This window comes from Eulemur rufifrons, chromosome 18, assembly GCF_041146395.1.
Source record: "Eulemur rufifrons isolate Redbay chromosome 18, OSU_ERuf_1, whole genome shotgun sequence".
Taxonomy (NCBI): Eukaryota; Metazoa; Chordata; class Mammalia; order Primates; family Lemuridae; genus Eulemur; species Eulemur rufifrons.
In genome coordinates, this window is record NC_091000.1 from 58295158 (window position 1) to 58367246 (window position 72089).

A 72089-nucleotide genomic window follows, 5' to 3' on the forward strand; every position below is an offset into this window, starting at 1 on the left:
TGCTTGAGGCTGACACTTCAACCCTGCAGTGCGCTATGATCACATAAAATCACTGGATATGCTATAATACTGTACTGCTGATCACAAGCTCCTCTTATTTGTTTCTAAGATTTCTGTTCATTTCTTCTGAAACTAAAAACACTGTTCACCTACTAAAGGAGGCTCTTGAAAGAACAAGTCGAAAAGTGCATACAGTTGTATCCGAAGCATAGGAAGAGTTATACACTGCTCCAAGACAGATGGCTGTGACCATTAAGGACCACTAGGACCTCTAAGTTATTTCGAGGGTAATGGGGGTTTATCATATAGACAGATAGATAGGTAGATACAGATAGATATAGACACAGATAGATGGTTAAAAGTGTTGTGATCCAAGCCACCAAGTATTCTAATTAAATCACAGATTACCAACTTCTGAACAAATATAATACCAGAAAAGCACTTCACATGAAAACTATGTCACATGGAACACATAGTATTTGACAACCCAGAAGACACCTAATATCTTGGCAGCCCATCAGCAGTGACACTGTCATTGTGGTACAGATATAAAGACGTTTGCCATTAGAATCTAAGAGAATACCAGATACACTTTAGGACAAGTAGCCAACTGTCTTCAAAGGAAATAATAAACATTTGTAAGACATACATATGTTAGTAGTATATTCTCATACTGGTTTTTCATTAGAGATGAAATTAAAAAGAAAGCAGCAAAAGCAGAGATATCAGAAGAAGGCAAATGGAAAGAGAACTGCACTAATGAAGAGATTCAGGTACTGACTTTCCTACTGAAGTCACCAGAATTCCCCAAGTACTGAGAACCAGTATATTCAGCATATCCCCTTACAGTTTTCTCCATATATTCTTTCAGTTTTCTACAGTAAAGTATTTAAAAGATGTCAGTTTCTCCAAATTGAAGGTCTGTAATCCATTGCTGAGCAAAATTTGAAACCCAGTCAAAAATGGCTGTGTTGATTCCACGTCAGAGGGAGGGTATGTGTGTCCCACGGTGGCTTCCAGTGTTGCTGCCAGGTTTTGTTTCAGAATGCGTGCACAAGACCTCATCAAGGACTTGAGTATAAAGCAAGTATTTCCACAATAAGCAGATAAGAAAGACAACACTTCCCCTTACAGGTGATCTTCAGGTTTTAACAATTTTGGAGTAATATTGGCACATTGGACTCACCAGTCTAGACAATTTTCCTGATCCTGTGTGGATACCTGCTGCAGTTACAAAACTTTTAGGTAGCCTCTTAAAGATGTGTCCTTCCATATCTGGACACCACAAGTACGAGTCACATACAAAGTAGACCTTACAATTTTAAAATTGTTGTTTTGAAAAGGGAACCACCACAAATGAGAAAGTTCAATCCAACTCACTTTTTAGCAGTCTTACTTGTGAGAATTTATAGTCTCCTACTTGAAATTCTCATGTTTTAAAAAATCTTTACAACATAACTTGCTCTGATTCCTCTCCGACATTTCTCTACCCACTGCTCAGTCTTCTTTGCTGACTCCTTTTCCTTTGGGAAACGTGGATGTGCCAAGGGTTTTGGCACTGGCCTTCTTCTCATTCTACATCTTCCCTATCAAGGAGAAGCTCATTCAGATCTGACTTTGGTAATTACAGTAACAGTATTCCAAGTCTGCGACACCAACCTCAGGGTTCCACCTCCTGGTAGAAATGCCTGTCATCCAATTACCAACCGAAAATATCCCACATGAATATCCCATTAAACTCAACATGGATAGAAAGAAGTTAGTCTTCCCTGTTGACCTGCTGCTCTTCTCTATACACCTGACAATTTGCTACTCTTTCCTCATGTCCAATTTAAACGCGACTGCATAACCTGGAAACCTGTGAGTCAGATAGCTGAGATTTCTCTCTGCCCTTAAATTTGAACATTCAATAACCATGAAGTCATATGAACTGTCTTTCTCTTCTAACTCCTCTTTACATTTCTACCACCAAGGTTTTACTTCAAGATTCAGCATGGACTCTTAACTTCTGGCTCTCACAGGGGGAAAAACCCACCAACTATTATTGTTACTTCTTAAATTTAAAAAAATAAATAAGTAAAAAAAAAAAAAAGGCAAGAAAAAGAACAACGTCCTAAAATGAATAAACTAACCTTCCTATTTCCTTCACTGTGGATGGGTGACCACTAGATTGCTACTAATCCAAGCTTTGTGTGACAAGGAAACTATAGCTTTGACTATTGTAAAAGCTTCCTTCACTTGTCCTCCAGTCTCATTAGATGGTAACCTTCCATCTACCTTCTACATGGTGGGGGGGGGTCAGCAAACTACAGGCCACAGGCCACATCTAGCCTGCCACATGGTTATTTAAACCAAGTTTTACTGGAGCACAGTCATGCCTATTTGCTTACCTCTTATCTATGACTGCTTTCATACTACAATGGCAGGGTTGAGTAGATATGACTGAGACCACCTGGCCTAAAAGGTGTACTACCTCACCCCTTACAGAAAAAGCCTGACCATCCCTGCTTTACACCATAACCACAATGCCCTCATACTCAATTCTAATCTTGTGACTCCCAGGAAAATGGAACTGCTCAAAAACTCTGCAAATCTGACCCATGAGTCTCAGCTTTTGCACTTGCTGTTCTTGGACCTAGCATGTAATCCTGCTAGGTGTTCCTTCTGCCAAGCACCATCTTTCTGCCTCTTTACCTGGCAAACTTCTACTCACCCTGCCTTGCTTACCTTAAATCCTAGTCATTGTTTTAAAGATTAATTCTGCACGATAGATTTAAAGTGTCTGGTACATATTTAACGCGATAAGTACAAGGTAAATGATGATTATATTAATAAGCTCCCAGAGGGCATCTGGCACACAGTAACCACTGAATAAAGTAGTAAATAATATAAGTAACAATAAAAATAAGCTCCTGACTGTATTTGTAAAATGTACGTGTTCAGTTATATCGGAACAATACTTATCACCCAAAAGACATTTGATAGCTATTTGTGAGGTGGGCAAGTGAATAATATGAATAAAAATGGTTTGACAATTCCATTGAAAAAACACAGAAGTTAAATAGGAACAGGTCTATCTTATCACAAGCACCTCAAAGACAAAAACTATGCCTATTCGACCTTTGTCTCCTGCAACTTACAATACCTAAATTATGGAATTTCTTTGATGAGTATATACTACATTAAAGGTGCCCTCATAGACTTCAGACTGTACAAGGATGTAGGTGTCCCATCTAGGTAGCACAGTAGCATTTTTGTTATTGTGAAATACTCTTCTACTTTTATTATTATTGGTTTAGCCCACAGTTAGGCTACTGGAATATTTCTTATGAAAATCATTTGTCTAAGGGACACAAAGTCACTGTTATCAGAACAATTATCCAGCAGATACAAGAACACATCTTGTTCTAGAGAAGTAAATATATATCATTTGGTTTTAACTTATGGGGAATGAATTCAATAATAGTGAGACCTTGTTGGTATACAGATTTCTAACATAATCTGTACTTCTCAACAAAGAATTGCTTTCCTGACTTCTTCACTCAATAGGCATTTTTATAGAATAATCCACTGGCTGGGTATGGTGGCCCATGATGCTTGTAATCCTAGCACTATAGGAGGCTGAGGCAGGAAGATCCTTGAGGGCAAGAGTTCTAGACCAGTCTGAGCAAGAATCAGACCCCATCTCCACTAAAAATAGAAAAAATTAGCCAGCAAACTAAAAATAGAATGAAAAAACTAGTTGTGCGCCGTGGCAAGTACCTGTAGTCCCAGCTACTTCAGAGGCTGAGGCAGGAAGATTGCTTGAGCCCAGGAGTTTGAGGTTGCTGTGAGGTTGCTGTGCCCGGGCTGATGCCACGGCACTCTAGCCTGGGAAACAGAGTGAGTCCCTCTCTCAAAAAAAAAGAAAGAAACCATCTCTGCAAAAAAAATTTAAAAATAAGCTGGGCTTGGTGGCATGCACCTGTAGTTCCAGCTACTCGGGAGGCTGAGGCAGGAGGATCATTTGAGCCCTGGAGTCTGAGATTACAGTGAGCTATGATGATCCTACTACACTCACTGCACTCTAGTCCCTACACTCTAGCCTAGGCAACAGAGTGAGTGAGACCTTGTCTCCAAAAATAAATAAATAAAATAATATTCTCCTAATAGTATTGGTGCACACTGGCCACAATTTGCAGTTAATATTGTCATTTGTTTACGCTATCAGAAAGGTATTTTTGAGTTCTCGGTTTTAAAAATAGTTACTTTTCTGGGACACAAATCACTATGTAATACAAATACATAGTCTCCCTTTGACAACAGGTGTTTGAACTGCAGGGGTCCACTTAGATGCAGATTTTCTTCTGCTCTGTCACCCAGACACAGCTGGACCAACCTCTCCTATTCCTCCTCCTCTTTATCAGCCTAGTCAATGTGAAGATGAGGAGGATAAAGACCTTTATGATGATCCAGTTCCAGTTCATGAATAGGAAATGTATTTTTTCTTCCTTATGATTTTCTTCATAACAGTTGCTTTTCACTAGCTTACCTAATTGTGAGAATACAATATATAATAGATATGACATACAGTCTATGTGTTAACTGACTATTTATGTTATCACAAGGCTTCCAGTCCACAGCAGGCTGTAAGTAAAGTTTTGGAAAGTAAAACGTTATACACAGATTTTCGAATGAAAGGGGATTGACGTCCCTAACCCTCCCATGGTTCAAGGTCAACTGTAACTACTATTCACTAAATGCAAACCATTTATTATAAAAATTAAATAGAAGATGCATTTTTATACCAAGTGCAATTCATTATAATGTAACTGGAAAATGGAACATACTAACTTAAAAATCTTCTTTCTTATTTAGCCAAAAATATCAAACAGGATTTTAGGGACCATAATTAAATAAACGATTTTTTTTCAGACAATACTGTTTGAGATAATAAATGACATATGCCTAACTTAAAGTAACTCTGCATTCTAGACTACTAAAAAACATTCAAGAAGAAATATGCACGCAGTTTACACATTGACCTTTTAAACTCCTCTTTTATACTCAAAACTTCACTATTCTTACTTATGTATCTATTGTACGCCCACCAAAGAGGCATTCACTGTCAGAAGGCTTACCTGGATTGATAATTTGAGAAGGATTTTCCAGAATCTTTTCTTCTTTATCTTCTGAAATTTGTTGGGGAATTCTATTTATAAAAATGTAATCAATAAAATTACTATTTTAATACTGGCATGAAAATCATTTACCAAATAAATTAAATTCTTAAGAGTATTTCAGACAATATCAGAGCTATTAAAATAACACAACTTTAATTATCCCATATTCTGCAAATTTGTAAGCTCAACAAACTTCTTAGTAAGCTTCCAGTTAAAGAAGAAAAGTAAGGTGAAGTACTCATGAAGGGAGTATAGATCAGTGAATTAACTAGAGGTCCCTGGACATGATGCAAAGTGTCCTGAACTCAGAAGAAGTCCTAGCTCTCTGTAAGCAACAGCTATTTGTTCTTGCACAAGTTGCTTCTCTCAGGCTCATTGTCTTCTAAAAATAAGGATTTTACTGCCTTAGTTCACGGGGTTCTTAAACAACATTTAATGAGATAACATTTTTACAAGGCTCAGAAAGATAGGGAATCAATGGAATAATTTGTCCTTGAACTTTATGGCTGAAATGATTCTGGAATCCCAAACAAAACACAATTGTATTTTTCCATAGGTACTAATACTCAAATGATCCAGTTTTCAGAAAATATTACTAAGCCCTTCCCTTGTTTATTACTTGTTCTACTGTTTGTGGCTTGTAATTCAGGGAATCTCGCCTGTTTCATAATTTCAACAAAATTTCTTATAAATATTACCTCATTAAATGGGATAACATAATTATCCACTGTTACTGAGCTACTCAATCACAGCAAGGGCAGAAAATTAATGGATGTCAAAACCTAACTTGGACTACTGTTCCTCCTCTACCTGCTCAAACTCTGAATCAGCAGATCTTTGTTAGAATGATGCTTAATCTCCATGCTCATCTCCAACTGACGTGGAAGGCAAAACCCTACTTTTATTTAAGTTGAACAAAGGCAATGCAAGTTGACATTTTCTCATTTCTAAGTACGAAGAACATATTGGCACACAACATTCCACATTACTGAACTCCATTGTCATTTCATAGATCACATTATGGGACTATTTCTGTACTGAAAGTCCCAACACAATTTTAATATTGGGTGTCACCTGTTTTTGCCTTGACACACACTGTTACCTTGGAGCTAGTCAGCAAATGGGCACATGATGTTTCAGGGACTGCATAAAACACGGAATGCTTCACCGATGTTCACGTCTACCTTGGGCCGGGACCATGCTAACCTTCTCTGCAGGGTTCCAATTTTAGTGTATGTGCTGCCGGAGCAAACACAAAGCCCTGCTTTTCTATGTGGATACTGATGAGTCATGGATGAGGCTTGGCTCTGTTAAATTCAACTATTCTACTTTAGATTCAGAGGATTCTGTTGAATGGCTTTCTTGCTAGGAAGAATTTGAAAATAATTTTAAAACGTGACATAGACACGCAAGGGGCTTGGGAGGTTTTCATTATTACGGCAAACAGGTCACTTGCCAGGCCAGCTGTGAGTTGGTGCCCACTACTCTGGGGAAGGACAATATGGGAACTTCTACTACCTAAGAAAAGGTGCCACAAGGGATAGAAAGGGGCCTCAGGGTACAGATGTGGTAGCAAAGAAGTAAGGAAATTCTCATCTCTTCCTGTAACATTATTTGAACCTCTCTGACACTTTAGAACAATCCCAACTACTACTTGCTGTAGAAAAGACAGACAAAGGCCTCAAAGGGTAACTTCCCATTACCTTTGAGACCTTGTGCAAAGGTCTAGGCTGAGTCTAGGCTAACATGAGGGATCCACAGACGATTCTGAGTGTGAGGGAAGGTCAACTTGCTCACTATGTGTATGGCTAAAGCTACGAGGCCTGGCTGCCAGAGCAGAGTACTGGTGCTTTGGGAATGATAGCTGAGCAATTAAGCATTCGAATGTGAACTAAGAAAAGTAACTTTGAAGTCTAAGTACGTATCACCATGAAGACTGAGGGATCTGGGTGAGTGAGGGCATCCTGGTAGCAAAGGTCAATCCTTCCCAGACTGCAGGACCAGTCTCAATAGCAGCAAGGCAGCACCAGAACCAACAGAATGATTGAAATGTCCTTTAATTCCCTTCCCGTTTTTAGATTTTACAAAAATTTTTAGAGACATGGTCTCACTCTGTCACCCAAGCTGGGAGGCAGTGGCACAATCATAGCTTACTGGAGCTTCAAACCCCTGGGATTAAGTGATCTTCCTGCCTCAGCCCCTTGACTACCTAGGAATATAGGCAGGCACCACCACCCAATGCCTATTTTTTTTTTTTAAGAGATGGGGTCTACCTATGCCACCCAGGCTGTTCTTCAACACCTAGCCTCAAGTAATCATCCTGCCTCACCCTCCCAAAGTGCTGGGATTATAGGCATGAGCCTTCACACCTAGTTTTCCCCTCCTTCTAACCTGTAATTAGAACTGTCTTCCTTGTACTTAGGGAACCCCTTTGTTTCTTGAAAAATTCAAGCAGGAGGGTAGAGGACATAGTGCCCAAAGGATAGTAGAAGATTTTCTTCTAAATTGGCCATTTCAAGACCCAAATAACAAATTAGCGATATCAACATGTGCAATGATTTTTCTCCCCAGGAATACAGGTTACACATGGAGTGGAAAGTACAACATTGGGATCCCTAAGGATAAAGGTCTTAAAAGTCACGGGAAAAAGAATCCTGTACTCATGGGTCCTTCTAACTAGTTAGTCTTTTCTTTGAATTCTGGCTGATGAAGTGGACTAACTCTCTGCCATTCCAAAACTACCTGAACCAAATTATGAAATCTCACTCACCTTATGTATGAGATATAATACTTCTAATTATGTTAAACCTCCATTTAGTGTTAACTGGTCTTTTCATGTAAACACTTACCTATTAAAACCACTAGCAAGAATGTCATCGTCCACATTCCATGCTAGGATCATCCTATCAAGATAGTCCTGAAGAAGACTGAGTATATTTGATGACTGAGACTCTGTCGCAAGCGTGACAGCGTTTCTAAAATAACAGAGAGATAACTTCAACCTTCGGAGCTTTAGTAAAGTTACATCAAAGGCTAGGTTGTTAGGCTTTACCCATTTAATACCTTGCCTGTTAGTACAGAATTAACCATTTACATGTACTAACAGACTTAAGCGTCTTGGGTACTCAAGCGTTCATCTTTGTAAATTAGCACCAAGGCTAAAAGGAAGGGACAAGAAGGAAGCCTGTTGTCTGCTGCACAGGGATATGACCGTAGAAGTTGCTAATTCTTTGCGGAGATCACTTCTCTAAAGTAGGCATAAAATTAAATGAGGAATTCTCTATGTCTTCTCAGTCTGATATAATATATTGTATTATGCACAACCACCCTACAAGGATATATTATTATTCTTCTTTTCATATCAGAAACCATATATGGTGATAAGTCATGTTCCCAAGATCATAAGCCTAGCGAGTGAGGAAGCCAGGAATTAAACCGTCTGTATGACTCTAAAGCCTCTCTCTTTTCTCTGTCACCCACATATGGTTTGCCTTCATTAAAAGAAAAGTTTGTCCAATTTAAGCTTTCTTCCCTCTGCCCATAACAATTAAAAAGAAAAGCATCAAAGTACCACTAGAAATGAAAAAGAAAAACACTTGATGAACCCATACTATCTGGTAATAGCAGGCAAGTCTTTTAGGGATTCACCTAACATCAATATTCTTCAAAGAAAGCAACTTAAAGCGGAGTCATCCAAATGACAAAAATGATTTTCAACTCCAATTTATGTTTCCTATAGAGCATTTTAAAAGAGCTATATAAGAAGCAAGGTTTAAAAAATGCTATAAAAGCATTAAGAAATTCAGTATTAAAGCAGAAAATGAACTAAAAGTTAAACTCCGCTCTTCAGAAGACTATAAAAACTAACAGGAAACTCCTTTGGCTAATATGTCACACCACTAAAAACATCAGATTATAAATAATAAACATCACTCACTATTATAGAAGCAAAGGAATCCTACTATATAGTGTTCTTTATGTTGCGTGGTCCAAATAATTCCTTTTCTACCTAACGGATCATTTGTATTTATGCTTCTCACTATATCCCTATAATTATAAGTTAATCTTCTCCTTAAGGTAATACTTCTGACATCAGTGACTGTTAAACACTCTAGAATAACACTCAGGTTTATTGGAAAAAAAAAAAAAAGAACTGACCACTGTACCTTTTCCACTTATCAACTGCATTTATGTTTGCTCCAGCCTTTAGTAAAAACTTCACCATTTCCTCTCCTTTTTGACTTACAGCAAGTAAAAGTGGTGTGAGGTGACTCTGTAACATACCAAAAACACTTCATCATTCACAAAATTACATTTTTCTCAACTGAATTAAAAACCTTATATAAGATCCTATGAACCTAAACATATAGTAGAGAAAGGAAACCCAAGGTGTTCCTTTCCTGCTCACCCCTTTGTGCCTTCCCATGTGCTGCTCCCTCCCTTGGAAACACCCCTTCTCTGCCTCCCCACATTAACTCCGCCATCTGCACAGTCACTGCAGACATTCATGGCTGCAAGGGTCTTTGCTTCTATCACAGCATTTATCACAGTACGCTGGCATTATTTCATTGTTTCCCATCTACACCAAAAGCTTCTTCAGGGCAGGGGCTGTATCTTTTACCGCCACATCCCCAAACCCTAAGACACAGTAGTAAATGCTTTAAGTATTTTTATTGAATTAAGGATCTAAATTGTTATCTCCACAACAGTGTTTCTTAAATAACATTCCAAAGAATATCTACTTTACCAGAAGTTAAGGACTGTACCCCAACAGAAAGATTCCATGGCCATCTACTTTAGAGAAATATTAACAAAACCATGCATTATATGACCAGTACCAAAGAAATCTCTTGAACTTTGCCTAATCCCTATTTGTCAATAATTTTCTGTGGAACATTAACACGTGAGGAATTAGACCTTCAGGGATACACTTTTGACAGCTTCCCAATAAAGGTGGAGGTTTCCTCCAGGTGACACAAACTCGCTTGATTCTCCTCCCTCAATGGGGTGAGGAACCCAGGTGTCAACAGCAGGCACTCCTGCTCCAAATGGATCACTAAAGAAATAGGCTCTGAATTAAAAGAGATAGGCTTCAAAGCAGCTTGGATTCCTTACTATTAAATAGTCCATGTGGCTTCTCCTATGACAAAATGATTCCTTTTTAATAATATCTTAGTTCAGTCTGAACTTTTGTGCTCAACTATGATGACAATCTGAGACCGTAATGCATATCTACTTTATTTTAATCTATTTTTATTGTGGTTTCCATTTTAATTGCTACATACAATGTTTTATCTTAGGAAAAATATAAGTCACAAATAAAAATACAATGGCTTATCAATAAAAGTTCTAATGCTGATCTATATGGATTATTTCTATCATAATGAAAACCCCTAAATCACTTGCATTGTCAAGGGACAATGCTCAGGAGAAAGATGTAACTGGGTCTGCAACATGATAACCTATCCAGCTATGACTATGATTAACCTCAAAAGTCTTAGAGGCATCCTAATGGGAGGCTGAATATTTATGATATTTATAAAGAGTTTTTTAAGAAAACTTCTAAATTATAATATTCAACCCCATTACTAAAGGATTAATACATAATATTAATACCATACACTATATGGTATGAACAAGTATAAACTCTCATGAAAACCTTCACATCTTTATCAAAATGTATATAAAACAGGAGTTCTACCCTCAAATACTTATGGAGGCAAAGTAGGTGACGTGGAAAACACAAGTCCCTGGGGGCACAGGAGCAAACTGGAGAACATACACCTCCTGTACAGGGGCAACCTCTGTACAGTTACCAAATGGGAATATGGGCTCCAGGGACACCAGATTTGATTCGTTAAGAATAGCCTGAAATCCAGGTTTCTGCAAGTCCCCTAACTTTCACATGTTGACTCAATTTATGGAGGCAAACTCAACCTACCTACAGGCCGCATTTAGACTACAGCCCTTGTGTTTTGAACATTTGCTATGGACATTTCCAAATGGTGGTGCATAAAGCAAGTACTTGGAAGTAAAGGCTTTCCTTTCTTTACCATCACAGGTTTTGCCAAAACATCAGGTCCAACATGTAATAAAAATTGCTACTATGACTCATAATACTCACTTCAAGAATTTTTCAAACACCTATTCATTTACAATCTATTGATACTTGATTTTCCCAGATTGTTAACCAAATGGTTACTCAGTTCATAGGACTGCTGAAACCAAATTGTTAAAAGAATTCCTATCTGTATTCTTATGAACTTCACGGTTTTCAGTCTTTAAAACTGCCATCCTGATTATACCCAAGCTCTATGAACACAACATACTGAGATAATCCATAATACAACCTAACCATCTGAACACTAGCAAAGAGACACGAACACCGGAAAGAGTCTACCTCTACTTACTGAAAGGCTCCCCAGAAGCAAATTTCTAACGACCCTCTGAATGGCAGTGAATGATTGGCGGTTGGAAGGAAAAGGCTGTTATTCTGGATGCTGATAGATATTACCAATAATATTCCTTTTAATTTTACAACCACAGAGGTGGAGACAGACAAATGTCAGGCTAACGTTATTGGAAAGGAGAGATTTGAAGGACACAGCACTTACCAAACTCCAAATCTTCCAGAGATAATTCTTAAGTTTTGAAATGAGGAAATTTGTACTTTATATTTATCTATCCAGTGTTTCAAACCAAAAGTGTGTCAGAATCTTCAGGTAAAAAAAATTCTTTTTCTTAGAGAGAGGGTCTCACTATGTTGCCTGTGCTGAACTCCAACTCCTGCACTCATGTGATCCTCCCACCTCAGCCTCCCATGTGGCTGGGAGTGCAGACACATGCCACTGTGCCCAGCCGTGAGGAAATAGTTTTAAAAACACATCTCCAGGCCTTATTAGATTTACTAAAGCAAAATCTTCAGGGGAGACCCTATAGATTTTTTTAAAATTTCCACACGTCACTGTGATGTACAATTCTAGCTGAGAACTAGTGCAGCAGGTAATCACTTTGGTCTCATTTCTCAGTCAAATGGCCAATTCCAGTTATCACTGGGGACTTGGCCAAAAACAGGAAAGAGCAGGAGACTGCATTTAATTTTCCTGCATACGGGTAGAGTAGGGACTAAAAAACTCAAAATGCAACTGGATTGTGCTAGTTATAAGCTCCGTATCTCCCACCTCCCCATCAAGGCATTCCAGTAGACTCTTGTCTGAGTGGCTGTTTCTGCAAGAGTAGGATAATGACTCAGTTAATTATTCATTCTTCCCTCTTCTGAAGGCTTCCCCCCTGCATCAACACCTATTTATTGCCAATCTGGCTTCCCCAGTGACCTCCTGAAACTCATCTCTAGGCAAGTTTACAACTCATTAATTCTCTTTCCCAAAAAGAGAATTCTTAGTCTCAAAACTGAACATCACTCGCTCTAAACATATAAACTGGAAACAAACGCACGCGCGCGCGCACACACACACACACACACACACCTCTTCTTGGTATTTCCCCTGAATCACCTAATTTCCAGACTAGCTTATACATGACTGGTCTCCTTTTCTCTTTCCATTTGTCCCTCTTAAACCTTGCCACTGAGAGATAAATCGCTTTTTTAAGGAACTTGTCATAGCAGCAAGACTTCCGTTTATTGTAAAATGTGTTAGTTTTGTTTGAGTTTTAAGATAAAGCCTATTGCCAGGGCAAATTTCACTTTCCTGCGTTGTTTTACACTAATCAGAAAAAAACCCTTGGGTTCGAAAAAATTCTTGAATAAACAAGTTTCACCTTTAACAAATTCAGTGTTGTCACAAACACTGACTATAAGTGCATAAAGGAAAGTTGTACCGGCTAATGCTTCTTTAAAAGAATCAATATTTAAAGCAAAATCTTACACAATTAAGTTATTTTAAAATATATTCATTCAGAGAATGCTTGAGATCTCAAATATGGAAAACTGACAGTTACATATGTCAATGTTAAAACAAATGCATTTCAAATATTTTGAAAATAAAGTTGATTGATCTATACCTTGTTTCGGGGATCAATAAATGCACCGCGTGAGAGCAGTTTTTTTGCTATTGATACATTCTGGTGAGAAACAGCATAGTGAAGGGCAGTGTTGCCATAGGCATCCTGAAGATCTACATCGGCCAGAGCCTCCAGCAGTGCGGTTACACACTCCTCCTCCTGGCACTGGACGGCCTGTCAGTATTAGAACAAGAAAGAGAGAGAAAATTCTAGGAATTCAACATGAACTCTCCACAGATCACTGATTCATATGTAAGGGAGATACATTCAGTTTTATTCTATGTATTTAAGTCAAATCCATTACATGCTGAAATAGCCGGCTGCTCTATACCTTCATCAGAGCTGTCCTCCCTTTGCTGTCAAACAAGTCAAGTTGGCACTTTCTGTCGGTGAGGAGTCTCACCACTTCTTCCCGGCCCATGGCACAGGCCAAATGTAGAGTGGTCCTATGAAAGTGAGAGGACGTTTTAGGAAATTGTAGTGCATTATCTTAAAACATACATGATTCACATAATTGTAAACAATAAATAGCATATGATTCCTTGGCCTTCAAAACAAATATCTGATGTTCTTGTAAAGAAAGTATAATACTTTTTAGCTCCTATTACTCACTACATTAATGAAAGAACAGCCTATTGGAACAGAACGGACTTGGCCTTTGGATTCAGTTCAACTTGGGTTTGAATCCTACTTTAAGGTTGTCACTTACTGGCCGTCACTTAGCTTTTCTGTGCTTCAATTTCCCTATCAATAAAATGGGGACCAAAAGAGCAGCTATCTCACAAGACACCAGCGTGATGCTAAAATGAGAATCTATACAAAGTATTTACAACTTTTCCTAGTGCAAATAGCAACTCAATGATTGTTAGATATTATCATTATTACTATTACTGCTACTTAACAAAGACAACACTTGAATTAAGTAAAATGATACAATTGTACCAACTTTGTGGTTTATTTTAAGAATCCGAGATAACACTGTAGTTCAAAGATTCTAAGATGCTCATTTTCTCACATTTCAACATCTCTGATGTTGGAATGCTACTTGTCATTCATGATTTATTTAAAACACATTGGGCAGCATTTTGAACATTCTCTTATTGGTAAAAAAAATAATGCGGCATCACACGATCCATGGTGTCTCACTTCAAGGGAAATATGGTATATACAACAGGTCTACGGCAGTTCTAATCATATGATAGGCATTTAAATAAATTTTACTTCTTAACAATACTATGGAAAAAGAAGGCTGAAAGAAAACAAAACTTTTTTAAAACAAAGGAGTTCTTTTTGTCTTTGATAAAGTCACTTCTTTCAACTGCTGAATACTTAAGAGCGTATGGAAGTGTTTGACCTTGGAAATTCATATGTGCAGGACTGTTCTTCCTTTGGGCTTCTATTTGCTGCGGACAGTTGTAGCTTAGGTGTAATCACTTGTCATCCTTTTTATTTATTTATTTTTATTTCAGGATATTATGAGGGTACAAACATTTTGGTTACATTTTATGACTTTGCCTCACCCAAGCGAGGATTAGAGACACGCCCTTCCCCTCTACAACGCTCACCACGTCCATCAGTTGTGAGTTTAACCCCCCAACCCCCTAATCCCTGGAGAAGTAGTTCTTACTTTGATTTTCAAAAACTCTTAACACAAAGTCAGGATTCAAACGAATGGGCATAGCTCATTTTTTTCAATATTTAGATTTACAGAATATATGCAAATCAAATATGTCCAGTGTTAACATTAGCATTTAATATTGTTACAAATTTTAAAAGGGCAATTAAATGTGATCTTTTATAATTTTCTGCCTTCAAAATTCTTTTGTTTGAAGGGAGGGAGGAAAAGCTTTGATTGAGATTAAGTCCTAATCCTCCAATTTTAAATCTCTCAACTTGCTCAGGATGGGCCGATGAACAGGAAGTTTTTAAGGGTGGCCGGGTCCTGAGAGACAGTAGAATATGCCTGCTACATAACAGGTACTCAGGTTATGTTTGATGATAGGTGGGATTGAAAGAATGGATAAATTGAGTTGAAGAGTTCAACAGTTTGAAATAAAACTCTTAGAAAGTAAAGCAATGCTTTTGCAACAAGAATGACCATTTTTATATGCTACTTTTTTCATGTTCTTAAGGGTACAACTAAAATAAAATGATTCATCTACAATTGTTTGCACATATGTAATAAAAACATATGTATATGATCACATGTATACACAATAAAAATTTACAAGCAGAGATGAAAAGATTCCCTTTACATCTGAAGAGGCTAAGTTGGCAGAAGATTCCAATCCACAAAAAAATAAAAAATAAATAGAAAGTAAGGAATTATTTCTATCTGCACAAGATTCATATTTCTGCACTTCCCAGGGATTTTTCATTAATAAACTTTTACTAGAACTTTTATACATGCTCATGGCAGAAATCACAGAGGAGAAACAAGGGAAAAAATTTCCCTGATAATACACACGCCCAGAAGTAACAAATTTTATCACATTTTTAAATATTTTTGGCTAAGGCAACATCATAGTATGTTTGTGTGTATGTTTAATCAAAATGATTTTTTTCTCACTTGACATACCAAATACTTCTCACATGTCAACATACATCTGCATCTATGCCCACCTTCAATGGTCACATATTATTCCATCCTATTGATGTACTGGAATTTATTTATAAAATCCATTATATGGGTGCTGCCGGTAGCTGGGCACAGTCCAAAGGGGACAGGGCGTCTTTAAGAAAGCGAGCCGGAACCTGTTGGGCCATACTGAGCCTGGGAAGAAGCTTAGGCTACTGTCTATGTCCGGCCTCCCCTTGATGTCGGCCCTGGAAAAGAGCATGCACCTGGGCCGCCTGCCCTCTCGCCCTCCTCTGCCCGGCAGCGGGGGCAGTCAGAGTAGAGCCAAGATGTGCATGGGGTAGGTGACCCTACCCCTTCTCTCTAGAGGCCAGGCCCCGGCCATTGGAGAATGGTGTCTCTGGGCGTTTAGAGCGGCATGGGAAGGGAGGCTACGGATAGAATAGGAGAAAACGTTGACGGTGGCCTGGAGACGTTTAGATGTAGTAGAGGCAGATTTGGGGATGGGGAGGCGCCAAGTCAATGGAAACTGAAGGACAAATAACATTGTTAAAGCGAGAAGGGAATGAGGCAAATACTGGAGAAGCTTGGACTAATGTAAGGGATGTGGGAGTGACCTGCAAAGGGATGGAGGGAGTTTGAGGAAAGGGAGTAGAATGGTGACAAAGGTGGGGGTGAAATCTGCCAGGGGGTTGAGGGACATGGGGAATGACTGAGAGAAAAGTTGAGGGGAATTGGGGGAACAACTAAGGAAAGGTTTGGGAGAAACGAGAAGACTGTGAGAACTAGATATTAAAAAAGTTGAGGGGGGAGTAGAGAATAGCTGAGGCAGGGTTGGTAGGAGAGAGCACTAGGGAGCAGAAGGTTCTAGAGAGTTCCCGGAGGTGAAAGATTCAAGGAGTGAAGGGAGAACTGAGAAAGCTTGGGGAGTAGGCCCAAAGAAAGGTGGGAGAACATAGGGTAACAGGAATGTGGTGAGAAGCTGGGGGGAATAAGGGAAAGAGTGATGAGGGAGAGGGCTTGAGAGTTTAGAGAGTGACCCATTGGCTCTAGAGACTGAGCAATGACTAGAAATAGGGGTTGGTGAATGGAAGTGCGGCAGAGGTAAGGTCTGGGAAGCTTAAAAGGAAAGATTTGGTCGCTGATTTCTGCTGGGCAAATAGGTCTGAGGGAAGCTATGTACTGATCTAAGACTAAAAATTAGTGAAGCATTGGGAGTAGACATTTAAAATGTTTTGGGGGAAGCAATTTGCTGGAAAGAGAGAGCTGTGTTGAAGAGGTAGTCTTTGGAATTTTAGGTCATTGAATGACCTCTGGAAATAATTTGTGTTGTGTATCTTATTTATTCCTTTGCAATACTCTGGAATTCAGTCTTTCTTTTTCCTCAGTGAATCCTGTTTTTTCAAGTCTCAATTCCACCAATTTCAAGGCATCCTTTCTTTCTCTTTTTGTCACTTGCTTTGTTCTTACCTTCTTTCCTTCTTCCACTCTATCTCTTACTCTCAAGTTGGGACTGTTTCCTTGCCAGTCTCTTGTGTGACTTGCTCTTTCAACTATTTTTCATGATCTCTTGACCTTAGTTTCACTAAACCTTATTAAGTATGTTTGCCTATTCAGAGTTTGTGATTTTTCTTGAGTTTCCGTAATACGGTTTTTCAAATTGGACTTAGTAATTCCAAAGTATTGCTGGATAATGTAATAACAGCAATTACTTTTTTTAAAGTAAGCACTATGAGGCCAGGCACAATAGCTCACGCCTGTAATCCCAGCACTTTGGGAAGCTGAGACAGGTGGATGGCTTGAGACCAGGAGTTCAAGACCTGCCTGACCAACATAGCCAGACTCCATGTCTTCAAAAATATAAAAAAAATTAGTCGGCCTGTAGTCTTGCTACTTGGGATGCTGAGGCTGGAGGATTGCTTGAGCCTAGGAATTTGAGGCTGCAGTGAGCCATGATCATAAGTTTTCTTCTGGACACAGCCTAGATTAAAAAAAAAAAAAGTTAAAAAAAAAAAAGTCCTATGTGCCAGGCAGTAACTTTACATACGTTATTTTATTTAATGTGCCCACAAACCTGCAAGGTAGATATTTCCCTGCATATATAGGTAAAGAAATTCATACTCAGAGATTCAAGGTCACCCAACTAGTATGTGACAGTACAAGGATTCAATCTACGTTTAGTCTCTAGAATCCATTCCCTTTTCCGTAGACCAGTACTTTCTCTTGGGTAAGGCCTGAAATCTGATGTCTTTGTTCCTTTTAATACATGGCCAGTAGATGATGCCAAAAACATAGTGGTTTTGAACTTTTTAATTAATGCTTTTGGAGGTATTCTGATTAAAGTGGATTTAGGATCCCTACTTGCTTTGCATCCCTGGTGTGCTTGACAGGGGCATCATTTGAAAAATCACTGCTTTAGTACATACCATTACCATTAGAGAGTCTGAAAATGTTTTTGGTTTTTATTAATTGTACTTTTATTTTTATTTTTAAGAGATGGAGTCTTGCTATCTTGCCCAGGCTGGAGTGTGGTGGCTACTCACAGGTGCGATCATCACACACTACTGCCTGGAACTCCTGGGCTCAAGTGATCCTCCTGCTTTAGCCTCCCAAGTACCTCTGACTAAAGGTGCACGCCACCGTGCCCTGCACTACAGTGCTTTAACTGACACGTATATGTTAGTGCCTTTTTGTATTCCATGAGGTAAACTAGGGCCAGAGTTAATATTTTCTGTTAATAACTGAGAAAACTCAAATGTTCATTGACTTGCCTAAGATCACAGAATGATTAAGTGACAGAAACATCATTCAGACCTAGAGTTTTATATTTTTAGTCCGTTCTCATTCTTATTATACTTTGGATCAAAGAGTTTGTTGCTTGAAGTGACATAGATCGGAGTTTCCAGCCTAGCTTGAGTATTTACATTGGTTAGGTCATTTAACCTCTCGTCGTCTATTTCCTTATCTCTAAAATGAGGATACCTCTGCTTACCTTAGAGTGCTGTGAGAATAAGATAATACATGAAAAGCACTTAGGGTTTCTGACACATAAGCTTTTTAAGGTATAATAGCTAATAGATTATCGTATATTGAGAACTGTGAGAATGGTTCATACTTTACAAAGTAGAAGCTCTTCTTTCAATTTCTTATAATGTCAGCTTTTTTTCCTCTCAAGCTGTATGTTTATTCATATCTGATTGGATAGTCTTTCATCCGTCTTAAATTTATTATGGATATCATGCCTCTTACGAAGGCTTTATTGAGCTATTCACACAGATGGAGAAATAAAGGGCAAAGTGAAGTGATTTGCTCAAGGTCACAGATTTAGTTACTAAAAGAATCAAATCCCAGTATTTCAGTATCTGGGTTTTTGTTTAATTTTTTAAAAATTAAGTTGTAATTCGTATACCATAGAAATCATCCTTTTAAAATGTACAAGTCAGTGGTATTTAGTATATTGACCAGGTTGTACAGTTATCACCACTAATTCCAGAAGATTTTTTATCATGCCATAAAGAAATCCCTTACCCATTAGCAATCACTATCTGTTACACCTAGCATATATTGCTTCTGGGTTTTGAGACACCCACCTTTTTTCAGGTTATAAAGGAATTCACGTTTGTTTTTCTAGTACCTGTATTTTTTTACATCTGTTTGAAGTTTATCTTGATATGCAAAGTGAGGAAGACATCAAATTTTATCTTTATCCACAGGCTATCCAGTGCTGTAACACCATTTACTAAAAGTCCTTTTCCCATTATGTGAATTTCACTTCAGTAAAAGAATAGTCCTTTTTCTCCCTGATTAAAATGACATCTTTGTCATACACTGAATTTCCAAGTAGATTTTGGTCTATTTATGGAATTTCTTTTTCCATTGGCCTTTTTATTCATGTGCTACTCTACACTTGGTAAAGGTAGCTTCTCCATCACTCTTTTTTAGGATTTTCCTGGCTCCTCTTATTTGTTTATTCTCACAAATAAACTTTCTAATTGACTAGTACTGTGAAAAAACCCCGATAGTATTTTTGAGATTACATTAAGTATATAAATTAATTTAGAAATAAATATTTTTTTATGATGTTGAGTGTTCCTTGAAGAAATGTGGTACCTTTTAACTTGTATGAATCCCTTTTGAAGGAAAAATATTTCAGACCACCAGTATTGGCATAAATTATATTTTCTAAGCACCTGTAATACTTTTGTCATTTCCACTCACTTGTCAATTTTTGTGCATTACTACTTGGCATTGCATTTTTCATAGTTATGTCAAAGTTGTCTCTGGTAATTTTATGAAAATTTTTTTGTGTTTCCCCAATAAAATATTACAGCTCCTGGAGTGCAAGGGCCTTTGTTTATATTTCTTTGTGCCTTCTATAGTAGCACAGTTAAATAAATGTCTTTATGAAATTAAATTTAATGGACATGTGGCATACAACATTCATTGAAAATGAGATCTTGAAGTTTTTCCGGTTAAGTCCAGCCTGCACTGATCTTCTATTTCTGTCCTTTTGTGGCACCCATCATTTATACCAGGGATCAGCAAACTATTTCTATAAAAGGCCAGATAGTATTTTAGGCTTTGTGTTCCATTGTAGTCTCTGTTGCAGCTACTTAACTCTGTTGTGGTAGGGTGAAAACAGCCACAGACAATATGTAAATGAATGTGACTGCAGTCCAAGAACACTTTGTCGATACTGAAATTTGAATTTCATGTAATTTTCATGTCATTAAATAGTCTCCCCCCCTTTTCAAAAATGTAAAAATCATTATCAGCTCATGGGCTATAAAAAAAAAAGATGATGGGCTGGATTTGCCCATAGGCCACAGTTTGCCAACTCAGTATTAGTTCTGTACTTCTACTGTCTTGTAGAAGAAAGAATACAGATTTGAAAATCAGCAAACTAGGATTCTCTTCCTGGCTTCACTACTTACCACTTAACTGGTATGAGCTTGACTTTATTCTCTTAAAATGTGGGTAATCCTAGCTTCACAGAGTTTTTGTGAAACTGAGATGGTGTATCTGTGGAATTATTTAAATTGTAAATGGGAACATACTTACTATATTTCATTAATTCTAAGATACTTTTTCATTTTTAAAATGATAGCGTCTTGATGCTGTTACCTGGTCAGATAACAAATCCTAATTTGGTCTTCATTGCCTGTACATGAGTAAACACCAAAACCAGAATCAAAATTTGCAAAATGTGTAGGTGCTGACAACTTGGAAGAAAATCTTGGTGACAAAAATGGACCACTCTTGTAACTGCTAAGAACTGAATGGTGGTGAGGAGGCCTGGGTGTTCAATCAGATGAGATAAGCAAGCTCCCTAAAGTCACAGTCAAAAGTAAGATAGCGCTACATAATTGCAAAGCCAGCATATGAGCTGATGTTTAGTTTTAAGAAATGCTCTATCACCAGTGTTCTTATGAGGCACAGAGAACTATATTGGTCAGAATGATTCAGAAAAGAGTAGGACTCTAAATCTGAAGAAATTGGTTAGAAATTCCTTAAGTATTTTATTCTGCTTTCATTTTCCTTTTTATATATACCCATAAGTGATATATAATAAACATATGGAAGTATAAAAGAGCTCTTTTATATAAAAATTAATTCATTTTTTATATAAAAATGTGTAATAAATTCTAAGTGATAAAGTTAAAAAAAATCCATTATATGGGTTCTTCTTAATACACTGCCATTTTTAACAATGTGGAGAAAAACAAATTGCACGTATACGTAATTATTTCCTAAGAATATTTTTGTACAGTGGAATGACACACTTTGTGGGTAGGAAACAATATCTTGTTCCTCTCTTAAATCAAAAGCCTTCTCTTAGAAGGGACACTAAATATTTTCTCCTATGCGGACAAGTCACTTGTAGGTCTGTAATAAAGTACTGTGCCCAATTTTAAATTAGAGTTCAGGTTTTCTCTTGCTGATTTGAAAGAATTCACTGTAAAATAAACATACATTTTTTTCATCTGATATACACATATGTGTGTGTATGTTTGTGGCAAATACTGTGCAAGTATGTTGTCTTTTAAGTTGTTAACTTTCTTTCTGATATACAGGGGGTTTAGATTTTTTTTCCACTAAGTCAACCTTGAGAATGCTTGCTTGTGAGTTCCTTTTTAGGAAAGTCTCCACCAACATGGAAATGTATCAAAATGAATAGGCATTTGTGTTCTCTTCTAATACATTTCTCATTTCCTCGTTTTAAAATTCGTGATCTTTATTCCATCAGGAACTTATTTTTGTGACATAAAAATCTATCTAGGGTTCTCCAAACAGGTAACAGATATTTCATTTATCAATGATTTATCTTTGTCTTCTAATACAAAATGTCACCATTACCAAGTTCTAAATACTTGTATATATTTTTGGGGTGTTTCTGGATTTTCTAGTCTGTTCCGTTCATTTATCTATCTCTTCAGCTGTTAGTAAATCATTAACCTATGGAAATTCCTGGCATCTTTTCACATCCAGAGGGGCAGGTTTTCTTACTCCATTCCAAAATTTCCTTCATATTATTACAATAGTAAAAGATAGACACCATGTGTCACTCAAAAATTTTAAAACCTTCATATATTTATTTGCTTTATGTAGAACTGATATAAAAAGAGTTCACACTTTCAGAAATATGAGTTTTCTTCTTTAAGAACACAGAATCATCTCCTCACATCAAAGTTTCTTCCAAGTTCCCTTAGTAAAGAACACATATACACAGGTGTACCTCCATATGAAATGGATATTGGATTTTTCTATGAAAATTTTTTGCCCAGAAGTCAATATAGTATGGGAATTATTTCTCTCCTTAAGCACCTTTTAATAATGCATATAACATGTTCTAAAACGTGTACATTAAAAATAAAATGCTATATATACTTAATTTTGTTTGTTAAATCACTTTAAAATTGTTAATAAAGACCTCTAGAAGGGGAATGATGAGTGTATTAGAAAGCAGCTAAAGTTTTGTTTTTCTGTTGCTGCTCATAAAGATGGCCTGGTGGGGGGGAGCCCTCCAAGGAATCCACCTCCCAGGCGGTGCGGTGCAGAGCCTGTGGAGGGAGGAAAGCCCAGCCCCCTGGGGGACAGGAGGGCCGGGGAGGCCAAGTCCAGGAAAGAGCGTTTCCCCCACACCCTCCCGGCCCCCGGCCCCCATCCCACAGTCCCCTGTCCCGGCTGGCGATTCCCATTACCTGCCCTTCCGATCTCTGCTGTTCAACAGCGATGGATGTTTCAACAGGATGTTCGAAACTTTATATGCATCCTTAAAGCAGGCAGCCCGGTGGATCTTGCTTAGCTTTTTCGCAACAACGTCATAGCAGGTCTCCATGTAGGCCGTCTCAGGAATCTCGTCCCTGTCGGCCACCACAGCCTTCCGCAGGCTGCCCTTGGAGGGCGACTCGCCCTCGCCCTCCTTCCTCCAGAAGGTAAAGAACTTCTTCATGGTGCCGGTTGTGGACTTCCAGACACCTCACCTACTCCTCTCCTCCCCTCCCCACCCCAGCCCAATCCAACTCAGATAACACGGTCTGGCCACAAGCTCCAAGAAAGCTTGTCCCCAACACAAAGTGAAGTGACAGGCAGAGGAGAGCCAAGCCAAGCCAAGCGGAGTCAACCTGAGCCGTTAGGCACAAGTGCACGTGCGCACCTCGGAACAGTGTCCCTGCGCATGCGCGCCAATGCTGGCGGACAAAACCATTTACCCACGCGAAGCGGGATGCGGTTGTCCAGCTCCGCGGCCCTCGCGGTGTGGGTCTGGGTGGCTCGCCACCGGCTGCCTCAGGGTCCCTACAGATGTTTTGCAAGTAGTACCAGTATGCCATTAAGGCTCCCTGTGCAGGGTATGGAGGGGGTTTCAAACCTGCAAATGGAGATCTACTATAGGTAGATTTCAAACCTCCATCTGGAAGCCTGTAACCCAGATCGTAAGTTTTTTTCTGGACACAGCCTACATTAAAAAAAATTTTTTTTAAAGTACTATGTGCCAGGCATTGTAGTAGTAACTTTACATAAGTAAGATAATACCTTTAAAAAAAAACTCTATCCAAGGTTCCTTAACATGGTCTATGACAAATACAATACAAACTAGCACAAGCAGCAAACATGATTTGAATAAATGATCATACAAAATAAACAAATGTAAACTCTGTAATGATGTCTATAAAACAGAAAGAAAGAAAAACTTTGAATAAGCCATTTCAAAATGAGAGCTTATAAAATAAAGCTAAATAGAAAGAGTTTTGGAGGCAAAACACTACCTGACTTTAAAATATACTACAAAGCTATAGTAACCAAAATAGCACGGTACTGGCATAGAAAGACACACAGACCAATGGAACACAACAGAGACCCCGGAAATAAATCCACATGTTTACAGCCAACTGATTTTCAACAAAGGTACCTCGAATATTCAGTGGGGAAAGCATGGTCTCTTCAACAAATGGTGCTGGGAAAACTGGATATCCATGTGCATAAGAATGAAACCAGCACCCTACCCTATCTCTCACTATATACAAAAATCAACTCAAATTAGGCTAAAGACTTAAATGTAAGACCCTGAACTAAAAAACCACTTCAAAAAAAAAAAAAAACCATAGAGGAAATGCTTCAAGATATTGGTATGTAGCAGGCTTCTGAGCAGAGATTTTACGGAGAAGACCTCATAAGCACAGGCAATAAAAGCAAAAATATACAAATGGAATTATATCACACTAAAAAGCTTTGCCACAGCACAGGAAACAGTGAACAGAGTAAAGAGACAACTGGATGGGCCCAGTGGCTCATGCCTGTAGTCCCAGGTACTCAGAAGGCTGAGGCAGGAGGATCACCAGAGCCCAGGAGTTGGAGACCAGCCTGAGCAACATAGCAAAACCCTGACATCTCTAAAATATGAAAAAAAAAAAATTGTTTAAAGTTTGAGGTGATGGATACACTAATTACTCTAATTTGATCATTACACATTGGATACATATATTGATATCACTGTGTATCCCATAAATATATGCAATTATTTTGTGCCAATTAAAAATAATAAAAGCAAAAAAGAAGTTAAAAAAAACCATTGCATTAGTGGATTATTGAGGGTAGAGGTAAAAGGGAGGCAAGGAGGAGCAGCTAAAGCTAAATTAAAATTGGGTGTTAACTCACAGCACAGACTGACATCACATAAATACTATGCTATGGATCTAAAAAGAATTTCTAAATTTTGCCAACAAATTCTGAACTAGTGGGGAAATACTTTCTATCCTTGCCTCAGAAAATATTCTCAGCAGCCCTCATGTTAACCGTCTTTCCCTCTTTTCTCTAGAGACACTGCCCCCTCTCCTCTTGGCTCAATTCCTATGCAGAGATGCTCTGCTTAATTTCTACCTCTGCCCAGCCTTCTCCGGCCTTGGCAGTCAGGACTCTGCAAATTCCACAGACGTGCTTCTGGGAGTTCTGGGGCCACTCTAGTGCATAAAAGGGCACAAAAGGCCACAGCTTTTGTGACTAGGGCCTCAACAAGAAAATCAGAAAGCTGGATGGTTTGTGCAGAAAAGATCATTAGACTGTCTAAGACTCAGTCTCCTCATTTTAAAAATGTTATTATAACACCTACAGGGAAGGACTGGAGTGAGGGTTGACTGAGATAATGTTTGTAATGTCCTTAGCATCATGCTTGGCACATTTGCTCAGTAAAGGGCAGTTATCAATATTAAGAGGGATGGTGAGGAAGACATGCTTAGGGCTCTGTATTTACCTTGATGTTAGAGTGGTGTGTGCCCAAATCTGCCGCCCCATGACTGGCCAGTCAGAACTAGCCATGGCCTGAGAAGGGAAAATGGAGCCAGACGACTGATGAATTTTAGAGAGAACAAGAGAGTTCCCAGCCTGGCTGAGTATTAGAATCATCTGGCCCTAACTGACAAACTAGGGCCCCAGCCCAGACCAATTAAATCAGAATTTCTCCCAGTAGGGACCCAAGCAGTAGAAAGTTTTAAACAAGCTCCAGGTGTTTTTTTGTTTGTTTGTTTGGGGTGGGTTTTTTTTTTTTTTTTGCATCCTTGGGTGGACTCAAATCCCACATGTTTTTAATGTACAGCTGGTTTGAGAAACACTGATCTAGGCACTCAAATTAAAGGAGTAGGTTCACAGATATTTTAAATACTGTGCACTAAATTAAACAAAAAAAACCTCCAGGAGGTAACACTAGAAAGAAGTCAGATAAGTATGTAGGGATGAATCAGAGTGAAAAACTGAATTTTTAGAAAACCGTACATTTCCAAAAGAAATTATTTAAGGATACTTATTCTTTCAAAAAATCTTTAGAATTATGAGCTGGAAGCAAGGAAGCAACCCTTTTTCTTAGTGATGGATTTTTGGATAGGAATTTATAAGCATCTATCAGTATTTAGGACATTTTCAGAGAAACAAAAAAACGGTCAGAATGAATATTTGCCCCAGGCATGTAGTTGTGCAATGTTAAGTGGAAAAACAGTAGAAATCTGAATATACACTTATCATAAATATGTTAAAGAAACATGGAAAACATAATTTTTATAAATTTAAAAACCCTCACGATACTAAATTTTATGTTCATAAAGATGATTCATATTTTGAAAATTCAATTGTGATTATAGAAAAACCCTAAAGGAAAATTTTAAAAGGTAGTTATCTCTTCGGGATTGGAAATAGGATGATTTTTAAAAATCTCATATCTATGTTTTTAAAAATGATGCGTTACTTTTGAATTGTAAAAAAAAATATTAAACACAGGAAAAAACACGAGAAGGAATACAGCAAAATATAATCAGAGGTTGATTTGGGGAAATGAGACTGCTTTCCTCCTCTTTCAATTATTTTTCCTGTTGAACGTTTTTTGCTATAATAAGAATATATTTTTATAATTGAAATCAAATAAGCTTTATTTTTTTAAGTGTCTTAAGCAGAGCCATGAATTTGAGCTTTATATTTGTGACATACAAATTTTAGATGTTACCCTGGGACTTCTACATTAAAATTTCAAGGATCAAACATCAACAACCACAGGAGAAGTGTCCAAAGCATTTAGTAGTGGATTGTTACACTGGAGACGCCCCTGGTCCACCATACCGGTTTTACAACACATTATGCTGTATTAAGTAACATCTCTTCACTTCATCCCCAAAATTTAATTAAAAAGTATAATACACACAAAATATTTTTTAAAATCTAGTTTGGGCTAACGGTCTTACTTCTATGTGAACTTGACCAAAAGCCTTAAATGTCGGCGCACTTTACAGTATTATCGTCATTATTTATAAATATGAAAAATAGGGTGAACCCAAAGACCCAAATCCAGACTTATTTTTTTCACCAGCAGGGTATTCAATGAATGCTAGTTAAATACTGAAATGTGAGAGCTCTGGCGGGTCCCAGGCCCCAGCTGTCTCAGGGGTTGTTTCTTGCTGCACGGTTAACTAAAGTCCCAGCGCTTGGGACTGCTTAAGGTCCCTGCACATTCTACCAGCAAGGGGGAAAAGAAGGCTCAAAACCCCGCTGGCAAAACATCCCAAGCAACTTGAATACAACTAGCTCATTACTTTCTGAACGTGAATTCTAGGTTCTCCCTTCTCTGAGCCCTTTAAGGAGAAACCACAGGGTTTCTATACTTTCTTCTCAGTGAAAGCTGCCAGTGAACTCCGAGCAAACCTAAGGAAGTCGAAGCACTCAAAGGTCCCCAAAGGGCTTGTGCCCCGATGCCCTGGGACTATGCCCCGCGCCGGTCTCTGGGCGAACACGCAGACTCTGCGTCCGCCAAAGCCTGAGCCCGAGGGACCGGCGCCCTGGCAAGCCCGATGGCCGTGAAGAGGGGGCCCAGCTCGACCGGTGCTCCGGCCCGCCGGGGTCACTCACCGCCTGCATCCCGGGGCTCCCGGCCCGAGGCTGCGCCCCCGACTCCGACTCCGACTCCGACTCCGACTCCCGGGGCGCGCCGCGCCGCTGCACCTCGCTCGTCCCTCCGCGGTTCTGCAGCCTGAGACCCGGGCCAGCCGCAGGCATTGCAGAGAGCCCAGGACGCGAAGGGCTCTTTGATTTGAATCTTCTCGAGGAACTCTTTTTTTATTTTTCCCGGCTCATTATGGGAGTACAAAAGTTCAGGTTATATATATTGCCCATGCCTCCCCATCCCCCCGAGTCTGAGCTTCAAGTGTGTGCATTCCCTAGACAGTGCACATCGCACTCATCATGTAGGTATGCACCCATCCCCTCCCCCCACCCCCATCCCCCCCAGTCAGAACATCGAGCGTGTCCAGTCCCCAGGCAGTGCGCATCGCACTCACCGAGCAACTCTTAATTGAGGAACCCGCCCCTGAAATCTACTAGAACCCTCTGTTTGAGACTCAAGACAGGCAGGTAACTAGCATACCCCTCTGGCCACGTGGGCGCACGCTCACACAGCTCAGGAGAAAGCCAATACACAAAGGGTGTGGCCAACGTCGTTTAAGCACTCTTTACACAGGAAATACTAAGCTGATAGCTATCCTCTTTGCCCAAGCGGTTTTCGGTTTTCGCTCTGCCTTAAATAGCCCGAGGAGCTGTTTCTGGCCCTTTGCAGCTGAACTCTTTCGCCTGGTAACCAGATTTGGACCGATACTGTGAATACATTCCTGATATCACAAAAGAAAATGTTTTGTTTGTTTGTTGTTTTTTAAGTACCTTGGGAGGGGGAGGTTAAACAAAAAAATAAGCAAAACAAACAAGCAGTAATTTCCTTGTGTTGCGCTGACTTCTTTAACCCGACAAGTCTGTGTACCAATGGCTAGGCTGAGTCCGGTAGGTGGCCAGTTATGAGAACGTAAACAAGGGGGCAAAAATAAATTGGACTGATGTTTCTTGAAAAACAAACAAAATGGCTGCTTCAATCCAAACATTCCTTCCGTAAAAATCGAATTGCATGACAACTAGACCTATGCGTATTTTATGTTGCGATGTGTACAGAAGATATTTGTCTACATCAAAGCAAAACATACTATAACCAGAATCCCTATTGGTAAGCCCAGGACTTGCACGGACCTCCAGTCCATTCAGAACAGTATCTATGTTCTGAGACATACATCATGGAGAAAAACAAAATATGTATGTCAAAGCTCATCATATGCATTTTCTGGCAAATATCTAAACCTATCAATTCAGAGGCTTGTTCCTTTCCTTATGAATTGATGAACTATTACAATATTAAATTAGTAATCAAGGCAGGGACAGCTGTGAATATAAAGTATTGTGACTCAATGCAAATACTGGGGTAGGAAAAAAAATCAAAGGATAATAAAAGCAATAACCAAAATACTACACTTTAAATGCATTTATTTAGAAGAATATTTAAAAAATAAAGTTTTCTTAATATTAGAAAACTTCATAATCAATTTTCAGACTTTTGGAGAAAAATATATCCTTCCAAACTTTGTAGTGACAATGCATTCAAATCTTCAGGAGAAATTAAAAATAATATAATAGACAACAACATCATTTATTGGCTTGTTTATTTGATTTTCACTTTGATTACCTTCTTTTACTAACCGGTTTTACCCAGACATAATTTTAGGGCAACTTGAAATATATATTCTAATTCTTCTCAAACTAAATATGGTGGAGGCTCTATAGCATTTCTTTGGATGCCAGAATCCATTTAGGAATTGACTTGCCTTTAGCTTTAAAAAATTATATTTATTTATATTTTTGAATGGTCAGGTCTCTCTAAGGACATTCCAAAAGCACAGAGACAAGAACTACTCTAACTATGTTTGCAGTAAGACCAGAAATTAGTTTCTATGCATTCTCAGAGGTAACTTTAAATGACTATTTTGAAGTTATTTTTAGAACATTTGAAAAGATGAATTAATCACTTTGAATGAAATATCGATTTGTTTAAAAATAAATGGTCAATCGATTTTCATTTAATTTTGGAAGACAAGACCGCACGAAAAGAAACTGAATGACAGGAGCTGCCGGGGTCTTTGGCAGTCAGTCAATTCAATGAAAATCTGTGACTGAAACTAATGGGTGAAGAGCAGGCACATCCCTTCCTTCCCACTTAGATCTGAGTGGCGACCACCTGAGAGTGATTTTAATCAGAAACCCTGAGCAACAGGACCCTTCAGGAGAACAGAGCTTCAGGCGAGAGAAGCTGGGAATGAAGGAATAACTTTCTTTTGCTAGGACGCCTTTGCTTGGGAGAAGGCCCGCAGCTTAAAGCTAGAGGAGGAAGAAAATGCGAGCAGCTGCCCGTAGCCTGCATTTCCCCCGAGTTCTCCGGTCCGCAGCCATAGGCGGGCTGCTGGGACGCGTACGCCGCTGCTCGATCGCTTTCCCGAGCAAGCCCGACCGTGCCTTTAACTGGGGAGGTAAAGACCAGGAGCGTGGAGCGTCCTTGGCTTCCTGACGTTGTTTTGCACAGGTCGGCTGAAAACGTACCTGTTTTCTCCACCTTTTGCCAAAGGAAGGGACTAATCCTGCAAGAGGCGCTGGCATGGACACTCCCTGCCGGCTCGCGGGGGGCACCGGTCGGAGCACTGCGCTCGCGCTCCGCGGTGCCAAAGTCTAGGGCCGCTGGTGTCCGGGTTTGGAGGGGCTTGAGTTCGGATCCTCCTTCTCCTGTGACAGTGATCCGCCTCGAGGAGGGGGTTCCTCTTCCCTGGCCAGGGCTGCGAATGGAGGCGTGCCTGCTGCAAAACAAGGGCGCAGGGAATAAATTCCGGAAGCCCATCTTCCCTGGCCCACCAGCATTCGGCCCGGGGGTGGTCAAAGAGCGGCTTAAATCATTTCAATCGATTTCTTTTGTTGGGTGTCTCCAGGTGCCAGAGTAACCCTGGGCGAGGCGAACGCACAAGTGAAGTAGGCTTCGTCCCCTCCCCTGGGGAGCCCACGTGGTGCAGCGCCCCCTTGCCGGGTTCTCTGGTCCCCCAAAGCCTCCCAAGACTCTAATGGGGTAAACACGAAAATGTCGTGATAGTTCCACAATATCAATAAAGATTTTTTTTAAAGAGTTGCGTTCAGGTGGGTGGCAACTGAGCGCTCAGGAAGCTGAGGGAGGCGGCAGAGAGAGGTGTGGGTTCTTCTTTGCCGGCCACAGAGCTCGCTTCTCTCCCTCCCTCTTCTACCCCAGGATTCCACCTCCTCCGGGCTCATTTCCCCCCTTCCTCCGAGTTCACTCTCTAGGGCTCTTGTCCCGCGGGCCAGGCACTCTGCAGCCCGGGGGACAGTGGTGCGCCTCGGGCCGCGAGCATGCGGGGACACGGGCGCCCTGTGGGACATCCCCAACAGCCGATCACAGACTCCCGGCCACGCACAACCGCCACAGCAAGAGCCGCGAGCCCCTGGGGCGCGAAGGGGGCGGCCCCTGGCCAGCGGCGCGATTGTGCAGACTGGGGTGGCGCCCATGAACAGCCGAGGGTCCCACGTACAGTTCCCACGCTGTCCAGGAATTGAATGTTGGCTCTCAGGGGACTTTGCTGAAAAGCCCCTCCTTCAAAAGTTGCGATCTAATAAGCCCTCTTTGAAGCCACAGGGGCCAGGTGTAATTAGGGGAAAAACGTGGTTTTCAGCTTAAGTGAGACATCCTAGGCCCCACCCCCTTAACATCTGGGCTTCAGTCTCCTTTGCTTCAAGAGCTCAGCTGACCTCCACCTGCAGGCCTGGCTCTGTCGGCGCGAGGGGGACGGGTCCCCAGGACGTGGGCGTGGGCGCTAGCGAGGGAGGAGAAGACGGGCGGAGCTGTGGCAGGTGTATCTTTATAAACTAGCTGGCAGCCACCAGATGCCATGCTGCGGTCTGGGTGGAGACCTTCCAGCACCTCAGCCGAGGACAGGGCTCTGCCCCAGTCCAAAAACACCGTCCCCTGCTTCAAGATCTCTCTTGTCCTCTCCTCTTTTCCCCTTTCCTCCTCTCCCTTCCTCATTCCTCCCCTCTCCTCTCCTCTCTCCCTCTTCATGTGCACACCCCACTTTTTCCTTTTCTTTTTTTTTAAAGTCTCCTGGAGCACCTCTCCTTTTTTTTCTTCTTCTATCTTTCAGGATCTGGGAGGAAAGCAAGAGCAGTGGGCAGATGCCGGCGGACGCCCTGCAGCAAGCAGACCCTGTGTGCTCCTATGGGATGCAGCCCAACTGGGACATCAAGGATCCGCAGATGCCCCAGGTGAGTGAAACCCATTGTGTGCGGCGGGGGTGACCCTGTCCATCCAAAGAAGGGAGAAGGGCATTCAAGTTATTGCAGACTCTGCGGACAGACCACACACACGTTCTGAGTTTCTGAGGCCCCTCCAACGTAGATAGGTAGGGAGAACTTCTCTGGACTCTACAAAAGGCAGAGTTGGGTTTAGAAATGTATCTTCTCTCAGCAATTTCCTTGCGCTTGTCTGAAAACCCATGGAAAGCAGCGGAAATGTCCATCAGGCTCCACATTCCCAGAATTTGGACAAGAAGAGCAGGACGCCTTGTCCCTTCAGTTGCCTTCAAAGTAGAAATCAGGTGCCTCTCTACTTATCCATTACTTGAAACTCATGAAAAAGTTAGAAGAAAAATCTCAGCAGATGTAAAACGCACTGCTTCTCATGCAGCAAAACTGCGAGATAGCACTATGAATTGAACCTAATGATCAGAATCTAAAACAAATATCCGGACTTGAGCAATTTATTCAGATATCTTTGACTGCTCCATGGTAATGCTAATAAGGTGATTCATGCCCAAAGCTTACTTCTTCTGTAATGACAGGGAAATTGTCATTCTTTTAGGGTGAATTTCTGTGTTTTGCTTTATTTTAACGGAGCAAAATGGTTTGGAGCCAAGCCCAGGGAATGAACTGGGCAGTTACACTTGGTCATGACTAGTTTGGGCTAAAACTGAGGAGTGACTTTAAAGTCCTAGGTGTAGGTAGGGGGGAGAATGGCAGCTGATTGCCAAGCATTTACAATGTGGACTTCTGGCAATGTCATGGCACAGGGATGAGATGTGGCATTTATTCAGCATCTGTTATGTGCCAGATAAGTGTTCAAATAAATAGCAGTTCATTAGCAAGATTGTGCAGCACTTTTCGGATGTGTACATTTGTAGTAGATGTATTTTGTGTTTCTTTTAATGTCTGCCTACCTAAGAGTCACACAGTACCATTTTTGTGAAAGTGGACCACAGTTCAGCAAGTGTATCTCATCCTTGTTCACTTCTGTTTGCATAAATCTTCATAGGAAAAAATATAATCTTACATTTTAGAAAGGAGTTACACCCAAGTCGTGGCTCATCTCTCAAGCATTTTCTAGACTTTCTATGTAAATATGAATTTTGGGGGAGTCTGATTCTCAGGCAGGGAGTATGTGTGAAACACCTCAAGAGGGACAGGCACGCTGGGACATAGAGAAGTGGAGAAACTTAGCATAGCCCTGCTCTGGCTAACTGAGCTATATGACCTTGAGAGAGTCCTTGAATTTGCCTTAGACTCAGGCTCTTCACCTGTCATCAGGTGCTAGAAGGAGATAACTATTTCAAATTGTCTTTCAGGTCTACTGTTGGGTTCAGTGTGTGTGTGTGTGTGTGTGTGTGTGTGTGTATGTGTGTACATGACATTAGAACAAATGAAACCCAATCCTGGACATCCTCTGCTCTTGTTTTGATTTAAAAATACAGTCTCTGTGGACTCATTCACCTCAGGGTTCCTATCTCAGCAGCTGTTGTGAGGGATGGGGGCCTAGTCCACACCCACACAGAAGAGTGTTAAAGAAATACTCTCTTCTGGAAAATTGTCAGTTTGATACTAAGATCCTTAAGTGGAAATGTTCACTTTTAAAACAAAGATATTTGCATTTGTTATAAGCTTAGAGTTGATAGTACATCATTTTATATTTTATTTGTGACTTAAGTCAATGTATTAATTTATGTCAATTATAATATTTCAGAGAAAAGCTAAGTAGTGCCTAATAGTAATAATAATGATATTGATCAACAATATCCCTGTGGTTTGGGGGGAAAAATCACCCATTTACCTATTACTGTTAGAATATGCAATATTAATGATGTATGCAAGTCTGAATTGTCCAACTGAGAATGCTGTGACTTTGCAAATGTTTGATCTAACTTTCCTGGGCGGCAGGAGTGGGGAGGAGGTACAAATGGCTTATTATTGTGATAAAACTCTTCTGGGCAGGCACCTGGCTCTAGAGATCTTCTGTTTATATCCCAGTCAGGCTAATGTGGAAAGCTATCTATTTAACTTCTCCTTCTTTATCTATTAAATAAGAGTAAGGATGCCCATCTTGCAAGGTGGTTGTGAGGATTACAGATACTGTGTAATGTGGTTTTGCAGGCCCTACTGTCTCGATCACAAATACTCAGTTCATCGCAGTATGAAAGCAACCCTAGACAACACATAGAGGAATGCACATGGCTGCGTTCCAACCAGACTTTCTTTATGGACACGAAAATTTTAATTCCATATAAGTTTCATGTGTCACAACATATAATTCTTCTTTTGATTTCCTCCCTACCATTTAAAAATATAAAAACTACTCTTAGCTTAAGACCACACAGAAACAAACAGCAGGACCGATGTGTCCAAATGGTCCCTACATAACAGACCACTGCCCTAAAGAGTACCTGGTAGATAGTAAATGCTCATTTAAGGGCAATTTTCTATTAAACTTATATACAGAAGAGACATTTATTGCAGTATAATATATAAAGTGGGCAAAGACCACTGAATATGAATACTAAGGCAATGCTCAGTGTTTTAGATATAACTTATTATTTCAGCCATGTGGCTCTTTGGGGAGGAGAATGACAATCCCATGTTGCTCTGGGGAACAATGCGGTGCCAGGCAGGCTCACCAACAGCCCAGAGCTCACAGTGTACTATCCTGGTTAGGTCTTTCATCACAGTGCCCCTTTAAACTTGGAGAGCTCAGTTGGGAGTAGGGAGGGAAGCTGTTCTTTCCTCTCTGACATTGTTCTGGGTGTCACGCTGATATGAGAGCCAAGAGCTTTAGAGGAAAGTGCACTGGCTTAAAGTTAAGATATTTGCAAATTAAATTGCATTTTGGTGACAGAACATTCCTACCACTTTTTTGTCCTGGCATGTTGATACTTTATTTGAAAATGTTTTCAACATTTAAACACACCAAGAAGTGGTATAACCTAGCGGTAAGAAGCACAGCCTCTGGAATTAGACTGCCAAGGTGCCAGGTCTTGCTAGCTATGCGACCTTTGGCAAGTCAGTTAAGATCTCTGACCTCCATGTCCTGTTCTGTAAAATGGGCATAATTGTCTGCATTTGTTGTAGAGGCTAGATGAATTAATACATGTACAGCATTTAGAAGGTGATCACTGTATAAACATTAATCATTAGTTGGTTATCAAAAGGTATATATCGACAGCATGAGTGGCTTTTTGGGATAGCATAGTTTTGGGGTTTGATAACATTGCTGGATTTAAAAATAACTTGTTTTTATTCTAATGTGCTTGGAAAAAATTAAAAGCATGATGCATGTGGTTTGGGGCTTGATAAAACTGACCGCCCTTCCTTCTGCCCGCCTTCCTAGGAGCCAGCCTTCTTTGACCACTTCCAAGAGTGGCCGGATGGCTATGTGCGCTTCATCTATAGCAGTGATGAGAAGAAGGCACAGCGCCACCTGAGCGGCTGGGCCATGCGCAACACCAACAACCACAATGGCCACATCCTAAAGAAGTCGTGCCTGGGCATGGTGGTGTGTGCAGGGGCCTGCGCCCTGCCCGATGGCTCCTGCCTGCAACTGCGGCCAGCCATCTGTGACAAGGCGCAGCTGAAAACAGCAGAGTGAGAGCACAGTGGCAGGGAGAGGGTGACCTTGGAGTCATGGGTTCTTTATTCCCAACTAATATTCCCTTTCTTCCTTCAGAAGGGTTTGGGGTCGGGGATGTTATTAATGTTTCTCCCCTCTGGGCTTTGCAGAGAAATCGTGCCCCAGCTGTCATTCTGCGTTGGAATTGATTCCTTGTCGAGGGCACAGTGGATACCCTGTAACCAACTTTTGGCGGCTTGATGGCAACGCGATATTTTTTCAGGTAGGTTGGGTGAGAACACACTTTGTGATTGGACACTTTCATCAGACCACTAAGACCCAACTACCTGTCATGTGCCTTGGGAACTCTGGACCAAACACAGTACAGCTCCAGTGGCCAGACACAGGTGCGGGAGCTCCCCAGGGACCTACTGGGGGTCTAGAAGTTCGCTCATCTACTGTACACTCTTTCAGGTCCAGAGACAGTGAACCAAGCTGTAGTTCATTTAATAGGGTGAAGGGTTTGCAGGTAACATTGTAAGGTATCTATTGTTGATGCTGTTTTATTTGTTCAAGAATTTTCTTTTCTCTATCATTTTGAAAAAACAAAACAAAATCCTTGGGATCTTGGGAAAGACGTGCTCAATTTTTGGCCAACATTGCCAGCTTCCTTTAGAGGAACAAATTTATGATTCACCTCCTTAACGCAGGCCAAGGGAGTTCATGATCACCCAAGACCAGAGAGCAAATCAGAGACAGAAGCTAGAAGAAGCGCCATCAAGAGACAAATGGCCTCCTTTTACCAACCCCAGAAAAAGAGAATTTGAGAACCTGAGGTAATGGGGAGCTGATGTTGCACCAGGGTCTGTTCATTTTTCCACCGAAAGATACACAAATAGTTATATGAAGTATGAATGTCACATATTAATTACAAAGGTTTCATTTTATGTAAAAATTATATAACTCCAACAAAAGATCATTCAAACAACATTTGTGTAGGGTTTCTAATCCCTTCTTCTTCTTAAAACAAACAATTCTACAGTCAGTGATACAGCCAGGACACGTGCTGACATCCTGATACAAGGGTGACTGGCCAACAGCAATAAGGAAGGAAATATGTGCTCACCAACAGTGAGCACGTGCGTCCTCGAGAGGGTCCTCTACGTTGTCTACACAGAAACAGATAAAATTTTTTTGTGCAACTTGATCCAGTTTGGCTTTTCTACTAAAGCATGCTAAACAGATGGAGAGTTACTGTGAGGAGAACAGAAACTGATGTTTTTCAAGCACTTTCTATGGGCCAGGCACTGATCTAAGAGTTTCACACATTTAATGGTTACAGAAACCCTATGACAAGGTTGCAATAGTCAAAGGTTACGATGAACAAGATATTAAGCCCCAGTTTTAAAATGAGGAATCCGAGGCTCAGAGAGGTTAAGCAACTTGTTCAATTAGTGAGGTGCAGTCAGGATTCGAACTCAGGTGTGTGTGGCTCCTGAGTCTCTACTATTATGAACCCAGTATGGGTGAGAACAGGTCCGTCTGCCACTCAGAACCATCCTGCCTGGCTATCGTGGACCTTCCTCACTCAGTAGTGTGGCAGTCACGCCTGGGCAGGCCCAAGCTTGGCAACTCCTGGGCCAGGAGTTCAAATCACCTACCTGAGCCATGTCCACAACACAGAGCTCTCCAACTGCAAGTTTGTTTTCACTGACTTGGTTGGCTGTTGTTAGAGGTGAAGGTTTGTGTGCAATTTACATATCATGTATCTGTATTTGTATCATTGTTTAGGCAGAAGAAGATCAAGACAGCAGTGGACATTTCAGCCACATACCTCCCCTGGAAAACCCCCGAAGAGTTTGATATAATTACTGACACCGGCTTCCTGGTTCCAGGACAGCCTTGCCCTTCCTTCCCAAACTCTGGGGAAGCTACCTGTGACCTGGCCACTTTTCAAGGAAACAAAATGCCCCCTTTCACAAGTCTCCAAATCCAAGAATCTGTTTGCCTAGGCCACCTTGCGGCTATGAATTGGCAGGCCCTGGTTATACAAATTTGAGCCCATATTCTACTCTTTATAAAGATGCCACCAGTATCCCTACTGACACAGACTGGGTCCATCTGAATGCATTACAATATAATGTCAATTCACACAGCAGCTATGAGAAAACCTTTGATTTCACCAGTAGACAACATGCTGGACACCAGCTCCTGGAATATCTGGCCTTGGGGAGAGGACTGACCATGGACAGTTCCAGGCCGTGGCCAATCTCCCTTATTACAATCCAGAGCTTCCCTGCAGGTACCTCACGACTGCCCCACCAGGTGCCCCTGCCCTGCAGACGGTGATTACCACCACCACCCAAGTGTCCTACCAGGCCTACCAGCCCCCTGCTCTGAAACACAGTGACAATGTGCGAGAGGTCAAGAGGCTTTCAGGCTGTAACTGTGCTCCTGGGCACACCCAGATGTCTGTCTGTCCAGAAGCCTTGAGCCCTCCAGCTACAGTCACCAGGGCAGCCTCTCCCTTGGGGCCACTTCCTTTGAAAATTCCAGGAGATTGCCGGGCCATCAGACCCACTTGGGCTTTTCCTCAAGAGTCAGCTTCCTCTAGGACGGACGGAGCAGAGACCTGGGATGTGTGTCTGTCTGGGCTGGGCCCTGCCATCAGTTACTCAGATAGAGTGGGTCCAATCTTTAGCTATGACAGTGAGGACTTTTGAAAGACAACGCAGGGGACAACATAATACTGGCATGCATGCAGGCAGCGAAACGCAAAATGGCAACTATCTCTGGTTGAGTTGGGAGATTGATTTTGTATGCAAAGAAATACAGACAAGGAAATATTATAATTAGTTGGAAATGTTTAGATAGTGTAGGGAAATTTCGCACGGCATTTGAAAACCCACTGTAGTGCATACAAGAAGGTTGGGAAGGTGTGAATCTCTCAAGAGAATAAATAAACAAACTGCAAAAGGTTAAATAAATACTGACTTTGGTTCATTAGCTTATTAGCTGGAGTAGAAGTCAAGGATCCTGGTTCACTCTGAGCCTTTTCCCATCAGGCCATATTAGGGAATGCCACACATCCTTATTTGGCCCTTAGAGGCTGTCAAAGTAGCTTTAGGAAGAAATCTTTACAAGCATATCTCCTGAGTCATTTCATGAAATTTTCGTTTAGCATTTAGAACCTGTTAAAATAGCTTCAGGAAGTAATCTTGATTATTTTATTTCCAAAGTGTATATCTACAGCTTTTCAAAAAATCTCTGGCAATGGTAAAGTTCAATTGTTTTTAAAGGAATTTGGTTTTCAGTATTAGCTAAATGCCTTTCCTTAACATAGTGGTTTATGTAACAAGACAGCAAAATCTTGTATATTTAATGTATTGTTGTACTAAATATATTTTTTCTGACTAGGTTTCAAAATTAGAATTGAAACGTTTTGTTGAAATATAGCTTTATTGTTCCTTTGTTGTTCTTCATAAAGATAATTTAATAAAGGTAAAGATAATATTGTTCAATTACATGTAATAACACTTTAAAGTAATGTGGCTGATGCTTGAGTTATTTCAAAAAAGAAATAGGAAAAAATATTGTTCATATTATATCCTGGGGAACAGCTGTTACAAAACACTAAAACTTATTAAATAGTTTGACAGTTTTATGGTTTATTTTAGAGATACCTGTTGTACTCATTCATAATGGAAAGCCTCTTCAAAACATTTGGAGGGTGCACACACACACTTTGCATGACTCCTGATAGTGAAAATACTCAGTTTTCAAATGAACTACATGAACAATAAATATTTGCAAATTGGGAAAGAAGTATCATCCTCAAATTTGCATAAAATGACCAATTTGCATAATTAAATTGCAGTAAGTCAGATGCCATTTTAAATCGTTGAATGTTCTATATTATGCACCTGATTCCTAAAACCCTAACACCCTGACATAATAGATGCACACAGTACTTACCGCAGGATTAAATGAATACATGCCTAGGATTTTCTACCCAACTTTTCTTCAAAGGGAAGTTTGTCTAGTACATTCATAGACTACTTTTTCTTTGAGACTTCCATTGCCAAAACTCACAACCAATAATCACATCTAACATTGATTTAGCACTTACTATTTGCCAGACACGGTTCTAAGCCTTGAAAATATATTAACTCATTTAATCCTCACAGCTGTGTCCTGAGCTACCTGAGAGAGGGAAATGACTTACACAGTAAGCGGGAGCTGGGATTTGAGTCCAGGTCATCTCCAGAGCCCCTGCTCTTAACCAACACATTATATTAGCTTTGATTATAATCTTTTATCAGTGAAATTGCATTTCCAAATTCCATTCAGAGGGTTGTTCTTGGCACAGAGTAGTGAGTTTTATTACTTCTGAGTTTTATTACTTCTAAGTGTTTGTGTCTCAACACGGGACCTGAGGAACCCGGGCAGAACAGGTGGGAAAGGCCAGGGACGAAAGTGAGCCAATGTGGGTTGGTGGCACAGAGGCAAGCATTTCCCAAAGTGTGGTACAAGGGTGCCCTGCAGTACAGGGTGAGTCTAGACAGCCCATGCAAATTTTAATAGTTACAAACTTAATGTATAATAGGGAAAGATAAATAATGCTTCAAACCCTGTGATTTCAGGTGGTACAGATCATAATCCTAAAAAACACAATCCCAAACACCATAATCCCAGATATTGAAATCTGGAAAGATCAAAATCTCTAAAGTCTAAAATCTCTAATGTCAAAGATCTCAAAAATCACAATCCCAAAAGATTAAAATCCCAAATGTTGAAATCCTGAAAGCTGAATTCTGGGGAAGGGATTAGTGCATTTTCAGTTGTAGGCAGGATAGTTGCATCATATTAGGTGGAACTATGGCCTTGTTACTGTCTTTATTTGGAAATTAAGTATGGTTTAAGGAGATTGTCGTGGTACCAAGTTGACAAAGGGTGGGCTTGTCATGGTGTACACACAGTGCAAATAGGGGAAACACAGGAAATGGGTTGAAGTGGAAACAGGGCCCAGAGCCTTGAAGTCCAAGGCAAGGAATCTTAACTTTCATTCCAAGAGCAACAGCAAACCACTGAAGAATTTTAAGAAAGTGACATGATCCAATTTATGTTTTGGGAGGACTCTTCTGATGCCGTGTAGATAAAGGATTAAACCTGGGTCCAGGAAGCAGGAAGACGACTGCAAGCAGTCCAGGCAAGAAGTGATGATGGTTTGGACTAAATGGTGGTGGTGGTGGAGGTGGAAGGAAGCAGACAGATTCAAAATTTAATTTGGATGCAGAACTAATGGAACTTACTTGTAATTTACATGTGGCATAGTCAGGAAGGAAAAAATCAAAAACAACTCTCAGTGTCTGGCTTCAACAAACTGCCTGACTGGTGGTACCATTCTTTGAAGTACTGGCAGCTGAGAAAAGAACAGTTATGGTCACTTAGTACTTGTGAGTCATCTGAGTTATCAGATGGTTATAACCCTGGAGCTCTGTGGAGAGGTCTGAGCTGTAGGTAAATATCAGGAAATCAGAAGCATAAAGCTGTCTTTTTATGGCCAAGAATACCTCATCTAGGAAGATAGTCGACAGGCGCACTGTCCAATATGGTAGCCACTGGCCACGTTTGGCATTGTAAATTAATTAAAATGAAATAAAATTTAAAATTCATTTCTGCAGTCACACTAGCCACATTTGAAGTGCTGAGTAGCCGCATATAACCAATGGCTATTGCATTGGATGGTGCATAGAGAGGACATTTCCATCCTTACAGAAATTTCTATTGGACAGTGTTGGCGTAGAGGAGGGAAAGGCGAAAACTGATATGAAGCCATGGAGAATTTCCAATTTGGAGTTAGAGCAGAAGTATCCGGTAGAGATTAGAGTTGGTAGCCAAGTAGTAGAAAACCAGGACGGAGAAGGGGTCACAGAAGCCAGCGCCAAACTCTTTCAAAAGAGAGAGGAGGGCAACACTGCAGGATGCTGCTGAGAAGTTGAGTACGGAAAGTGTCCATTGCATCTGGCACCATGGGGCCCTTTGGGGACCATGACAAAAGCTGATTTCACAGGGTTATGGGACTCTGTAAGGCAGATGGAATGGGCTGAGAGCCGACGGGAAGACAAAAGTTGGAGACAGCATGTGAATCCCCTGGTTGATGTAAGGTTGATTTCCAAGTGTGAATAAAAGCCTATGTGCTTGGTTAAAAACTGTACGGAGAGCTTCAGGTTTCTTCCAGTGAAATTTGCCTTGGTGATACGGTTGCCAGTTAGCAAAGAAAAATGCAGACCACCCAGTTAAATTTGAATATCAGATAAACAAGTAATTTTTGAGTATAAGTATAGTCATTGATCGCTTAAGGACTGGGATACATTCTGAGAAATGCATTGTTGACGATTTTGTCATTGTGTGAACATCACAGAATGTGCTTATACAAACCAAGATGGTACAGCCTCCCACACACCTAGGCTATGAGCTATAGTTTATTGCTCCTCGGCTACAAACCTGAATGGTATGTTACTGTACTGAATACTGAAGATAACTGTAATACAATGGTAAGTATTTGTATATCTAAACATATCTAGATATAGAAAAGGTACAGTACAAAGATGGTATAAAAGATACCTTTGTAGGGCACTTACCATGAGTGGAGCTTGCAGGACTGGAAGTGGCTCTGGGTGAGTGAGTGAGCGAGTGGTGAGTGAATGTGAAGGCCTAGGACATTACTGTGCATGGCTGTAAACTTTATAAACACTGCACACTTACGCTACACTAAATTCATTAAATTCTTTTTCTTTCTTCAATAATACATTAGCTTTAGCTTACTGTAACTTTTTTCATTTATAAACTTTTTAATTTCTTAAAACTTTTTGACTCTTTTATAATAACACTTAGCTTAAAACATATAGTGTACAGTGGTACAAAAATATTTTCTTTCTTTATGTCCTTATTCTATAACTTTTTTTCTACACAACAATTTTTATTTATTTTTTACTTTTTAAACTTTTTTGTTAAAAACTAAGACACGGACACACACATTAGCCTAGGCCCACACAGGGTCAGGATCATCAATATCACTGTCTTCCACCTCCACGTCTTGTCCCACTGGAAGGTCTTCAGGGGCAATAACAAGCATGGAGCTGTCATCTCCTGTGATAACAATGCCTTCTTCTGGAATCCCTCCCAAAGGACCCGCCTGAGGCTGTTTTAAAGTTAAGTTTTTTTAATAAGTAGAAGGAGTACATTCTAAAATAACAATAAAAAATACAGTACAGTAAATACATAAACCAGTAACAGTTGTTTATTATCACTGTCAAGTATTATATATTATACACAATTGCATGTGCTCTACGTTTATATGACTGGCAGTGCAGGTTTGTGTACACCAGCATCACCACCAACACGTGAGTACCGCATTGCACTATGACATTATGACAGCTACGACATCACTAGGGGATAAGGATTTTTCAGCTTCATTATAATCTTACGGAACCGCTGTCACCAATGCAGTCTGTATTTGACTGAAACATTGCTATTCGGTGGTGCATGACTTTATATCCCAAACAATGTAAGGACATAGCAAAAATTATTCATCATTTATCTGAAATTCAAATTTAGCTGGCTGTATACATTTTATCTGGCACTGTATTTAGTGGAAATATTATAATTTAATTTCATTCTTGTCTAAAAGATAGTGAGTGACATTTGATAAACTAAGAAGCCAAAGTGTATTTAAATGAAACAGTTAGGTTGCTGAACATTTGTGGGGGAATAATATTTAACTGTGCACTCTACTTACTGGGAGAGAGTATATTTTTTTATCATCCTCTAAAGTATATACACTATAGGTAAACTTAATATAAGATTTTAAAAAGTCAGAAATCACCCTTTGAACTTTCCATTTACAAGCCACGCTGAATGAACAACCTGAGTTCCTATCACTAACCTCTCCAGCTGATAGTCATCCTATTTCCTCGTATTTCCATTCCACTTGGTTTAAAGCAAGAGCGTTCTTTGAATGCTCCATCAGTAATGTATTTTCCATTCATCAGCCCATTAGAGTGGGGCTGATCCTCTCTCCGACAGCTGAGCTACCCACATAGCATTGTGTTTTATGGTTTGTCTGATAAATCTTTTCAAGCACGAGGCATTCCAGGGTTGTAGGCGTGTGGAGAAGAGGGGGAGGGAGAAGGCCCTCTCCAACCTGAGCCACCTGTGGCTCCCCGGATAGATGTACCAGAAGAGCATTAATGAGTAAAAATGTCACCGGTCTGCCTATGGAGGCCTCCGCCTGTGGGAAATAAACATTCTCTTTTCTAATGCTTAAGGGCAAGGTTTTGAAAACCCCAATTGAAAAAGCCTTTTGCCTGCAGATGGCCTATTTATTAGATGACAGTATTAACCCATGTTTTCATAAACCACCTGAATTCCTTCTCTTAACCACCCTAAGCACTATGTTTTTAAAGATCCTTTCTAGCTATTGCCAAAATATAGCAATAAAACCCCTTAATTCAAGTGCACCCAGCATTTCAATGTCGTCTGTTTTCAGGACTGGGGGCCCCTGTGGGCTTCCAAACAGAACTCCATCCATTCCTGCCTTGGGTGTTACTGTCCTTGTTGCAGAATACTGCTGTCCTCATAGGATGCTAACAGGAGCTTTTAGAGTAAAGGTATGAGACAGGGAACTGGCAGATACCGCTTGGGGTAGGCGTTGCTGTGGGCATTGCTGCAGCATTGCCTTACTGAGTCAGGAAGTCTCAAAACAAAGTTTCGAATTGCCCTGATCAAAACAGGGTGGAGGCAGGGTATGTTCCAACCGGTTAGAACCAAGATGGTGCAGAAACACCACCCTTTCATGAATATTCCTCCCCTTGTTTAGCCTGTTGCTTAAATAGAAAGGCAACAGGAACCAGGAGGGCTGATTCCCCTCTGCACAGGCTGGTCCTTGTTTGCGAGGGGGGGTGGGCAGCCTCTGAACGGTTTGTGGAGCGGGGTTTATAGAGTTTCTGCAGGGGACCGGTTCTCTTCTGCAGGGAGAACTCGCCTCTGCTCAGTCTGTGGAGTAGACTTTCTAACTTTCTGTGGTTTCTGAATAAATCTCGCTTTCACTTTATTTTGTGGGCTCACTCCTGAATTCTTTCTTGTGTGAAGCCAAGGACCCACTTGGACTTCAAGTGGCTCCCAGCACTGGGAGTCACCTCCTGCATTGTCAGGTACAACTTTTATGTTCTGGTTTTGTGATTTAAAACGGAAAAAAAAAAAAAAGACTAAGGGTGAAAGAAGTTAAGTAACTTGTTCAAGTCACAAAACTGTGGGATGGGGGCTTAAATCCTGCTTTCTGTTTATCCAAGATCTTGTCCTTAAGAAGTCAGTTTGGGGTGGGAAAAGATGGTCATGTTATTGCTCTGCCCTGCGCTCATCACACCTTGAGTATATTAGATGGGGTATTAGTAACCTGCAACATACTCGGAAAAGAATAAGGAAGAGGATGAGAAAATGAAAAAATATTGTTGCTTGACGTATTAATTGGGATTCTCCAGAGAAATAGACCAATAGGAAATGTATGGAGGATATATATATATGGGATAGACATCTATGTCAACATAGACCTGGGGAGACATTTATTTTAAGGAACTGGCTTACACAATTGTTGGGGCTGGCAAATCGGAAATGTGTAGGGTGGGCCAGGGAGCTGGAAATTCCAGGGGGCTGGAAATTCCAGCAAGAGCTGTTGTTTCAGTCTTGAGTCTGAATTCTGGGGAATCAGCGCATACTAATACTAGGCATTTGTAGACTGTCAAATGCTTTTCAAATACAAAGCTTAATTACCTAGCAATTGCTCGTGAATATAATGCAACAGCAAACATTGGCCCACTTCAAACCTCTGTTTAGAACACCATAGATACCTTTTGAAAGATATTTTAAACAGAAAATAGAGCATATGCAAACCTTAAGTTTTTCTTGTTCTTCTTCTCAACTATTGTATTGCTGATCTTAAATACTAAGAAGGTCTGAGATCCTTAATTATTAAATAATTATAGGCTTACAAACTATTATCAGTTGGGAGCTCTGGGAAGACCATGTAATAGCATTTTCTTCAAGAATGCTTATCTTCCTGGCCAGGTGTGGTGGCTCACGCCTGTAATGCTAGCACTTTGGAAGGCCAAGGTGGGAGGATTGCTTGAGCTCAGGAGCAAGAGTGAGAGACTGCATCTCTACTAAACATACAAAAATGGCCGGGCGCGGTGGCTCACGCCTGTAATCCTAGCTCTCTGGGAGGCCGAGGTGGGCGGATCGTTTGAGCTCAGGAGTTCGAGACCAGCCTGAGCAAGAGCGAGACCCCACCTCTAAAAATAGAAAGAAATTATATGGACAGCTAAAAATATATATAGAAAAAATTAGCCGGGCATGGTGGTGCATGCCTGTAGTCCCAGCTACTCGGGAGGCTGAGACAGGAGGATCGCTTGAGCCCAGGAGTTTGAGGTTGCTGTGAGCTAGGCTGACGCCACGGCACTCACTCTAGCCTGGGCAACAGAGTGAGACTCTGTCTCAAAAAAAAAATAAAAACAACAAAAAAAAAAAAAAAAACATACAAAAATTAGCCGAATGTCATTGAGCACCTGTAGTCCCAGATACTTGGGAGGCTGAGGCAGGAGGATGGCTTGAGCCCAGTAGTTTGAGGATGCAGTGAGCTGTGATGATGCCACTGCATTCTACTAGGGTGACAGAGCAAGACTCTGTCTCAAACAAAACAAAACAAAACAAAACAGAATGCTTATCTTCCTAGAAATTGAAAAGCTCAATTGTGAAATGCACGGTCTTAAAGAAGCATGAAGCTGCCAGCTCAGCCCTTGTCCTGATAGTAATCATGTACTGAAGGATAATTTTTCGAGTCTTTGATAAGGAATATGCTGGTAGTTTTAAAACATACACATGATTAAACACCCCACCCTGTAAAGAGAATTGGAAGAAATATCTATTAAGATTTAACCACTGAAAATTATCTCAGGATGAAACAATTTATGAAAAACATAAAGATGACAGTGCAGGGGGGAGTCCCAAGAATAATGATTATATTTAACCACTGCAAATCTTGAAATTCTGTTAAACATCAGAATATGTATTTTGCTATTTTTCTGTTACCTATCTACATGTTAAGGCATAAAAACATAAATAGAAATATTTGCAGTCAAAAAATGCAATCTTGTTTTGCAATATTGTGGTATCAGTACTTGAAAATACATTCTTGAATGTATTGTTCTGGAAATCGTGGAAGTGGCTTGCATTGGACTAACTCTTCTTCAGGTAATAGTTATAAACTCTGGACAGATGTCAAATTTAACTATTTGAAGGCCCTGGAAAAATCGCCAATTAGGTAGAAACTGGGGGGCATTTGACACGTGAAAAGACGGAGGAACCACACCAGGTGAGGGTCATGTTTGTACAGCTTCTCCCCAGGCACTCAGTGCACAAGGCGTGGAGCAGCCCAGACTGGGGCCAGAAGCACAGCGTTTGTGATTTGTCACAGGAGGAGTCCGGGGCTGCAGAAGCAGCTGGGAATCCAGGGGAGGAGCCTTGGAAAAGAGGGAGCCGCAGAGAGGAAGCCCCCAAATCTGTGTTTAAACTCACCTGAAATTCTTGGCTGACCTCTGAACCGTGCTTGAGTAGACAAGACTCCAAAAAACATCAGTGTAAAGTGACAGCTGGAAAGTGGCAAAAACAGAGCAACAATCTCATCTGCTGCCCACTGCAAAGGAGATAGTTTGGAGTTTGCACATCACTAAGGCCATGCCCTAGGAGTAAAGATTACGTCCTAGGTCTAAGCAATTCACCCTAAATCTGATTGCAAAACTAAAACAAATGCATCTTTAAAAAGTGTAGTGCCATAATCTGTCATGGGGTTAGTTTAAAAAAAAATTTTTTTAAAGTGTAATACCAAGCACCCACAACTTTAAGGTAATTGGTTGGTAATGTAATTGACTAATTAAAACAAAAAAAATAACACTCTATTAAGATAGATAATGAAATCCAAAAACTCTTCAAAATATTACCTGTAATATACAGTATGCAAACAGATTACTAGACATGTGAACAAATAGGAAAAGTACCACAAGTTTAAAAGGAAAAGCAGTTAATATTAATAGAAAAAGACCTGAGAAGACCCAGATGTTGCGAGTTGTGGACAAGAACTTTAAAACAGCTATTGTAAATATTCAAAGACGCAATTGCCATAATGAATAAAGATACAGGAAATTTCAATGGAAAATGCAAACTATGTAAATGATCCAAATTGAAAGGTCTAGAAAAAAAAAATGAAGTATTTGAAACAAAACAAAACACCTATGGGATGGGCTTAACAGCAGATTAAAGATGATAAAAGAAAATATCAGTGAACTAGAAAACAGTATTCTAGAAATTATCTACCTGAATAACAGAAAAAAGCTTTTAAAAATTATAAAAAGGGCCTCAGTGGCCTTTGGGAAAACATCAAGATGTCTAACGTACCTGTAATTGGAATCCTAGAAATAGATCTAGGGAATGGGGAAGAAAAAAATTAATGAAACAACGGCCAAAATTTTCCCAAAACTGGTGAAAAAACATCAATTGATGGATTCAAAACTTAAATGTATCTTAAAAAGGATAAATACAAATAAAACCACACCTAGGCTCATCATTGGCAAACAGCTGCAAAATCAAAAATAAAGAGAAAAATCTGAAATCTTCAGATAAAATGAGGAAAAAGATAAGAATAATGTCTGATTTGTGATCAGAAATAATAGAGGACAGACCCAGAATTCTATATCCAGTAGAAATATTTTTCAAAAATAAAAAGGCACAACAAAGACATATTCTACAGGCTTCTGAAGGATAATAAGAAAGTGTGATAAACAACTGGAAACCAATAAATTAGACTGAGATGAAATGAGAAAATTGTTTGAAAAAAAAAATCTACCAAAACTGACACAAAATGAAATAAAAATTAGGAATAGGCTTATGATTATTAAAGAATGAGAATTTTTAATTATAATAAAAACCTTCCCACAAAGAAAACTCCAAACCTGGATGATTTCATTGTTGAATGCTAATCAAATATTTAAAGAAGAAATCGTTTTACACAAATTCTTTCAGGAAATAAAAAAGGAGGTGACACTCCCTAAATGTTGTCATGAGTCCAGCACAGCTCTAATATGATTGCTTGAGAACAATACTATGAGAAAATTTCAGATCAATATCTCTCAAGAGAACAATTGAATACTCCTTACCAAAATATTATTAAATGGAATCCAGCAATATATAAAAAGGATAATACATCGTTTTCAAGTGGGGACTATCCCTGGAATTCAAATTTGATTTAACATTGAAAAATCAGTGTAATTCACTAGATATTCACCTAGAGAAAAAAATGAACCTCAACCCCTACATCACACTACACACAAAAATAGATTTGTGATGGGTCATAAACCTAAATGTAAATGCTAAAATTATTAAGCCTCAAGAAGAAAACATAGAACATCTTTGTGACTTTGTGGTAGGCAAAGATTTCTTAGAAAAGACACAAATAGCACTGTTTAAGAAAACAATTGGTAAATTGGGCATTATCAAAATTTAAAACTCCTACTCATCAAAAGATACCATTAAGAGAATGAAAAAGCAAGCCACAAAGAGAAAATATTTGCAAAATCTATATTTGACAAAAGACTCGTATGCAGAACATATAAAGAAGTCATGCTAATCAATGACAATTGCCCAAAAAAAAAAAAATTGCCCGAAGACTTGAACAGGCACTTCACAGAAGAAAACATATGAGTGGCTAATAGGAACATGAAAAGATGCTCCACCTTCTCAGTCATCAAGAAAATGTAAATTAAAACTGAGAGATTTTGTACTCAGTAGAATGGCTATTTTTTTTAAATGGACAATGCCAAATATTAGTGAGACAGGGTTTCAGCAAGACTGAGTTTCCCAAGACAAAAGTTACATGGTTCAAAAATTACATGGTTCGCCAAACAAACAGGATAGAAGAACTGGCTGAAACCAACTGAGAGCAACATGTAGGAGAAAACTACCACTGCCTGACTTTGCAGCTCATTACATGCTAATTATAATTCATTAGCATGCTAAAAACCGCTCCCAAAGCAGCATGACAGTACAATAGCCATGGCAACACTAAGAAGTTACCATATATGGTTTAAAAAGGGGAGAAACCTTCTAGTCCGGGAGCTCCCCACCCCTTTCCCAGGAAATCCATGAATAATCTACCTCTTGCTTAACATATAATTAAGAAATAGCTGTAAATACTGCCAGCCAACAATTTACAGCTGCTATTCTGGTAGCCAGCTTGCTGTTTGTTTAATAAATTTTGCTTTCATTTTTGGCTTAAGGCTCGAACTTGAATTCTTTCCTACACCAGGAAAAGAATTCTCTTGGCCTTCAGGCTAGACCCTAATTTTGGAGTCCACTTTCCAATGTCATTAGCAAGGATGTGGAGTAATTTGCTCATACATTGCTGGTAGAACCATCAAATATATAACTACTTTGGAAAACTATTTGGCAGTTTCTTTTAAAGTTTAACATATACCTCTGTTCTGATTCAGAAATTTCACTCCTAGGTATTTACCCAAAAGAAATGAAAATGTATTTCTACAAAAAGGTTTGTACAAGAACTATCATAGCAGCTTTATTTATATTAACCAAATGTCGAACAACAGAAAGGTGAATAAATAAATCATGGCAAATTCATATGATAGAATACTGTTTAGTGATTTCAAAAATGAACCACAGATAAACCCAGCAACATAGATCAATTTCAGTACGTTACGTGGAGCAAAAGCAGGAAGACACAGAGAAGTTAGAAAACAGGCAAAACTAACCTATGATAATAAAAATCAGGTGGAAGTTGCTCAGGGGGAGGCAAAGGGACTGGTTGGTTGGGGACACAAGGCAGCTTCCTGGGGTGATGGGAATCTTTTTTATCTTGATCAGAGCAGTGATGACACCAGTGTATACATTTATAAAAACCCAATGAATCACACATTTAAGATCTGACACTTCACTGCATGTACATTTTACGTCAATTTTTTAAAAAGTGGATTCTCTTTTAGTGAATATTCCTCAAGAAATGAAATAACTTTAGAGAGAGAAAAATAGTTTAAAGAAGGAAGACCTTTAATCCTACTAAAAGTGTTTTGGTGAGAAACCATGACATTGCTTAAGATAAATATCCATCCTTGGATGGATACTTTAAATACTGCAATACTTTAAATACTGCAAAGTATTTTAAAAAAAAACATTTTAGGTTTATGGAAGGAACATTGATTCAGGTCCGTGTCCCACCACATCTTGTTAATGCAAAGGGCAGAGAAATACTCAGAGATCCTGCACGTTTTGATGCTACAATTTTCTCCGAAATTGACCCAACAAGAGAGTGATACCCACTGCTCAAATATTAATATAATGCTATTCTTTCTCCAGCATTTGTCATTTGGCTTCAAGCATAAGCTAAATCCATATCTACAAAGCTAACATGAAAATTCAGGCAGTTGTCTATATAATTCAGATTGCTCCAAATTTGAAAATCTGGAATTGTGTTTGTTGAGGTGGGGAGCTGTCGAATTTTCTGAACAGTCTCTTTGTTTCTAACAACAACAACAACAAATTTCTGGAACTGTCATTTTTCTTAAGTTACTGTTTATGGCCATTTTGCTTTATTGTACAATCATCTTTAGCTATTAATAACAGAAGCAGCTTAGGCTTGATTTATCTCAGCAGCAAATATTTACAATACAGTATGCAAATTCTATTTATGTCTCAGGTGACTCTGAGACGATTCACAAAAAAAAACAGACAACATAAAGAATTCATTAGGATGAGTTTTTGACATGACAGAATCCACAATGCAACAGGCAACGTTACCGAAAGCTTGGCACTTGTTCCCCAAGCCACATCGGAAGAACGAGGACAAGTGAGTGGTTTGAGGAGAAGAAAAGAGAAATTTATTGATTTGCCGGCAAATGAGAAAAATGACAGACTCCCATCCTAAAGTACCAATTTTCCTAATCATAAGCAGAAATACAGCACTTTTAAAGGGAGGGTTCTCAGTTTCTGGCTATACTCTGATCCGGCCCATCTCCGGGGAAGACAGAATGGTGACCTCCGCCTACCTGGGAGGCCCACCTGGACCTCCACCCCCAGAACAGTTTCACTGACCCCAGAACCATCTCCTGCAGCACAAACAAAAGACATTGCTCCTCCTGACCACTGGCCCAAGGCAGAGATGCAGGTTTGAATTCCCAAAAAAGAGTGAGTGAGGTTTTAAAGAGACAGAAAACATTTTTGCCATTTTTTTAGGCCATTTTGTCTGTTACAGCAATGCAACCAGAGAGCCATTGCATTTTGAAAGCTAATTTTATTTTTCTAAAACTATTTGTGTGTGGGTATCTTTCTCTCTATCAGTCTATCTATGCCAAATAGTGTAATAAGTTTAGCAGTCCCCCTGGTAACCCTTCCCTATCTTTTTCCCACTACCCTGAGACTAACACTTCCAAATCTCTCAAGCATTTCTTCTGGCATTTTCCTCCATACATCTAAACCACATGTTCATACTGCTATGTCTTTCCTCCACCATTATGCTGGGATTTTTTTCCCCTCTCTCCTATCTTAGGTCTCTTTATCCAGGATCCTATACCTTCTTCCTTGATTTCCCTCTCCTTGTGGTGGCTCGTTGGAGTGTTCGTGGGAGAAAGAGCGCACATCTCAAACTTGAGGGACAGCTTGAGTGTCCAGTTCAAGGTGGAAGGCGTTGCTCTGTGTTTTGTTTTCTTCAACATTTGCCAGGTTTCCAACATCAGCTATCACTGTGATTTCTGATCATAGGTGTGTGACCTGTTTTCCTTTTGGAAGCTTTTAGATTTCTGTTTATCACTAGGTTTTTGAAGTTTCACAGCAATGTATCTCTGTGTGGGTTTCCCTTTCCCATTCTTTCCCTGGGAATTTGCTGGGCTTTTCCATTCTGAAAACAAGTGCCCTTCAGCTGTATTATTCTTGTATTATTTCCTTCGTATTTTATCTCCCTCTTTCCTCTTCTGCACATTCGTTAGTTAGATGAAGGACTTAATCCTCTTACTTTCTTATCTTTTCTCTCCTGTTTATTTTTTTTTTAGCTATATGCTCTTTTCTTCCAATTTCCAGTCTTCCTTAAATTTGTCTCCAACCTTTCTAATAATTTATTTTAAAATTCTGCTATCTCAATTTTATTTTCTAAGTGTTCTTTATTGTTCCCTGGATATTACTTTCTTTTATGGAATCCTCTTCTTGTTTTATGGATGTAACATTTTTTCTTTAGTTATCTACAGGAGTTTCTCTTGTTCCAATCCCCTTTCCCAGAGAGGATTATTTATTACCCGCAGCATAAACCGGTTGCCATCCCTCTGGAAGCGAAGCAGAGACCGTGGCCTAGGGGGGTCCCCATTCCCCAAGCAGTACCTCTCTCAGCCCACCTATCGTCAGCGGGCACCTCGTCTGGCTCCTGGGTGGGGAACCTGCAGCCTTGGGGCCACATTTGGCCTTCCGGATCCTTGAGTGGGGCCTTTTGACGGAATCCAAACTTTAGAGAACAAATCCTTGGGGGCCACACTCCGGGATCTGGAAGGCCACATGGGGCCTTGAGGCCGCAGGTTCCCCACCCCTGCTGGGCGTGGCATCCTCTTTTCCTCAGCCCCACAGCAGCCACTCTCTGGAGTCCCTAGAAACATCCCACTGCCGACCTTCACCTGAGCTTGGCAGCGCATCAGCTTCCCTCTCGCTTGCCAGTTAGTCTTCAGAGTTACGCTGTTACTTTGGAAGGGTGACCCTCTGTCTTCGGGGTAAAGTACTAGCCTTTTCCTAATTCACACAAGATTTCAGCCGTGCGTGACTGTCCACAAGCAAACCAAAAGTGAGCAGAAATTATTGTTAAACTGCATAGTGGATTGCGCTAGGTCTAATTTTTAATTTATATCACTTAACAGAGCATACTTTCTTCTATTAAAAAAGAACCTTTGCATTTAAATAAAGATAGATATATTAACAAATACCTCTAAAATCTCAGTGGGAAGCTGTTTAAAAGCTACACTTACCAGTCAAAGGCTTGTGTAGTATTTTTAAAATGTGAAGCAGATATTTATCTTCCATGCGGAAAAGAGCTGCATGGATTTCCTGAGTTGTTTTTTTTTTTTTTTTCTTTTTTAGCACAACCTCCCCTAGATGTTACATTGTGACCAAAATAAAAAATCATGCATTTTAAGAAATAAAAAAAAATTGTGAATGAAAGTTGGAATTTCATGAATCATTTGTTATTATGTCCCTCTAGTGTCTTTAAAATGTATTGCAGAGCTCTTCCATTTTATTTTGGGCAGGAACTTGCTGATAATAGCGTATCACCGGAAAACCTTCTTCAAAGTCAGTGAATAAAGCATATAAACAAAGTTACAGGGCCTGGAAACATATTGATAAAGGTCAGTTTCACAAAGTCGTTTAGACAGAAGCGAACATACTTGGGGTGATATAATTTATTACTTCCTCCTAAGCAGGACAAGCTCAGGACTTATTCGTGAAAGATTAAAGTGAACGGAACAGTCTGTTTCAGCACAACAGGGTGAAGTAGCTGCTCGCTGACAGACAGCCTGGGTCTCAGGTTCCCAGCCCCGCCCTGTGGCTCTCAAGACTGTTGACAGTCATCGTTAGGGATGTTTTGTGCCTACAGTTCCCTCCTAGCTTCTGCCTACGACCTGTGCGACCTCCATGAGACAGGTGCAGAAGGTCCTAGCACTGCGATGCCACCGTCATGTTATTGAATGGCACTCCATTCTTGCTCTTGTAAAAAGTCACAAGTTGTGAACACTGGTGAAAACGAACGCACCCACGCATATTCTTTCTTTAGTAGAAAAGCTATTTACAGGGTAATGTGAATTGGTTTCTTTTGTTTAGTGTGGGCGGTTTGGAAAAGCTCAGCATGATTTTTTTTGAAACTTTGTACTCGTTTAATAACAACTCTCTATTTCTCCTTCCGCTCAACTCCTGGTAACCATCATTCTATTCTCTGCGCCTTTGAGTTTGAATATTTTAATACCTCATCTAAGTGGGCATTTGTCCTTCTCTGACTGGCTTAATTTACTTAGCATAATGTCCTTCATGTTCATCCGTGTTGTTGCATATGGCAGGAATTCTTTCTTTTTTTTTTATTTTTAATTTTTTTTATTTCAGCATATTGTGGGGGTACAAAAGTTTAGGTTATGTATATGGTCCTTGCCCCACCACCACCAAATCAGAGCTTCAAGCATGTCCATCCCCTAGACGGTGCGCATCGCACTCATTATGTATATATACACCCATCCCCTCCCTCCTACATCTGCCCGACACCCGATCAATGTTATTCCTAAATGTGCTCTTAGGTGATGATCAGTGAAACCAATTTGATGGTGAGTACATGTGGTGCTTATTTTTCCATTCTTGGGGTACTTCACTTAGTAGAATGGGTTCCAGCTCTATCCAGGAAAACATAAGAGATGCTATATCCCCATTATTTCTTATAGCTGAGTAGTACTCCATGGTATACATATACCACATTTTATTAATCCACTCATGGATTGATGGGCACTTGGGTTGTTTCCACATCTTTGCAATTGTGAATTGTGCAGCTACAAACAAGGAATTCTTTCTTTTTTATGGTCGATTAAGATTCCATTTATGTACACACCACATTTTCTTAATGGATGGATGTTTAGGTTGTTTCCACATCTTGGCTACTGTGAGTAATGCTGCAATGAATTTAAGAGTGCAGATTTCTCTTCAATATCCTGATTTCAGTTCTTTCAGATATATACCCAGAAGTGGGATTGCTGGATCGTATAGTACATCTGTTTTTAAGTTTTTAAGGCACCTCCGCCCAGACAGTTAAACATGATGTAGTATTCCGGATGAGGTTCTGGAACAGAAAATGGGCATAAGGTAAATACTAAGGATATCTAAATAACGAATGTATTTTAGTTAATGATAATGTATCAATACTGGTTCAATATTGAGATACATGCTCCATATCAATGTAAGATGTTTAACAATGGGGAAACTGTCTGCAGCTTATAAAGCCATTCTCTATACTATCTCTGCAATTTTTCTGTAAATCTAAAACTATTCTAAAGTTAAAATTTATTTAAAATTTTAAAATGACATACACTAAAGTGTTAACAGTGGTAAGATATATAATTTTTATCATCTCTTCTAGTGTTATATTGTTATGTATTATTTATCAAGTCAATAAAATGAATCAATTAAAGGAAAAAATCATCTGGTATGCATTAATATTTTTGCTAGTATTTACTTAGCTATTCATTATTAAAATTGCTCACAAATGATTAGGTATGAATAAGAACTCAAGTGAAACTCAAATTTCTAATCGGGGAAACCATAAATTGTTTTTAAAAAAAACCTTATTTTCCTAATAAGACAGGCTATTGCAAATTGTTTTCAGAATTGCAATATCATAGAACACTGCCACCTTGTGATGATTCATGATATAGCAAGTAAAAATGCTCAGATTTTGTTTTTTACTGTTCCTAAGACTTTTCTTATACCAATATCTTTAAACTAATAATTCTGACAAATGTATTTAGCCTGAACAAAAGTCAATTTAAAAAAACAAAACAAAACAATAACTGGCTACTCTAAAAAATTACAAAGGAGACAAATGTTCTTTCTCACATGGGTAAAATGAGTATGTAGAGGTTTAGTCCTAAAATTATGACGATGTAAAACTTGTTTTGAATTTAGGATTAAAATTTGATTATGAGTTTATATAGTGGGTACATTTCTTTAGAAAATAATTTAGTTTAAATCCTAAGGAGGGGGGAATAACCCACAAAGTTAGTTAGTTGGATCGGAGTTGAGAGTTGAAGAACAAGAGTGCAGCATAGTAACAAATGTGTTGAACTGGGAATGTTCTGCCCCTTCAGTCACTGACTGAACGTCAAGTTCACACACTTGGCATTGAGGCTAGGGGAGGAATTCCAGCATGGGGTGGGAGACTGGACCGCCTGAAGGGATGACCCTTCACCCTGCAAATCTGGAGCTTTGTGGTGTCCAATCACAAATCAGTCCTTAGATGGAGAGATGGGACAGTTAACTTCAAAGACTGGAATGCTGTCATCTGCAGATGACGTCAGCCCATCTCACAACTGCGTTCCTCTATGTTCCTTCTCGAAGGCCATCCCTTGTGCAGCAAGGTGGCCTCAGCCACTCTGGGCCCTCGATTTACTGCTAAGTATCTCTAGCTGGAAAAGGGTCTGATTTCCCAGTAGCTCAGAATCATGGTTCCCTCTGTGTGAGGCACTCCCTGGGACTCCGAGTGGCTCATATGCCCTTCCCTGAAGCTGAATCATATAGACAAATGGTCAAGGGTGTCTGCCCAAAGGAAAACTGGGGGAATACCTGGCAGGGGAGAGTAGATGCTGGACAGGCAAAAATAAGGGGTCCACTACAGATCACAAGGGGTAAAATTCAGAGTAGCCATCAGGAACTGCAAAGTGACACATTACCATTCAAAAAAAGGAGGACAGTTTGAACAATCAGAACCATCCCAAGTAGGGATGTTCTGTCATAGCAGGTTCTGAGCAAAGACTAAGGTTTTTAAAAGTTCAGTCCACCACTGGAGTCCATCTAAGGATTGATTAGTGACCACACCACGACCCTTCCCTCTGTCTCCACTGCTGTCCACGTCCCCCGTCCACCATCGTATCTTAACAGTGCAACTGCAAATGTCCCCTGACTCATCCCCCTGCCTCCCATTTGCCCCTTTACCATTCATTCTCCAGAAAAGAGCCAGGAAAAATATTCATTTATTCATTCAATAAATATTTATTGAGCACTTGGTATGTACCAGACACTGTTTGAGGTGAAAATAAATCAGTGATCAAACAAACCTAAATCCCTGCCTTCCAGTGAGGGAAGCAGAAAATAAACAACATAAATTGGTAAAATATATAATAGATTAAATGGTGGTAAGTGCTCAAAAGAAAGCAAGCAAGCGAAGGGGTGTGCATGAAGTGTCAGCAGTGGGGTAGTCAGGGTGGCCAGGGGAGGCTGCACTCAGAAAGCCATTTTTTGAATAAAGACCAAAAGGGAGTGAGGAATTGGGCCGTGCAGATATTTGGGGAGGAGAATTCTGAACAGAGGGAAGAGCAAGACCCAAAGCCCGGAGGCAGGAGCATTTCCAGCCACAGAGAGAAGGCCGATGTGGCTGGAGCAGAGCCAAGAAGGGAGACCGGCAGGAGATGAGGACACTAGATGACAGGGGGCCAGATAATCATGGGCCTTAGAGGTCACCATAAGGACCCGGGGGTAGACTTGGGGGAGGTGGGAAGCTATTGCAGGGCTTTAAGCAAAGTGGCAAATCTGTCTTATGTTCTAACAGGAGCCCCTGACTGACACGAGAATGTCCTGAAGGGGAGCCAGGCGGAAGCAGGTGCCAGTTGGGAGGTTATTGCGACAATGCAGGTGAGAGATGAAGTTGCTTGGATTATGACAGTGACGATTTTGGGGTGGGGTATTTGGTATGTAAATCTGATTGTGTCACACCCGGCTTAATTTCCTGCAAGGGGAATTTATCTCATGACACATGAAGGAAAGTCTGAACTGCTCCCCTGGCCTGCAAGGCTCTATGTGATCTAGGTCTTGCCTCCCTTTCCAGCCTCACCCCACACCATTCCCCCTCTAGCGTATACCCTCCCTGCTCCCTCTCCTCTGTGAAGCCTTTTATAGGGCTGGCTCCTTCAGTCCCTCAGGTCTCGGCTAGTGTCCCTTCTCAGGACTTGGAGAGCAGGACTATGGGCCTCTTGTTCAATGTTGTATCCCTACCTGCATACCTAGACAGCACACGGCATGTGGCAGGCACTCAGTGAGGACTTGTTAAATAAACAGACTGGAGGCTGGGCATGGTGGTCACGCCTGGAGAGAGCCACTATCCTGAATTTTGGATTGAACATTCTTTTAATTTCCAAGGTTTTACCACATATGCACATATCATTGTGCAGAAAAAGGATTAACATAGCAGGCCTGAAGCTTCTCTCCTCACATGGGCCTGCTTGCAAAGTTGGCCTTGGCTGGTGTCTGGGAACCTAGATTTCAGGAGTGTTCCCAACATTCACTAACTGATATAGGGGGCTCACTGTGTGTACACTGTACACACAATGTGGTTCATGCTCAGCGCCTGCTTTTCTTCTGGGAGTCTGGAATTGGGTAGGTGCTAGGCAGGTGGTGTCTAGGTGATAGACCTCTAGTAGACACAGGCCTCAACACACTTGCTTCTCGGCGGTCAGCAGGCGCAGGTGCTTCCCCGCGGTCGCTGGCTGCCCCGGCACAGACGGGAGGAACCCGGGCAGCGGTGGCCCAGCAACCCCGGACCCGGCTGGGCAGCAGTAGCAGCAGCAGCGCAGACCTCGGGACAGACGCTGCAGCCCCGGCCAAGCCGGGCATCAGCGGGGGCCGAGGCGGCACAGAAGCGGGAACCGGCCCCTCAGCCGGGCCTGGAGGCGGCCGAGTGCCCAGCGCCGGCCCCCTGCGCGATGGAGGCGGACGAGGAGGAGCGGGCGTGGCCGGAGCGCTAAGCCAGGCTGCCAGCCCGCAGGCCGGGCGGGCATCTTGCTGGTGACCCGAAGCAGCCCCGGGGGAGCCGCGGCAACCCGCGCAGGGGCCCAGGCTGCCGCCAGAGGCACGTCCCCGTGGCCGTGGGGGAGGGACCCCGACTCCTCAGCCGGCCCGGCAGAGCGGAGCCGAGCGCCGTTCCCGTGGCCACCACGGAGCATGCTCGGTGGTGCCTAACGGCTCGGCTCGGCTCTCCCTGGCGGTTACCTTGGTGCGGGAGGCTGGAGGCCGCGGCTTCTTTCTTGGAGCTTGTGGCCAGACCGGGATTTCTTGCCCGGATTGGGCTGGCAGGCGGGCCAAGGCGGCGGGTAGGGAGAGCGGAGGAGGTGAGGTGTCCGGGAGCCCGCAGCCGGCTCCGCCAAGAACTTTGCCTTCGGGAGGAAGGCGGGCAAGGGCGAGCCGCCCCCCTTCGGCAGCATGTGGAAGACCCTGATGGGCACCGGGGACGAGATTCCTCGCAAGGCCTACTCGAAGACCTGGTACAAAATCCACGTGACAGATCTCAAGCCGATCCACAGGGCTGCCTGCCTGGGGGATGTGGAGAAAGTGGAGCGTATCCTTTCGGTGGAACCCTACATCCTGAATGAGAAAGATTGGGTGCACAGGTAATAGGGACACCGGGCCGGGCCGGGCCGCGAGGCTGTGGGGGCAGCGCTCTTGCCTGGACTCGGCCTCCCCGGCGCTCCTGTCCCCAAGGAGGCTGGGCTCTCCTCCCTCCATAGGCCCCGCAGCATTTGGAGGGGACGCCGCCCGGGCCATCTTTGTGAGCAGCAACACAAAAACAGAACGTTTGCTGGTTTCCAGTGCACTCCATTCCCCTTTTAGAGCTCTTTAACAACAATTTTAAAGTGATTTAAGAAACAAAATTAAGTATTTATAGTGTTTTATTTTTAATGTACACATTTTAAAACATGTTACATGCATTATAGAGAAGTGCTTAAGGAGAGAAATAATTCCCATACTATATTGACTCCTGGGCAAAAAAAATTCTACATAAACCAAATAAAAATATGAAGATTTTTAAATTTTTGAGTGACACATGCTGTCTGCCTTTTACTATTGTGATGATATTAAGAAATTTGGGAATGGAGTGAGCAAAGCCTTGCCCTTCTGGATATGAAAAGATGCTATTTCCACAGCTTGATCATTTACTAACAGTTGAAGAGACAAATGAATGGAACAGAATAGAAAATCCAGAAACACCAAAAAAATATATGTAAGAATTTAGAACTTGATAATGGTGACATTTTGTATTAGAAGGCAAAGGTGAATTATTGGTAAATGAAATGCCTGTTACCTTTTTGAAGAGCCCTAGCTACATTTTTATGTCACAAAAATAAGTTCCTGATGGAATAGGAATCACAAATTTTAAAAATAGGAAATGAGAAAAGTACCAGAAGAAAACACAAATGCCTATTCATAGAGATACATATTTATGTTGACAGAGACCTTCCTCAGAATGACCTCACAGACAAGCATTGATTGTGAAGGTTGATTTAGCGGGGGAAAAAAATGTAAACCCTCCCTATGTCAGAAAGAAATTAACAAAATAAAAGACAACATATTAGCCGCACACGCAAACAAACATGCATATATCAGCTGAAAAATGTATGTTAATTTTACATAGAATTCTTTCAAATCAACAAGAAAAAACCTGAACTGTAATTTAAAATTGGGCAAAATACTTTTTTGTAGATCTGCAAGTGACCTGAACATATAGGATAAAACATTTAGTGTTACTTGTAAGAGAATGCATTTGATTTATCCACAAAGTGTGTCATTCCATTTTACAAAAATATGCTTAGGAAATAATGAGAGATAGATGCAATTTGTTTTTCTCTCCACTGTTTAAAATAGCAATGTATTAAGAAGAATCCATATAACGGATTTTATATATAAATTCCAGTGCATCCAAGGGTGAAATAATATATGACCATTGAATGTGGGCATAGATGTAGGTATATGTTGACATGTGAGAAGTATTTGGTATATCGACTGAGGAAAAAATACCAGTTTGATTATTAAAATATCAGTACACACAATCACCCTATGGTCTTGCCTTTGCCAAAAATACTTAAAAATGTGATACAATTTGTTATTTCTGGGCATTTGTATTATAAGGGAAATTTTTTTCCTTTTTCTCTTCTGTGATTTCTGCAATGAGCATGTATAAAAATTCTAGTGAAAGTTTATTACTAATGAAATGATCCTGGGAAGAGCAGAAATATGAATCTTGCTCAGATAGAGATAATTTCTTACTTCCTATTAATTTATCATTTTTTGTGTGTGTGGATTGGAATCTTCTGCCAACTTTTAGCCTCTTCAGAGGTAAAGGCAATCTTTTTGTGTGTGCTTGTAAATTTTATTATGTATACATTTTATCATAGACATGTTTTTGTTATATATATATTTATTACATATTTGCCAACTATTATATAAGAATCATTTTATTTTAGTTGTACTCTTATGAAAATGAAAAATAGTAAATAGAGACGGTCATTCTAATATTCATTTTGAAAAAAAATGAGCCATACCCATTTATTTGAAACCTGAGTTTGCTTTGCTTTGAAAGTTTTTGAAAATCAAAGTAAGAACTATGAATACTTTGTTTTAAAAACATTTCATTGTTCTTTCAGCCTTCTTTTTCCATAATACTGTTAAGAAGTGAAATTTATTTAACTGCCAATCATGTGATCAGAACTGCCACAGACCTGTTGTATACACCGTATTTCACTTAATGTGAGGCACCATGGATTGTGTGATGACCCATAATTTTATTTATTAATAAGAGAATGTTTAAAGTGCTGCCCAATATGTTTGAAATAAATTATGAATGACAAGTGGCATTCCAATGTCAGAGATGTTAAAATGTAAGAAAATGAGTTTCTTAGAATCCTTGAACTACAGTGTTATCTCTGATCTTTAAAACCAACCACAAGGTAGGTGTAGTTGTATCATTTACTGAATTCACGTGTTGTCTTTGGTGAGTAATAATAGAAATAATGATAATATCTAACAATCATTGAGCTGCTATTTGCACTAGGAACTGCTCTAAATACTTTGCATAAATTCTCATTTAAACATCACCATGGTGTCCTGTGTGACAGAGCTATTTTAATCCCCATTTTATTGATGAGGAAATTGAGATGTGGAAAGGCTAAGTGGTAGCTAGTAAGTGACAACCTTAAAGTAGGATTCAAACCCAACTTGCCCTGAATCCAAAGGCCAAGCTCGTTGTGTACAAATAGGCTGCTCTTTCATTAATTATTGAGGAATAAGAGCTAATAAGCATTGTACTTTCTTCACAAGAACATCAGGTATTTGTTTTGAAGGCAGAAATATCACATCCAATTTATTGTTTACAATTACGTGAATCATTGTATGTTTTGAGATAGTGCACTACAATTTCCTACCACGTCCTCTCACGTTCATAGGACTGCTGTACATTTGGCGGCTGCCAATGGCCATGCAGAAGTGGTAAGACTTCTGGTGAATAGAAAGTGCCAACTTAACAGGCATGACAACAAAAGGAGGACAGCTCTGATAAAGGTATGTAGCAGCCAGCTCTTTCAGCATGCGATGGATTGGATTTAAATACATAGAATAAAAATGACTGTAGCTCCTTTAAATATGACTCATTGGTGAAATCTGCGGAAAGTTTATTTTGAATTCCTAGAATTTGCTGTCTTGTTTCTTCGTCTAACACTGACAGGCCGTCCAATGCCAGGAGGAGGAATGTGTGACTATTCTGCTGCAAGGCGGTGCCGATCCAAACTGTCAAGATCTCTATGGCAACACTGCTCTTCACTATGCTGCCTATCAGCAGAACGTATCAATAGCAGAAAAACTGCTTTCAGGCGGTGCATATATTGACCCGAAAAACAAGGTGTAGATCAGCTTTATTTTCAAAATATTTGAGATGCATTTGTTTTAACATCGACATATGTAATTGTCAATTTTCCATATGTGGGATCTCAAGCATTCCTTGAATGAACATATTTTAAAATAACTTAATTGTCTAAGATTTTACTTTAAATATGGGTATAGCTTTCCTTTATGCACTTACGGTCAATATTTGTGACAACACTGAATTTGTTAAAGGTAAAACTTGTTTATTCAAGAGTTGTTTTTTTTTTTTCCAACCCTAGTGTTTTTTTCTAATTAGTGTAAAACTACACAGGAGGCCGGGCGCGGTGGCTCACGCCTGTAATCCTAGCACTCTGGGAGGCCGAGGTGGGCGGATCGTTTGAGCTCAGGAGTTCGAGACCAGCCTGAGCAACAGCGAGACCCCATCTCTACTAAAAATAGAAAGAAATTATATGGACAGCTAAAAATATATACAGAAAAAATTAGCCGGGCATGGTGGTGCATGCCTGTAGTCCCAGCTACTTGGGAGGCTGAGACAGGAGGATCCCTTGAGCCCAGGAGTTTGAGGTTGCTGTGAGCTAGGCTGACGCCACGGTACTCACTCTAGCCTGGGCAACAGAGGGAGACTCTGTATCAAAAAAAAAAAAAAAACTACACAGGAAAGCCAAATTTGCCCTGGCAATAGGCTTTATCTTAAAACTCAAACAAAACTGAAGAATTTTATGGTAAATGGAAGTCTGGCTGTTACTGATAAGTTCCTTAAAAAAGTGATTGGTATGAAAGTGATTTCTCTCTCAGTGGCAAGGGTTCAGGGGAACAAAGGGAAAGGGAAAAGGAGACCAGTCATAAACATGAAGGCCTGTTTGGACATGGAGGGAAAATACCAAGAAGACTTTTTTTGTGTGTGTGTTTTGTGCGTTTGCTTTCAGTGGATATGCTTAGACCAGGTAATGTTGGTTTTGAGAATAATAACTCTCTTTGGGGGAAAGAGAGTTAGTGAGTTGTACACTTGCCTAGAGATCAGTTTCAAGAGGTCACTGGGGAAGCCAGATTGACAGTGAATAGGTGTTGATGAAGGGGGGAAGCCTTCAGAAGAGGGAAGAATGAATAATTAACTGAGTGATTATCCTATGCTTGCAGAAACAGCCACTTAGACAAGAGTCTACTGGAATGTCTTGATGGGGAGGTGGGAGATAAGGAGCTTATAAATAGCAAAATCCAGTTGCATTTTGAGTTTATTAGTCTCTACCCGTATGCAGGAAAATTAAGTGCTCTCTCTTACTCTTTCTTCTTTTTGGCCAAATCACCAAATGACAATTGGAATTGGCCATTTAAGTGAGAAATGACACTGAAGTGGTTGTCTGCTGCAATAGTTCTCAGCTAGGATCCTGCATCACAATGACTTGTGGAAATTAAAAAATAAATCTTCAGGTCTAGGATCTCCCGTGAAGATTTTGATTTAGTAAATCTAATAAGGCCTGGACATGGATATTTAAAAATATTTCCTCAGAGCCGGGCACAGTGACACGTGTCTGTACTCCCAGCCACATGGGAGGCTGAGGTGGGAGGATCATGTGAGCCCAGGAGTTCAAGTTCAGCATGGGCTACATTGTGAGACCCTCTCTCTAACCAGGAAGGAATGGTTTTTTCCTCAAGATTCTGATACAATTTTGGTTTAAAATAACTGAATATATAAATGTAAAGTATAAATTCTCATATTTCAAAACCGAAGAAATCTCTAGAAGAGTTGGAGTTTGATAGGTGGTACTTCCTTCAAATCTCTCCTCTCCACTAATAATATTATATTGGCCTGACATTTATCTTTCTTTACTGACATCTTCTGTGGCATGGAAGTTAAAAGGAATATTATTATCAATATCTGTCAGCTTACAGAATAACACCTTTTTCCTTCCAACCATCTTTATTTTTTTTTTATTTTTTATTTTATTTTATTTTTTTTGAGACAGAGTCTCGCTCTGTTGCCCGGGCTAGAGTGAGTGCCATGGCGTCAGCCTAGCTCACAGCAACCTCAAACTCCTGGGCTTAAGCGATCCTACCGCCTCAGCCTCCCAAGTAGCTGGGACTACAGGCATGTGCCACCATGCCCGGCTAATTTTTTCTATATATATTTTTAGTTGTCCATATAATTTCTTTCTATTTTTTTAGTAGAGACGGGGTCTCGCTCTTGCTCAGGCTGGTCTCGAACTCCTGACCTCCAGCGATCCACCCGCCTCGGCCTCCCAGAGTGCTAGGATTACAGGCGTGAGCCACCGCGCCCGGCCACCAACCATCAATCATTAACTGCCATCCAGAGGGTCTTTAGAAATTTCCTTATGGGCAATCTTTCAGTAAGTAGAGGTGGACTCTTTCAGGATTTTGCATCTCTTTGCTGTCATTCAGGTGATTAGGTCAACAAATGTTTACTACAAGCAGGATTTTCTCAATGAGCATAGTAGCAAATTCTGAACCTTTTTTTTAGTTGAGGCTGGATTATGGCCTATGTGAGTATGTCTGTGACATTACTAGAGCTTGGGGATAATCAGGATGGCAGTTTTAAACACTGACAACCATAAAGTTTATTAGAATACAGATAGGAATTCTTTTAATATTTTAGTTTCAGCAGTCCTATGAACTAATTAACCATTGGAGTAACAATCTGGGAAAATAAAATACCAATAGATTGTAAATGAATAGTTTAAAAAATTCTTGAAGTGAGTATTATGAGTCATAGTAGCAATTTTTATTACATGTTGGGCCTGATATTTTGGCAAAACCTGTGATGGTAAAGAAAGGAAAGCCTGTACTTCCAAGTACTTGCTTTATGCACAACCATTTGGAAATGTCCATAGCAAATGTTCAAAACACAAGGGCTGTAGTCTAAATGCGGCTGTAGGTAGGTTGAGTTTGCCTCCATAAATTGAGTCAACATGTGAAAGTTAGGGGACTTGCAGAAACCTGGATTTCAGGCTATTCTTAACGAATCAAATCTGGTGTCCCTGGAGCCCATATTCCCATTTGGTAACTGTACAGAGGTTGCCCCTGTACAGGAGGTGTATGTTCTCCAGTTTGCTCCTGTGCCCCCAGGGACTTGTGTTTTCCAGGTCACCTACTTTGCCTCCATAAGTATTTGAGGGTAGAACTCCTGTTTTATATACATTTTGATAAAGATTTGAAGGTTTTCATGAGAGTTTCTACTTGTTCATACCATATAGTGTATGGTATTTATATTATGTATTAATCCTTTAGTAATGGGGTTGAATGTTATAATTTAGAAGTTTTCTTAAAAAACTCTTTTCTTTATAAATATCATAAATATTCGGCCTCCCATTAGAATGTCTATAAGCCTTTTAAGGTTAATCATGGTCATAGCTGGATAGGTTATGCATACTGCAAACCACATCGTATCTTTCTCCTGGGCATCGTCACATCAAAATGCAGGTGATTTAGGGGCTCTCATTATGCTAGAAATAATCCATATAGGTCAGTATTAGAACTTCAATTGATAAGCCATTGTATTTATATTTCTGATTTATAATTTTCCTAAGATAAAAAACATTTTTACGTAGCAATTGAAATGGAAACCATAATAAAAATGGATTAAAATAAAGTAGATAAATACATTAGGGTCCCAGGATTATCATTATAATTGAGAATAAAATTTCAGACTGAGCTAAGATAAAAATCTATCATCTTGTCATAGGAGGAGCTGCATGGACCATTTAATAGTAAGGAATCCAAGCTGCTTTGAAGCCTATCTCTTTTAATTCAGAGCCTATTTCTTTAGTGATCCATTTGGAGCAGGAGTGCCTGCTGTTGGCACCTGGGTTCCTCACCCCATTGAGGGAGGAGAATCAAGCGAGTTTGTGTCACCTGGAGGAAACCTCCACCTTTATTGGAAAGCTGTCAAAAGTGTATCCCTGAAGGTCTAATTCCTCATGTGTTAATGTTCCACAGAAAATTATTGCCAAATAGGGATTAGGCAAAGTTCCAGAGAGTTCTTTGGTACTGGTCATATAATGCAGTTTTATAATATTTCTCTAAAGTAGATGGCCATGGGATCTTTCTGTTGGGGTATAGTCCTTAACTTCTGGTAAAGTAGATATTCTTTGGAATGTTGTTTAAGAAACACTGTTGTGGAGATAACAATTTAGATCCTTAATTCAATAAAAAGCATTTACTACTGTGTCTTAGGGTTTGGGGATGTGGAGGTAAAAGATACAGCCCCTGCCCTGAAGAAGCTCTTGGTGTAGATGGGAAACAATGAAATAATGCCAGCGTACTGTGATAAATGCTGTGATAGAAGCAAAGATCCTTGCAGCCATGAATGTTTGCAGTGACTGTAGAGGTGGCGGGAGTTAATGTGGGGAGGCAGAGGAGGGGTGTTTCCAAGGGAGGGAGCAGCACATGGGAAGGCACAGAGGGGTGAGCAGGAAAGGAACACCTTGGGTTTCCTTTCTCTACTATATGTTTAGGTTCATAGGATCTTATATAAGGTTTTGAATTCAGTTGAGAAATATGTAATTTTGTGAATGATAAATTGTTTTGCTGCCTTACAGAGTCACCTCACACCACTTTTACTTGCTGTAAGTGAAAAAAGAGAGGAAATGGTGGACTTTTTAGTAAGGAATGGAGCAAACATAAATGCAGTTGATAAGTTGAAAAGGTACAGTGGTTAGTTCTTTTTTTTTTTTTTTTAATAAACCTGAGTGTTATTCTAGAGTGGTAACAGTCACTCAAGTCAGAAATATTATTATAAATTATTGAATTATTATAAATTAATGAAAAGATTAACTTAAAATTATTGGGGTATGATTTGTGAAAATCAAAAATCATCACTTAGGTAGAAAAGGAATTATTTGGACTGGGCAATATAAAGAACAGTATATAGTAGGATTCATCTTCTCTTATAATAGTGACTGATGTTTAATTATTTATAATCTGATGGTTTTGGTCATGCGACATTATATTACCTAAAGGGGTTTCATGTTAGTTTTAATAGTCTTCTGCAGTGTGGGTTTTTAACTTTTAGTTCACTTTCTGACTCAATAATGAACTTCTTAATGCTTTTGTAGTATTTCTTAAACCTCTGCTTCTCATATACTTGTTCATTAAAAATGCTCTATAGTAAACATAAATCAGAAAATCATTTTCTCGTTTGAATGACTCTTTGCTTGCTTTAACTTGCTTTATTTGATGAATGTTGATGTTAGCTTTTCCTTAAAGGACTGTTAATTGCTATTACCAGACAACGTGGATTAGTCAAGTGTTTTTCTTTTTCATTTCTAGTGATATTTTGATGTTTTTCTTTTTAATCAGTATGGGCAAAGGGAAGAAAGCTTAAATTTAACAAACTTCCTTTAATGAAGACAAACCATAGTTAGGTGACAGAGCAAAAAGAGAGAGGCTTTAGATTCACACAACACTGGGTTTAATTCCTGGCTTCCCCACTCGCCAGGCATGTGACCTTGGAAACATGGTTTACCATCAGATATGTCTTCTGATATGAAAAGGAGGATAATAATGTATCCTTCCAGAGTGGTTGTGCATAAGTAAGATTATATGTAGAAATATATTATTTTATATTTATGTGTAGTCACTGAATTGCTTTAATCCATTGCCTAGCATGTGCTTATCAGCATCACTGACGGAAAGTGCTATGACTACTGTTATTACCATTGTTACTAATGTTATTATTTTAAGCCTACTCTTTCTCGTCTGACCCCTAAGTACTTTGAATTGCCATATATTATATCAGACTAGGGAAGACATGGAGAAGTCTTCATTTAATTCTTTGCCCACTTGAAATAAGTGATCTCAGCAAAGAATCGGCAACTTCCACTGTCACACCCCAGCGTGACAGATGAGAGGCTTCCTTTTCGTCCCTTCCTTTTAGTCTTGGTGTTAATTTACCAAGATGAACATTGAACACCCAAGACACTTATGTCTGTTAGGACATATAAATGGTTAATTCCACACTGACAGGCAAGATATTAAATTGGTAAAGAATAACAAGTTAGCCTTTATTAAATGTAACTTTATTAAAGCTCCAAAGCGTGAAGTTATCTCTCTGTTATTTTAGAAGTGCTCTCAAGCTTGCGACAGACTCTCAGTCATCACGGATAGTCAGTCTTCTTCAGCAACGTCGTGATGTCTCTGCTGAAGTTCTGTTCGGACAGGTTGCAGGAGATTATGCCATTGCTAGTGGTTCTAATAAGTAAGTGTCTACATGAAAAGACTAGTTAGCACTAAATTGAGGTTTAACATAATTAGAACTATTACATCTTATACATCAGATGAGAGAGATTTCATAGTTTGATTCAGGTAATTTTGGAATGGCAAAGAGTTAGTCCACTTCATCAGCCAGAAATCGAGCAAAAGACTAGGCTAGTTAGAAAGATCAATGGGTGCAGGATTCTTTATCTCATGACTTATAAGACATTTATCCTTAGTAAGGATCCCAACGTTGTCCTTTTCATTTCAAGTAAAACCCCTGTTCATGGGGAGAAAAATCATGTCACATGTTTGATTTTGATAATTTGTTATTTCGGTCTTGAAATGTCCAGTTTAATAGAAACTCTGTACTGTTTCCTGGGGGTTATGTCCGCTACCCTCCTGCTTGAATTTTTCAAGAAACTAAGGGGTTCCTTAAGTGCAAGGAAGACAGTCCTTATTGCAAGTCTGAAGGAGGGAAATGCTAGACGTGGTGGCTCTAATCCTAGCACTTTGGGAAGGTGGCTCTAATCCTAGCACTTTGGGAGGGTGAGGCAGGAGGATTACTTGAGGCCAGGTGTTTAAGACCAGCCTGGACAAGATAGCTAGATCCCATCTCTAAAAAAAAAAAAAAATTAACCATGATGGTGGACTGTGCCTATATTCCTCGCTAGTCAAGTGGCTGAGGCAGGAGGATCACTTGATTCCAGGATTTTGAAGCTGCAGTAAGCTATGATTGTGCCACTGCACCCCAGCCTGGTGACAGAATGAGACAGTGTCTCTAAAAAAATTCATAACATCTGAATTAAGGAAGGGAATAAAAGGACATTTCAATCATTCTGTTGTTTCTGTTGCTTCTGTTGCTGCATTTTTGCTATTGGAACTGGTTCTACAGGGCTGGGCGTAGTGGCTCACGCCTGTAATCCTAGCACTCTGGGAGGGCAAGGCAGGAGGATTGATTGGTTGAACTCAAGAGTTCAAGACCAGCCTGAGCAAGAGTGAGACCCCATCTCTGCTAAATAATAGAAAAAATTAGCCAGATGTGGTGGGTCACACTTGTAGTCCCAGCTACTCAGGAGGCTCAGGCAGGAGGATCACTTAATCCCAGGAGTTTGAAGCTCCAGTAAGCTATGATTGTGCCACTGCCTCCCAGCTTGGGTGACAGAGTGAGACCATGTCTCTAAAAAATTTGGTAAAATCTAAAAACGGTAAGGGAATAAAAGTACATTTCAGTCATTCTGTTGGTTCTGGTGCTGCCTTGCTGCTATTGAGACTGGTCATGCAGGCTGGGAAGGATTGACATTTGCTACCAGGATGCTCTCACTGACCTAGGTCCCTCAGTCTTCATGGTGATATGTACTTAGATTTCGAAGTTACTTTTCTTAGTTCACATTCGAATGCTTAATTGCTCAGCCATCATTCCCAAAGCACCAGTACTCTGCTCTGGCAGCCGGGCCTCGTAGCTTTAGCCACACACATAGTGAGCAAGTTGACCTTCCCTCACACTCAGAACCATCTGTGGAGCCCTCATGTTAGCCTAGACTCAGCCTAGACCTTTGCGCAAGGTCTCAAAGGTAATGGGAAGTTACCCTTTGAGGCCTTTGTCTGTCTTTTCTACAGCAAGTAGTAGTTGGGATTGTTCTAAAGTGTCAGAGAGGTTCAAATAATGTTACAGGAAGAGATGAGAATTTCCTTACTTCTTTGCTACCACATCTGTACCCTGAGGGCCCTTTCTATCCCATGTGGCACCTTTTCTTAGGTAGTAGAAGTTCCCATATTGTCCTTCCCCAGAGTAGTGGGCACCAACTCACAGCTGGCCTGGCAAGTGACCTGTTTACCGTAATAATGAAAACCTCCCAACCCCCTTGCGTGTCTATGTCACGTTTTAAAATTATTTTCAAATTCTTCTAGCAAGAAAGCCATTCAACCAGAATTCTCTGAATCTAAAGTAGAATAGTTGAATTTAACAGAGCCAAGCCTCATCCATGACTCATCAGTATCCACATAGAAAAGCAGGGCTTTGTGTTTGCTCCGGCAGCACATACACTAAAATTGGAACCCTGCAGAGAAGGTTAGCATGGTCCCTGCCCAAGGTAGACGTGAACATCGGTGAAGCATTCCGTGTTTTATGCAGTCCCTGAAACATCATGTGCCCATTTGCTGACTAGCTCCAAGGTAACAGTGTGTGTCAAGGCAAAAACAGGTGACACCCAATATTAAAATTGTGTTGGGACTTTCAGTACAGAAATAGTCCCATAATGTGATCTGTGAAATGGCAATCGAGCTCAGTAATGTGGAATGTTGTGTGCAAATATGTTGTTCGTACTTAGAAATGAGAAAATGTCAACTTGCATTGCCTTTGTTCAACTTAAATAAAAGTAGGGATTTGCCTTCCACGTCAGTTGGAGATGAGCATGGAGATTAAGCATCATTCTAACAAAGATCTGCTGATTCAGAGTTTGAGCAGGTAGAGGAGGAACAGTAGTCCAAGTTAGGTTTTGACGTCCATTAATTTTCTGCCCTTGCTGTGATTGAGTAGCTCAGTAACAGTGGATAATTATGTCATCCCATTTAATGAGGTAATATTTATAAGAAATTTTGATAAAATTATGAAACAGGTGAGATTCCCTGAATTACAAGCCACAAACAGTAGAACAAGTAATAAACAAGGGTAGGACTTAGTAATATTTTCTGAAAACTGCATCATTTGAGTATTAGTACCTATGGAAAAATACAATTGTGTTTTGTTTGGGATTCCAGAATCATTTCAGCCATAAAGTTCAAGGACAAATTATTCCATTGATTCCCT

The 72089-nt window shown here is 40.2% G+C and overlaps 2 non-coding genes and 1 pseudogene across 2 annotated transcripts; 2 read left to right on the forward strand and 1 right to left on the reverse strand.

Moving 5' to 3' along the window:
- Nucleotides 1-6310: 6310 nt before the first annotated feature.
- LOC138399219 (U6 spliceosomal RNA) lies at nt 6311-6417 on the reverse strand. The gene has a single exon (XR_011236116.1). It is a non-coding gene; the product is annotated as a U6 spliceosomal RNA (small nuclear RNA).
- Nucleotides 6418-31833: 25416 nt separating this feature from the next.
- On the forward strand, nt 31834-38253 carry LOC138398581 (chorion-specific transcription factor GCMb-like; annotated as a pseudogene).
- A 33049-nt stretch (nt 38254-71302) lies between these two features.
- LOC138399214 (U6 spliceosomal RNA) lies at nt 71303-71409 on the forward strand. Its single transcript, XR_011236111.1, has one exon. It is a non-coding gene; the product is annotated as a U6 spliceosomal RNA (small nuclear RNA).
- Nucleotides 71410-72089: the final 680 nt, after the last annotated feature.